The 64,478-nt window shown below is 34.3% G+C and overlaps 1 protein-coding gene and 1 pseudogene across 1 annotated transcript; one reads left to right on the forward strand and one right to left on the reverse strand.

Moving 5' to 3' along the window:
- Positions 1–31,570: 31,570 nt before the first annotated feature.
- LOC124355694 (serine/threonine-protein kinase meng-po-like) lies at positions 31,571–39,059 on the forward strand. Its single transcript, XM_046806855.1, has 4 exons — positions 31,571–31,688; positions 35,708–35,908; positions 36,770–37,095; positions 38,899–39,059. The coding sequence occupies exons 2-4, from the start codon at positions 35,709–35,711 to the stop codon at positions 39,057–39,059; spliced, it is 687 nt and encodes a 228-aa protein (XP_046662811.1). The 5' UTR covers positions 31,571–31,688; position 35,708.
- Positions 39,060–40,015: 956 nt separating this feature from the next.
- On the reverse strand, positions 40,016–52,014 carry LOC124356285 (annotated as a pseudogene).
- Positions 52,015–64,478: the final 12,464 nt, after the last annotated feature.

The following is a 64,478-nucleotide window of genomic DNA, read 5'->3' on the forward strand; positions in this document are numbered from 1 at the left end:
AGCATTACTACTACTACATTTTACGGTTTTGTGGCTACATATATATGTGGTGTGTGTGTGTGTGTGTGTGTGTGTGTGTGTGTGTGTGTGTGTGTGTGTGTTTTATTAAATTTGTATGAGTGGCAATAGCCTAATTTAATTTAATTTCAATAAACATTGAATCACAAAAAGTATATATAAACACGATTTTTTTGCAAACTAAGTTGAACGGAGTGACTGGCCTACTTGTTCATGACTAGTAACGACTGTTTTACGGTGTTATCAGTGAAACTAGATTTGTCAGGAAATTTTATCGCTATAACGATAACGGAACAGTAACTGATCAGCTGGGCCGATCGGCCTACTCCTCGTGGTAAATTGACGTATTTATAACATACTAAAACAGGAAGATCATGTGGGTGCTTACGAATCAGGAACAGCTGATACGCGCAGTTCCAAGGCCGCAAAGTCTCATGGGAATATTACCCTCTCTTTCTCTCAGCGAGTATTTCATAACTATCAAATCTCGTAATTTCTGCTCTTTCTTCCGCACCTAAGATAAGTTTAAATCCATCCCTAATCTCTTATCATAAGTAAGATCATTCCAACTTGGATCGTAAAGCGTGAGAATTTAGTGGATTACAGTTGTTTTTCCGTTACTAAGACTCATCAGCATAATCTTGGCCCAGCTCATCAGACGCTTGTTCTTCCATGCACAAAGATCTAATAATAATGCGTCACAAACACGTTCCCCACGACGCATTCGGACCTGTTTATACGCTATTAGATATTTCATTACGATTGGTACGATGTCATTATCGTGTCGTTTTTGGTTCAGAAACTTTTTATTTGAAATTCACTATTGATTGTGAATGATTTAATTATTAAAAACAATTAAAGACACACACACACACACACACACACACACACACACACACACACACACACACACACACACACACACACACACACACACACACACACACACACACACACACACACACACACACACACACACACACACACACGCACGCACGCACGCACGCACGCACACACACGCACACACACGCACACACGTAAAACTTGTACATTTGGTTTGTTTTTATGTACAGGTTTTTCGTCAAGTTTTTGGCTTTCATAGCACATTTATTTGTTTACTTGTTTGCATTCGTTATCTTATGTTTTAGAACTTGAAACTTGAAGAAAAAAAAGATAAATGCCAGCTTTCGGAAAGATTGTTTCTGACAGAGTAACAGTGATGGAAAATGCCCACAATCCTGTTATCCTTTCAATTCGATTACGTGGAGGTTGTTTGTGATTTAAGGTGTAGATCTACTATAATCGAAATGTCATCCGCACTCATCTTTTCGGTGACGTGAAGCTATTAAAGTGTCTACGTCATCCCTGGCCACTTACGGATAGGTTGTGGTATTGGAAATGACTGCAACAACCCAATAAAAAATCTAAAATTTGAAGATTGTACAAAGGTTAGTGCTATTGGCGAATATAAATTTCGATTTCCCATCTAAAACTGTAAATCCCGAAGTGCTCGATTATTATCATTTATGACAAACATTACATTAACTCACATCTGCCTGTAGAGTCTTGCGATTATTATGACTAAAGATAGTTAATAAAGCATACTGAGGTGTTCTGTATAGAAAGCCTACTAGTATTATAATGTAGCAAAAAAGATAATTAGGGAATGTTTTCATCATCGACACTAGATCTAAAAAAAGAATCTTTCATCGTTAATTTCAAATGAAAACTTCGAGACGCCTGTACAGACTTTTGTAGATGGTTTTAAATTCTGATGTTGCAATCTATATCTGAGTTACCTTTAAGGAAAAAGCGTCAATAATGCATAAGTTTTACGTAAATGATTCGGTATAACTTAGTATATTTCCAGAGGCTGCCTTATAATATACTAGTATAATTATTTTTTGCACCAATGTCAAGCAAATTTTAAAATTAAATTTTTAATTCCTGGTTAATTTATATTATTGTATTAAATGCACTGAGATGCAGTCCAACATGATTTAGTTCCAAAATGTCTATATTAGTTCTTTTGTAACAGGATGTGTTATATAATATGCAACAAACTCTCAATTGACGTAGGTGAATTCTCTTTAAGGAGAGGACGATCACTTTTTAAGTCTTATTCTATACGTTCCCGTGAGCCACGGGTCTGTACGAGGATCTTACTAGACAGAATAAGAGGAAGTGTCGATACAGTACAAGGTCAATGTTACTAATAAAAAGTGCAACGGTCTCAGACAGGATTTGAACTCGCGCAATCTCTAACTCAGGCCCATAGTCCAACGTCTTAGATCACTCGGTAATCGTCTCTCCCTAAATGTGCTATAGCAGTCAAATGTTAAAAGTAAGATTTTTCTAAGCAAAACTTAGTTTGAAACAATAACATACACCGAGATTTGCCATCTTTTTTGATACAGAAATAGGACGTTTTCATATTTAGTATATTCCCTAATCTTCAAATAATATCAAATCCTAAAACATAAGAATAAGCGTGCAGAAATTTAAAAATTCAAACACAGATGACGATCATTAAAACATGCCACTTCTTTAAGTCACAACTCATACGAGTATTATTCTGCTTAGTGCAGCATCTGAAGCTCTAAGTTTCAGTGTCACTAAGCGGAAGCTGAGATGGAGCTGAACTCAACTTTTGCGTTGTATCCTTCCCATCGCAGCCCCGCTATGTGTAGGAAACTCAACTGCTCAGCCGTGTTTTGGACGTGTCTAAAACATGATAGTGCACTCAACTGTGAACCTGATGAGATAATAAGAGCACCTCTTCATCTAGATTGCAATTGATTTTGTGGTCTAGGTGTCTCTGATGTCGAAACGATGCATACAGTTTGTTTTGAGGTTCATCATCGCCGACAATTTTTGGAAATTTTCAGACGGACATGGTATTTAAATTCCAGGAGTTGTTAAAGCGTCAGATTTCAGACGCTGCACTAATGGAAGATGAAATGGAGGCTGAACACAACATTCACATTAGCATTTAGCTTATTGGTATTTAGTTAAATTCAACTTGGATACCTTTTTTATCAATAGTTATTTCCATCTGAAAGTGTAAATGATTCATTTTTGAAGATCGAGCCAGTCCCGTAATATGGCCAAGAGATGAGAAGATAGTAGTAATAGGTGTACCCTATTTTCTTAGTAACTCTTTATTTGGCAAAATATTTGGAAACCTCTTGATAAGAATATAATTTAAAGCTACAGTTCACACGTACAATGGTTTTAATTTACTCTAAAATACGCGTACGTTTAATCCTTTCTTTTACCCATTGAGCAGACAAGGGAAAACGACCTCTCTACAGATGCAGAATTATAAATCTTTTCTCAAGGGCTAACTGAAAATACTGGTGTTTATTTTTTACATTTGTTACCGTGAATTTTTCTTTGTCTCTCATCTCAGCCCCGATAAATTTATATTAAACGATAAACGCTACAAGCATTAAGTCTTACAACGCAAGCTAAATGGCCGTCATAAACAACTTGATGCCTGCCGCGTCCTTTTATAATACAGAGAGAGAGTAAGTAACAAAACAGCTGCTCTTGATCCGGTTCTTTGATCCTCGATTCGGTTGTTTCACTTGTGTTACCGTGGTAAACCTTCGCATATGCCGCGTTCGGTAACATTTAATATAGGTGAAAACTACGAAAGCTTCCAGCCGAAACAAAACTTTAGCAATTATTAAATGATGTTATAAAACTGGAAACACTATAGTTGTTATCATATACGATTTCAACAATACTTTTCCGCAGCTATGGTGGAAAGGGCTGATTTAATGCGGATATATATATATATATATATATATATATATATATATATATATATATATATATATATACGGTTTAGCTCCAGTTCACCTTCCTCTTACATGCAGCATCTGGCATCTGCTGCTGAGTATTGACTCCTGTAATCTGGAGTCATGTTTGTCTGAAGGGATCTAAAGATAGCCGGTGACGAAGAAAGAAGAAGCTCAACGAACCCGCCATGCACCATTTCGACGTCAGGAACCCAGATTTAAAAAAGTAGAAAAATGTAAGTGAAGAGGTATTCTCATTAACTCATCAGATGCACAGTTGCACAAATCATACAACAGCATCAGATTTCAGGCGCTGCACGTAAGTAAAAGGTGAACTGGAGCTAAACTCAACATTCGCACTACATTTCCGTTATAATAAAACACATGTCATAGAAGAATGAAAAAGATAAGATTTCCATTTTGTTTGTGGAAATTTCAGGGAGCAATATTAATAACTCCAGAATCCGATAATCTCCTGAGAAATTCGGCAACACAGCAACCCTAATGATGTGTGAGTTAATTGATGCCCCAGTTGACTGAATGGCGACTTCAAGTTTCAACAGCCTTAGGGTTAACCGTTGACGTAGTAAATACAAACAGACTAGAGTCTACGTGTCCGTCCCACACACACACTTCCCAGGGGCGGTAATCAACTAATGGTCTTTCCTGGAAACAATCGTATCAAATCATAAATACTCTAAATTAATCATTGAAGTGAAATTAAAGTCTATAAAAAGGCGGAGTTAGGACTTAAAAAGTCCTCTCTGCCACTCTAACATAATACTGGCGTACTTGGAGTATACTTTTATTATTTACACAGTGAAAAATAATGTTTAATGTTGAACTGTTCACAATAGGCAAAAGTTCTATAAGGGTAAACAATGAAAACTTACAAGTTCACATTAGAACATATCAATTAATAAGCAACCTAATGGCGGTAAATAAAATGAAATACAAAAATGAATAAATATGACAAAAAACATACATATTGCTTTATGGAATGAAATATAACGTTACCAATAAAAATATATAGAAAATACAAATAAAAATAATATACTGGCAGAAGTATTAATGAAGTGAATTTCCAAAAATTATACTACATGACAGGATACTTATGATATGTTTACAAGGGTTTACACATATTTTGTTAAATTATAACTCCAGGATTCACAAGCAAATAGTTGTTGCTTTTAATTTCCTAACTGAAGCTGTGGTGAGAATAGGCAAGTACGGTACTTATGTGGAAGCAAACTTTCAATCCTCTACTTCTCTTTAGTAGGTACTAATCTTTTTTAACTACCATATCCCAAAGCACCTTTTGAGAAACCTTATAATAATTATTTTCTGTTAACCACTGATAGTATAACACTAATTTATTGAACATCCAGAAATAAGTCTTTGCTGTTATTAATTTAACACTAGATGTTAATCACATATCACTTTTATTCCTTATGCGCTGATATTCCTAACATATCCAGCGTATTATTTAAATTTTATGTTGGTAGCTAGATGCAACTGGGCATACGCACAGGTAGAGTGCCCGTATAGGCTTTCCAGTATTGTTATATTTTATTGTGTAAATAGTTTCATTTACCTTATATTTTCTTCTATATATAAGCAGTATTTCATCTAAGAAAAGGTTGTATCCTATATGTAAACTGGTGGAATAAACGTTATTTATTCATTAATTCATCAATTCGATCAAGTTGTATTAACCTCAACATTCGGAGAGTTTTCATTCACTTGGAGTATTTTCAAAATCTTTGAATGAAAATTATTCTTAAAAGGTTTTATCAGCATAAGAGTTGAATTTAAATCTTGTAGTGAATTAGTGAAGCTAGACAGAGGTTTTAAAAATTTAAGTTTTATGATAAAGTAATCATAAAAGTGCTCAAAGAAACAATTTCCAGAATAGGAAAATGTGAATGGTCAGCCAGGATGGTTTCACGAGTATTAAAGACATGCGTATAACTGTATATGGCGCATTTTGTATAAGGTGTTTTAAATAAGGAATATTTATTTCACACTCTAAAGACGGTTGGTTAAGATATGACTGAAAAATGCATACCAATTATTGACAAAAACTGAGGTTCTATATCCGTATTAGATTCTTACATAATCGAGTTTAAACATCAAATTAAACTTAATTAGAGTATTAAATGTCCAATCTAGATATTCATAAAAAAGTAAGCAAAAGGTAATAACGAACCTTATAATGGCGCCCGTTTTTAAGTTAAGAAGTACATGAATGGATTGAAGAAAAGTTTAACGAGGAAATTTTAGTCCGCAAGTGAAATGTCAAAGGTTGAGAACGCGCAGTCTTTCCACTATGCGTTAAGTGGTTAAAAAAGTTGCAGGGTGATCTTTCCGAGGTCACAAAATTTGAATACAATTTTAATAATATTATTATTTCGTATTTAGTACCAATTGTCAGAAGAAAATCCGGTTTCTTTACAGTATTAGGTTAGCCTCCAACTCAAATTCTCGTACTTCTCCACACTGTTATAATGGAGTCGTTTTTTCAAAACAATCCACGGAATAAAGACCACACAAACAATGTTATGATATATGTTGTGTTAAAAAAAAATTTTAAATTAGTATTTAGTTAAATAACACTGAATAATGCATTATTGATTGTAGATAGCTAATACGTAAATACTTCAAATTAAATAAGGGGGATGAGCTGCTTTCCTGCTGCATCTTTTTTGTAACGTTTAGATAATATATATATATATATATATATATATATATATATATATATATATTATATATATATATAAATGAATGTTTGTGTATTTGTCCTTTATAGACTCAGAAACTATTTGACTGATCATTATGAAAATTTGTATGTATATGTATTTTTCCACGTAGAAGGTTTACATGCTATGCCCATTGATGTAACTCACCACCAGGAGGCGCTGCAAAATATATAAGTTATCAAAGCGCCAGCACATTGTAAACTACAATTACGAGATAGTTGTGTATAATAACCACACACTATGTGAAGGCGCTAAGTTTTTATGGATATTTGTCTTTCAAATGAATTTCTGTTTGGCCTTATAGCTTGAATGTTAGACCACTTTATTATTGAGTACATGTACGTGTACAATGGCTATAAACATACACTTTTGGCAGATTTTCTTGATAGTGTCAACAAGGTAAACTCTACATCGGCGTTGACAATATAATTCACTTGAACCAGAAGTGCTCTTGAATACTTACAAAAAGCGTGCGAAGCCGCGGGGAACAGCTAGTATATATATATAAATGAATGTTTGTGTGTATGTCCTTTATGGAATCGCAAAATATTAGACAGACCATTATGAAAATTTATATGTATACGTATTTTTCCACGGAGAAGGTTTATAAGCTATGCCCATTGATGTAACTCACCACCAAGGGGCGCTGCAAAAGATAAAAGGTTTCAAAGCGCCTTCATACTATAAACTGCAATTACGAAACAGTTACGAATATTTAATAGCCAAACACTATTTGAAGGCGCTAAGTTATGATTTATATTTGTCTTGAAGAAAAATGTCTGGTTGAATTTAAAGCTTGAGTGTATAATATAATATAATAAAACACATGTACGTGTACAATAGCTATAAACATATACAGATTTTCTTGATCGTGGCAACAAAGTAAACTCTACATCGGCGTTGGAAATATAATTTACTTGGGCCAGAAGTGCACATATTCGGGTAACGCTTACGAAAAGCGTGCGAAGCCGCGGGAAACAGCTAGTTTTATAATATATTAACATTGATGAACTGCATTGTTTCCAAACTGTTCCACCAGATGTTTGCTCCGGAAATGTAAGCAGAACGTGTGGTTTATTTTCATTCGTTAACTCACTTCTCGGATGTCATTGTAGCAATATGATTGAGTGCCTCTTGCCTACGGGACATTTACGCCTCTGTCGTTGCGAGATTTGCGTCATCCTAATCGGTTCCCGGGAACTATTCTAGTGCCTACAATAACAATAAAATGCATTCTAGTTGTTATTTCCAGTACAGAACGTGTGGTTTATTTTCATTCGGTAACTCACTTCTCGGATGTCATTGTAGCAATATGATTGAGTGCCTCTTGCCTAGGGGACAATTACGCCTCTGTCGTTGCGGGATTTGCGTCATCCTAATCGGTTCCCGGGAACTATTCTAGTGCCTACAATAACAATAAAATGCATTCTAGTTATTTCCAGTAGGGAACGGACGGTTTGGTGGTGGTGCGGTTCGCAAAACAATCTCATGTACGGTTTGTAGTGGTATTTTTACCTCTTTTGCACTTATGTAACTAACATAGTAATAATTCGTCTTAGAAACCTCGTAGTAATGCCCAGGCATTAACTCGTGCTATTTCAGACATATAATTATGCCGTGATTCGTGAAGAACTTTTATCACAACATTAAGACCTCTTTGCGTGATTGAAGAAGTTGACGTGCTAAATTAAATTTTCTATAGGAAGCTAGTGAAAATAATAAATACATTTAAACGATAACATATCTAGACCAGTCTTACAATATTCGTTCGACAAGATTGCAGCTAGAAATGCAGAGGTTGTGTCATATAGTGTTTTCCTTAATCTATGACGCCTAACATTCATTTTCCCAATATTTTTCTGATTTGCTTCCGTTTATACTTCGAAAAAATACAAACAACACAACAAAGGTAAACCTCTCGCTTATAATAATAGAGATGTATGATTACCCTCCCCCCCAAAGTAAACTGAATCTCCAAATACTTAATTTCGGATCTACGGGATTTCAAAGCAGTCCTGCAAAAATGAGTTTTGGTTATCCCAATTAATCTTTTGTTTGAACCGAGTAATTCCACACGAATGAAAACAGCCATAATAATATCCAATTTTGAGATCAGAATGAAAAATGCAGAGATAAATTGTAGGTATATTTCAGTACTGCCATAATTCTTCAAATAGGTTTGAAACTCTTCATCCCATCTGTCTTCAAGTATCTGGAAGGATATTAAATATGTAGTGAAAACAATTATGGATTATTTTGATGGATACACCTAAGCAGTAGCTGTCATACATCTAATAAACATAATCCTAAACAAATAGAAGAAAAGCAATACAATGTTTTTGAATCTGCATACACCGTTATACTATAAACACTTCTCGCTGCAACCTATTGGCTTTAACGGAGCAGCAGGATACTAGAAATGATAAGGAATTACTTCTCTGATATAATACAAATAACTGAAATAAAAATAACAGTAAAGAACAAAATAAAGAATGGACAATTGCTTTCGAACTTCCAAAAGCAGTACTATCGCTGTACTGGTTTCTTTTTACTTATTTACATAAAAAATGTCCGCGGTAACTTGAAACAAATATAGATTGTCTCGTATGAAAACGATATCACTCTTGTCTGTCATACGAGAAACCTACAACAACAACATCAACAACGTAATTCAAATAGTATGAACAGTTGTGACAGGAGAAAGTATCAAGATGAATCAAAACAGACGTCTACAATCCTTCACGATATAATCAAATCGGGGAACAATAGTTGGAAATAATAACAGATTACTTCTTCAAGGTAAATATTTCCTTGGGAAGATTGGAGCGATCAGCTCACGCAAATTTATCTAGAAACGAAACTACATTTAGTGGATATCACCCATCATACGGGCTGAGGAAATGGAGCGACCCTACAGTGAGTGGAATCGACAAGTCTTTGTCACTTCTATAAATATTGTACAAAATTGAACCGATAACCCAACCCTGAGGGACACCAAATTCAATTCGGTCATCGACTTCAACACACTGTTTTCCTTTGTGTTAGTTAGGAGCTCAGCCAACCAAGAAACCTGCCAGAGACCCAGATTGAGCAACTACTCTAAGAGCACAAAATGGGAAAAGTCAAAACTTTTATAAATGTACCGAAGCCTATGTCTAACACTGCACCAATAATGTTTTGTCTATTGTCTATGACCTTCATAATTTATGTCACAAATTATGTTATGGTGTTTTTTTTTCAGATTTACTTATAGAAAGTCCGAATTGATTTTATGACATTATTTTGATTTCAGCTAAGAACCTGTAAAACAAAATTTCTAGTAAAACAATGTAATACTCTTTACTAATATTTGATATTAATACAATAGTGCGATAAAAATCAGCAGAACTCTTGTCACTCCTTTTAAAAATTGGGTTTAAATAACTTTCTTCAGAGCCGATGGGAAAATGCCTTGCCTAAATTGGATAACATTTCTAATTTTCAAACGATAAAATTTTGCAAATTGAAATTGAATACACACTTTATTGGAGACTCCATCTAAGCTAGCAGACATTTCATTCTTTAACGTTTTATTTTTGACGGGAGTTACGACCTCCTATACAGTTACATCCCCCGTGTGAATTCACCGCACGATTTCCTCGTTTGAAGGCTCGACAGCTAACCGGAACGAAGGTTTACTCCGTCCACCGTAACAAAACACCGTAAGAACATTTTTTGCCTTTAACCCCTCTGTCATTATGAAGCAGAACCATTTCCAGCTGTACTATGTACTATTATTTATTACACGAGATTGGGCTGTATTATGTTTCATGATCTTTCAAGAGAATATTCGATTATTCGATTATGTGAGAAATTCAGATATGTGTTTTTTCTTACCGTTTTAATACGCCTCGTATAAATATATATATATTTGTATATTGATTTATTTCTTGATCATCACAAAATCTTCTGAACTCATGTATCACTTTCTAATTTATACTAGACCTTCAGACTTCCTCAGTTACCCATTTATTTTTCTTTTTGTTTTTGTGTTTTAAAGTTACTTCTGTGCAAGTAAAATATACGGGTGATTCAATTTGAAAATGTTTACAAAATAATCTAAACCAGAATTTGTATCAATACCATTATAAAACACCCACAACTCTTTAGCTAAAAGAAAATTGAGAAGTTTTAGATCGTTTTGAGAGAGTTCCCTGGTGGTGATGTAGGGGGGAGGGGTTTGTGTCAATGGAGGTGCAGCCCAGGGCAAGAAGTTGACTGAAGTGGTCGTAGACCGGTGCTTACAACCTGCACAGTCATCTCTGTAGAGGCGATGTTGGTCAACACCCAGTCCAGCACCAACCGCCGGGCGCGCCGCCGGCCCGACGCCGCATCCACTACTCGGGTCGGAGAGCCGCAAGCCATAAGAGAGATACAGATCCTGCATCTCAGCCGGTATGAGTCCGACCGATCTATGTTAAAATCTCCCATGCCGATTATTTTATCATGCTTGATAAAGCTTTTTACAAAAGGCCAGTAAATTTTCTTACAAAATGTAAGTAGCTGCCATTTGGTAAATGATATAATCCATTGTAGTAAGTGTTAGATATTTTATTTGCTCATACAAAATTTTAGCACACATACTTCTAGATCAATTTCAGCTGTGAAAGATAATGAATTTATTGGTTGAGTATTAACAATAAATTTACTACAGATAAAAATCTCCCAGACCTGTAGTGTTTCCTATAGAAATTAGCTATCAAACAACATTAATGCACAGATATATAAATAAATAATTTACATAAATAAAATACATTGAGAACATAAAGGATTTGGTATTGAAAAGCATATATAAATTCACTATGTGGTTCATGTTTTAAATGCCTGCTTTTCAATACTAAAGCCTTTCTGATCTCAATGTATTTTCCAATAATTATTGCCTGTCCATATCATATGCGAGTGCTCAGAAATTGAACGAACTCCATTCCTTGTGCGATAAACACAGACCATCTGCTACGTTCATTTAGTCAAAAACTACTCATAGATATTTCTTCTGTCCTTTGAGTAAGAATACACCCTAAAATTCTTCGCAAAATCTTCCAGAATCAACTCGGTAGCAGTGCGTAGACTGGGTTTCTGGCGTATAGAAGACTTCTTGTAAGACAGTGTGGGAGCTGATGTTAATTTCATGAATTGTCTCACTGCAGGGGCAGTGTATGTCCGCGAGAACCGAAATTGTCTCGATAAATGGTTGATAATGTCGCGATTTTGTTTTAAGCAAGTTTGAGTTCACATTTGAGTCTGAGATCAAATTTTAGTCCTTCAACTTTGATTACTTCGAATAGAATAAATCTTCTCCAAGTTTGATTCTAATCTTCCATTTTGCGACACAGCTGCAAAGTCGAGCCAAGATAGTGACGCCGCGGTGTACCTGTATGACTCAACATCAACGTTAATGGAACTCAATATTAAAGTTTTATTAAATGATTAAGTTCGTATGCAAAATTCCAAAGAACAAGGCCCATCCCCAGATATAATTTTAGTTCATTATTACTATATTTTGGCTGCAACATGGCAAAGTCAAATTTTTATTTAACATTTAAAAGTGGTGCTTATAGGTTTTATCTGAAACAATTAAACTTCCGAGTAAAGTTTACAATATCGAGTATTTATTACTACGACCTCAGATATCTCCAATCCATGTGTTTCGTCCATCCGGTACAACCTTACAGATTATATACTTACTTTAGATCAGAGGACTAAAAGAAAGTAGACTATTAGCAAACCTGAAAAACAATGAAATGTAGTAAATAAAACGAAAAAAAAAACATTCCACCAACTACAGCTGAGTGTCCAGGTAGGTATTCTTCTATATTATTAAACATGTAAAAGTTAATTATAACAAGTTAAAAATAATTTCTTCCACAACAATGTGTATTCTAAATTCTATTAGCTATTCTCGTAGGCATGACTCAGAGAACAACGGTAGGCCGCTACGATACTGGCGCGTCCGATGCTATTTCAGCATGGTTAAGCAACCTGGAGCCTATTCCCGGAGAGGTCTTGCTAGACTGACTGACGTCTGCTATAGATAGCTGTCCTTGTCCACAGGGCACTGCTCTCTGTCATATCACGCGTGGTCAGCTGTCACGTACCTGGAGGAAGAGAAACATTATTGCTCGTGTTAGTGGTCCGGAGGATATTTCCGAGTAGAACTTAATTTTTGTAACGAATGCTTCCCCGATTGTTTTGGTTTTACCTGTCCACTGACAATAACTGGGTACAGTACAAATATGTTGAATCATAATTTGGTAGCTTTGTTTTCTAAACTATAACTTTCTCTTTAACTCTTGCAGGACAGTTTAGTAAGTGTGAGATTTGCTTTATTGTCTTGGCTGACTATCCTAGTCGTCCCGGAACCTCCACAGGAATATGCAGAACAACTTTTGATTTTCTTCAGTTGGCGAACGTCACGTCGTCTTAACAGCTAGGGTTGACTCCTTTCTCATTTACGGAATTCTTGAGTATTTTCTAAAAAAACATCTGAGTCCATAAAGAAATTTTTTTAACATTCCAAAATATTAATTATAAGTGTCAAATTTTAATAGTTGTATTTTGTTACCAGGGTTGGGGATTGAAATATTTTTGTTTTCATAATTCACTCATGTTTAAAAAGAACATTTTATGTTGTATTCAAACTTATCGCATGTTTAGGAGCATTAAAGTTATCCCTTACTATATTTGATTGATGTTATATGTACAGATATTTTATTATTTTCAAGGTCAAGTTATACTATTTAGTTTATAGTATTTATATACGAACACAGATTGAAGATGTAGAATTTAGGGTAAACTAATGTTTGAACAATGACATTTTAAATATTTGACTAGACTGCTCATCTAAGTGGTTAATTAAATTTAAAGTACAAAGAGGATTTTAGTAATAAACTGATGAGAAATTTAAAAGTTAATATTATTTCTCTTTGGTAACAAAGTTAATAGTTTGTAGTTAGTAGCTAATTATTCATATGTTAATTCCAAGATGATAAGATTTAGAACATCTCAAAATCAGCATGACCCTTAAAATGCCCGATTAAAAGAACTCTGGAGAAAGCCAAGACAACATTGAGGCAGAGGCGAGCGTCGGTTGACTAAAATGACGCCTTTCGTAAAAAAAATTAAGTAGATCATGGGCAAAAACATTACCCGTCATAGGCAATCATATACCATACTAATATTCTGTAAAGCATCTTACAAACGTGTTATAGCAGAAACGTGTGCTAAATTGCACATTACACATGTTTACGAAGCATCTATTTACCGAGTCATGGGCTGTAAAATAGTATAAAAGATTACTGAGAATACGTGAATAGTTACTTATCTAAAATATTACCTTGAAACTCAACAAACCTTAAACAAATATGAACTTTGAACTGTGTATTTTCATAACTCCATAAAAAATCTCTTCAGACGAGCATAACTCCAGCTTTCAAGAGTCAAGTGTGTGACAGTGTCAGATTTCAGACGCTGCACTAAGAGGAAGATGAACTGCAGGTAAACTCAACAATCATATTGATTCAACCCTCCCGCTATAACTACATTATGCATATGCCTGTGGCTAAATTAAACATCCTAATCGCAATAAGTTCTACCGGTCAGGTCTAAAACATCGACGTGCACTATTCAGTGCACGTTTAATATGACAGGGGCATTTAATATGACAATGAGAATACCTCTTCACCTAGGTTATACCATATTTTACGATCTGGATATCTCTGATGTCTAAATGATGTAAAGAGTTTAATTTTAGCTTCTTAGTCTCCGATGTTTTTGGGATCTGTTCAGACGAACACGAGTCCAGATTCCAGGAGTCAAGACTGTGACAGCATCAGATTTCAGTCGTTGCACTAAGAGGAAGGTGAACTACAGCTAAACTCAACATTCACATTGATGCAACCCTTTACACCATAGCTACGTTATTAATTCTGACATGTGCTTTGATAAACAACGCTAAGCACTGATAACCTAAGTTAAAGCATATATGCACGTCTGAGTCGGTGATTGAACTACAAGAATCCTTGCACCACAAATCGTACTGTAAATTTCTCTTTTGAAAATTAGGATCTAATCTAGGGGAAAGGTTTGGAAACGATCCTAAATCGTAGCTTTCTTAAAAAGATGTGATAGGGAAGTTGTCAAGCGCCGTTTGGAAGTCGGTGAAGATTGTATTAACTTCTTCTCGTCAGTCAAATGTAAAACCAGTTACTGCTGAAAAAAACAAGTTGTAGCAAGTGAACTTATCATATCGGCGTGGAAAAAAATGGGCAAACTCTCTTATATCGAAAATTGCACTTACATCCAGTTCAAATATATTTGAGATTACGCAACGCTTACGACAAAAATTGGTCTAAAATTAAAGAATGTTCGGATGCTGTTTAAGATTAGCGTTACTACCGTATTTTCCATTGGTCCAGTCAATAATCATTATCGAATCATATTAATACATTATCGAAAGATGCAAAAAGAATGCCAGTTTTTTAAAGTTAGACCGACTGTTACGTTCAAATATAATGACTATCTCCGGTTCCTTGCCACTCTTCATAAACACTTTATAATGTATGGAATTTAATCTGATTTCAAAATTTCTATTCTGCTACATTCTCAAGCGACCCTTTTCTTTCTTATCCTCTCTTTTCAGGTCAGATTCATCCAATACTTCAGATTGCTCAAAATCGTTGAGAGAAGCAAATGGGAAAGAATCTAATCGCCTCAATGACAAGAGAAAAATTGGTGATATACTTAAACCCAAAACAATCTCCAGAAGGAAAGTTGTATGATTAGAAATGTTAGAGTAATTGTTTGGTGAACTGAGTCCATGAAAGGAGATCTGGAGAGGATGTACCTAAATATCTTCACTGGTGCAACACAACCTGGGTAGAGTTTCTCTTTGATTATACGTAAGGATACGCATTATTCTTTTCTTAAGGATGAGATCTAGGGCATTCTGAGTTAAAACCTTTCAGTAAAGCTTAGAGAGATCTCAATATTTCTTAAAAAACTTTAACCCTGACATATAAAATAAATTCAGGGGAAAAGAAACACACCCCAGCCATAACCCGAGGAAAATGCCGGCCATCATTAAGAATGTAATGATGACACTAAGGCGAAGTTAAAGAGAAAATTAATTGTGACAAGACAAAACGTTCTTTTCTTCAAGAACACAAACTTCAATCCAGATAGTTCCAAACTTCCAGTTGAAGTTATCTAAAATAAAGTAAATCTTTGGTTGGTAATGAGCAAGACCAGCGTTCCCAAGTGGTAGTTGGTATCGTATTTCCCGTCAACTCTGTTAGCAATGAAATTATCTGAGATTGAAGGGGCTGAGGCATCATCAAATGACAGCCATGCTGATCTTTCCGTACCAATGCTGAATAAATTGTACCTACAAAGGATGAAAATGATGTCCATAAACCTCGGATATCTTCATACTGAATAGTAAAGCTCACCACATCGTATTCAAGATTTTAAGTGCTATAGTGATTTTATAGTTTATAATTGTTATGCAGCTACTCCTGTGTAGACAAATAAAAACCACTTGGCTAGATCTTCGGATCATTAACTTTATTAATTGTATTAAATTGTATTCACGTACGTAAAACGAATTGTAGCTGCTAGCCTTATCAACTAATCTTGAACCCCGTTATAAAATGAGAGACAAGTTAAGCTTATAAGAAAATGACTTAAGGTTTAAATATAGCCTAGTTATGAACACTATAATTAATTTCCTTATGCATTACGATTTTGGAGACACTTAGGCTTCAGTTCTTGTTTTTAGGCTTTTGTTTTACCTGCAGATTCCGATGGTATTTCCTGACTGCGGACCTGTATGCAACAGGTTCATAGGCTACTCGTTTTCCATGCAAGGTTTGACTAAATCGAAAAACATAAAAAAAAGTACAGCATGGGAGGTTGGAAGACTGCCTTCGGAACTAAGCAATCTCCAAACGTGTTTTCTACATTAGAGGTTTTTTTTATTTAAGATTAAAGACGGTGTTTTGGAATTACGTATCTTCATGAGACGGTTTGTAAAAGATTAGTTGAAGCCTATGCAAATTTGTTCTTTGTTTTGCAGGCGTGTTTTAGAATGATTTGTTACACTCTGTTTTGTTTTCGTGTTTCTCGGTTGTTGTGACAGTGGCTCAGGCGAATGCAAAACAAATATGTTGTAACGAATCATCCCTCCCTCTAATATTCAAAAAATCTTGTGTCTCACAAATTCTGAATTTTTGACTCGTGACCAATCACTCTGTAAGGCCCTTAATCAATTTATTTTATTATCTAAGAAAATTCTTTGAGTATGTAATGAGTCTTTATGCTCAGTAAAATATAAAAAGGTAATAAATATCTTGAATTGTACCATTTTAAGATTTGTTCTTCCTAGCAGTCGGTTATTTTTTTCATCTTTATAGTGACATATTTGTTAGTCATTTATGTGATATATGCTTTCTTATATTCAATTACTTAAATCCTTGAAATTCACTGTTTTTTACACGGCGTTTGGTGCACTTTTTATCAAGGTTTATTTTAGAAACCATGGCAAATTCGATCAGTGAAACTATGCGCAACTCTCTAGTATCAAAATTTGAGACCAATTATTTAAGTGGTCTTCATGAAATATGTTTACTAAATGAAATATTTTTAGCGCCCGTAATTCTTGAATGACATACTCTTATTTTAAATATACGGGTAGATAACCTCTCTGAATCCAAACCATTTCTTATGCTACTGCTTTCGTTGGAAGTACGAGTATATTCGGGAAATGTAGATCACTAGAAACCAAGTAATACTACTATATTAATATGTTTAGAAATGCAATGCAGTATACGTATGGCATGAGCGGATGTAGTTGATATTACTCGTACATAACGTAGTTGATTGTGCCAATACAATGTTACGTTTTAAGGGTCTTGTTTGCATCAGAATGTAATAATGTTTATAAAATATAAGTTTCTACGAAATCATACTTGTAGTATTTACTAAAATGATAACTAAATAGTTCATATACTTGTGAGTAATATATAATTACTCACTTATACCTAAAAACACAAGTTTGAAACAGACAGCTGAAATTTGGTTCATTTCAATCTTACAAAGCTCTTAAGTTGAATGAATGCGAGTGTGTGTCTTGCGATATTATTGTAAATTTGTATATAGTTACACTAATTATTGATGATTGTTTTTATTTTAAGATTCATTTAATATATAGTGTAAATAAATAGACTAAGTTTTAGTTATAAATATATTCATATATATATGTTAGTTTAATTTTTATGAGGTTAAGTGGTAGAGAGGACTTTATAGTCCTAACTTCGCCTCTAATAAAGTCATTTTTCATTTCATTTCATTTCATTTCATTTCATTTCATTTCAAATAAGAAAAGAATCAAATACATGTACTTTTCTTCATGTTGCATTTATAATTTTGCATGGTTAACTCAATGTGATTCTTTTTAATATCTACGATATAGAAACTCAGCTGGGGCACAATTAATCTTTTTAGGGTGCTAACCTCAAACCTTCTTATCGTTACAGTACAAGTGAATAACATCTGCTTTTCAGTGAAACGTGTACCACAGGAGTGTTTAGAATGTCATTTAAATTGGATATGCCTACGATCTCCATGTTCTAGTCTTCCTCCGTAGACTAATGGTTATAGTCTCGGCTCTCTAACCGAGAGATCACGGGTTCAAATCCCGGGGAGGTCCAATCATGTACTTTGTACTTTAATAAAAGACCAGTGCACTTCGAAGCCGGCATAGCTGACGCTGAGGGTTAAATGAGATTTAAATTTAAAAATTTTTTTAATCTCCATGATTTTCAGTAGGAAATTAAGCGTGAAGCCACGGCTAACTGCTAGTCATGCAATAACAATTAATTGAAACGTATGCATTTTAATTTTGTTTTCCTTGTGATGATAAACACTGTTCATCACACGGAGCGAAAGTGTTTTTGGCCCTAATTGCTTATTTACACTTGCTTTCACCTCAATCGTAAACGCGATTGTAAACTGAAAACAACCACTTTGATGTAAAACTAGTGATTTGACTGTTTAAATGAGAAGTTAGTGTTTACGACAATGGGTTGGAAGCGAACTGCACTGCCATCCTCGTCGTTGTGGAGAGTGCAAAGTACCTAGGGGGAAGTATCAGTCCAGAAAACTTCACAATCCGGAGGAACGTTTTGAAAATTGTCTGGATATCATGGTCTAACTTCAGGAGTCCATTTAAATCGTGGATTATTTAGTTCACTCACGTTCTGGTACTTTGCGACTAAATACGCACAAGTTTTTAGTGACTTTTATACGTCCAGTACTGAGGAAATTGTCAAATTCCAGAGACAGGCACTTGCATGATATGGTACATGATGATTCCGCCGATCTAATGGTGTTTTCATCAAAAGGTGCAGTTTATATGATTCCGGTTGCACTGTAGTATAGAAACAGACGTCCAAGAAGTCCTCATACTCAAGAAATAGTATGGAAAATCGGAGATCTCTATTTATAAGAGTGAGTGTTGTTTTGTTGTCGAGTGATTTTAATGCTGGTAGAGTGTTGACATAATTAAGGCAGTGTAGTCGGCTTTAGGTTCGAATATAAAAAAAACATTTCCATTTCCTTTGGAATACATTATATAAAGACAAAAGATTTAACTCATTAATTCTGATGGCAACTTAAAATTAAAATTTACTATAGATGTTACATACATATGGGCAATTCTCATAGCGGTGGTTTTTTTACTGTCCTTTTTAGTTTTAAAGAATTGTTTTAAATATAAAAAAACCCAATTTTTTGGTGAATGCGTAGTAAAATATGTTTTTTAATAGATATTATTTTAAAGGTCATAATTTATGTTTATTTCCACATTTCCTTTCCTTAAAACTATGGTTGAACTCACGACCGTCCTTTGTCCCCAGCTAAGAATGCCGTTTTGAACTAAATTGTTTCAGCCTTTTTTTCGGAATAAAAATTATTTGTTGTCTTGATTCAATAAAGAATGCATATTGTATTATTATTATTTCATTCGATGTATTTTTTTTTAAGTAAAAAGTTTGTAAAAAGCAGCATTTTTAATCTGTCCTCAAGTTTAAACTCACGACCAGTCACAGTTAACTTTTAGTTTTCATAACTGATGCCAGATGTCACTAGTAGTTTTATACCCAAGCTGGATGGAATAGTGGAAGTGTTTTGAACGACACATGGTCTGTAAATTGTGGTGATTTTGTTTGAAGTTCTCCAGCATTTCCATCATTTATGTAAGTATTCATGCCTACGTAACCTTTATTACTCACGACCGTCATGCTATTTTTAAGTGTCAATAAAGAATTACAAAGTTTTAACTTTAATAAACTGTGTGTGCATTGCTTCACACAAGTGGTTGTTGGAAATGGCGATTGAGGTTATGTTTCGGTGTGCCTACAAAAAATTAATAAACCATGCGGTCCTCACAACCGTCACACTCACGACCGTCACAAGACCGTCACACCCAGAAAGTGACGGTCGTGCGTGAGCAGATCTAGCCGGTCGTGAGTGATAAAGAGTTTATGATAATATATGTTGCTTGTATAATATATTTTATGATAAATTACGTTTCCTTATTCAATATTAGGAATTAAAAAATATATCTAAAACTTAATTATACTATAATACATAATTTTTACAAAAATTAAAATACAAATTTGAGATTTCAACACGTAAAGAATAGTTAAATTATTTTAATTTATTATTAGATTTAGAGCAATTTCTTTTATTTAATTGGTTTTTACAGAACATAACTATTATACATGAAAGAAATGAATACACCACCAAGTAATGGAAATAAAAAAAGATGGCACCCCCTAGTGACAAAAGAAAAGCTGCAGCTGAGAGAAAAAGAAAACAACGAGAGAGGCTTCGTGAAGATCCTGAAAAATACGCTATGATGAAAGAAAAAGAAAAAGAAACGCAGTAGGAAAAGAAGAAAGAAAAGAAGATTCCTAGTATTAATGACTTGAGTGAACGTGGAAAGAGAAAACAAAGAGCTGAATGGAGAAAGCGTTACCATAAACACGCAAAAAATAAACTTCAGCAGCAACGAATTGAGAACTTTGTTGATGAACAATCTCCACCAAATTCACCGTCTGCAGCTACAGACTTACACATTGAACCTGTTTTTGAAAACCAAAGAGGCAATGAAAAATGATAGCAGAAAGAAAAGACTTCGAAAAGTAGAGACAAATACAGGAAAAAGATAAAGCAATTGGAAAAAGCAATTGAAACATCAAAAGAAAAAGGCTGAAAAGTGGAAGAAAAAACATTCTAGAGTCGTATTCAAACAAGAAAACAAAAGTCATCAGTGAAAATGTAGGTAACGATATAGCAGTTAAGAGTACTCAGTTACAAGAGCCTGGAAATAAAAAACGTATTGCAAATTCGCATAACATCAAAGGTTTTAGTGCAAAAATTCTTTATTGATGATGAACATTCTTTCTCTACTCCTGGACGCAAAGATACCATTACTAGAAAAAAAAATTAAAAAGCAATTAAGATACCTAACGGATTCCATGTTGGCTCTTCACAAAAAGTTTGTTTCTACCCAGGCCGCCAAGATTTCATATCCACATTTTTGCAGACTAAAACCTTTTTGGGTAGTTAATAGACCTACTAACAAGCGAGATACCTGCATGTGCAAATACCATGAAAAAACTTCTCATTCATATTTCAAAAATGTAAACAATATAAAGTTATAGAACATGTTAATTTGAACGATTTAGTGAGTAGCCTTTGCTGTGATGTGACCAAGAAAACTTGCATGTATAGGGAATGTACGATGTGCAAGTCGAGCAAGATTTTATTCAATGAAAAGCTGTGATGTACCATTGGATTCAATTACATACCACTATGAATGGAAAACAATTCCAGAGGAACGAGTTAAAAATGGACAGACAAGACTTGTGAAAGTTACTAAGAAAGTCAAAGTCGTATGTACATTACAAACTTTGAAAGACAAGTTATGTTCTCAGATAGTATTTTTCATGAAACATAAGTTTAGAGTGCATAACCAAAGCAAGTTTTCAAAGTACGTGAGAAACTAATTTGAATGATGATGAAGTATTCATCGTGGTAGATTTTTCTGAAAACTACCAGCTGAAATACTCAAGTGAAATTCAAAGTCGTCATTTCGGAGCTTCGACATGAACAGCTTGCCCTTCATACAGGTGCTTACCTAGCTAAAACCATGTGTGAAGATAGCTCTGTAATCAAAATCAGGACATTTTGCACAGTCTCTTTATGTAATCGTCATGATGCAGCTGCAATTTGGGCTCACCTTCTCCCTATATTTAGGAAGATAAAAGAAGATCACGAGAACGTTACTAGGGTACACATCATGAGCGATGGCCCTACAAAACAGTACAGGAATAAGAGTAACATTTTCCTGTTTTGTCACTTTATGAAATTGTTTGGGTTCCAAATAGCTTCTTACAATTTCAGTGAGGCTGGACACGGAAAAAGCATTGCTGACGGTGTTGGCGGTACTGTAAAAAGAACAGCTGACTCTCTGCAGTTCGTCTGGGAAAAAGGGAAAAGATGTAGCAAACATTGAGCAGTTCTTGGCCTCTGTAGGCAACATGAGACCACTTATTTTACAAGTTGAAGGAGCCAGTATGATAGAAGTCGATGATATTTTAAAAAAAACACTTAAATTTGCTGCCGATCAAGAATACAATGATTGCTTCACCAGGTTGTCTGGAATTCTCAAGATGGTCCAAAAAAGCTGAACTGTAGATTTTTTGTCGTGCATAAACTGCAGAAACAAGACAATGTGTACCCACCAAACAAACATATGACCCACAACTTATTGAATGCTGATATCAACTCTTCTACGCCGTCTACTAGTATCCTTTTAAACTATTTATTTAATATCTTCGTTCATAAATATTTCACATGTCTTGTTTTTTTGGAAATATATTTTAAACTGATATTTTTCTTTATAACTTAATATTGTTTGTTACAGTTTAATTTCATCTTAATATCTCAGTGTAATGAAATAAAAATATTTTTCAGCTAAACAGAAAATGATAATATATGTACTCTTTGCTTTAATACTATGATTAAATTTAAAAAAAAAAATATTTCTTACGTTTAATAAGGTTTAATCGTAAATAAACAATACATTTTATTTTATTCCTTAACTAAAGATTTATGTGGTCTACAATCCAAAAAAATACAGTCTCGAATGAATATATATCATCAAGTATATAGCTCGGATGAAGATGAAACGTTGGACAATTCTACTAGCCCTACTTCTCCTAATCAACCAGAAAGTGTTGTCAACGATCTTTCCGATAGTGACTTTGTTCTAGTGAGATTTTGTAACAAAAAGACTGTTACCCATTATATTGGACAAGTGATGAAAATGTATGCTGATGGTGACTGCGAGGTGACATTTTTGAGAAAAACAACTGGTGGAAAATTTATTTTCCCTGATGCCGAGGACATCGCCTCAGTCCAACTCAAAGATATAATTCAAGTTTTAAACAGAGGTCACATCACACAGAGGAATCTTTTACTTTAAAGACCTTGATATAAATTTAAACGTGAAATAAATAGTCTATCAACATAGGTTGTGCTCCAGTAAAGTTTCACAGTTTGATCGTATTCTCAAATTCTGTTTCATTTTAATTTTGTTTTGTTCTATAACTATGTTTTAAATTTTTTTTCTTTAGGTTTATTATGTTATAAAAAAACTACTCTAGGTTTTGTTTCAGTACAATTTTTGCATTAATTTATAATAAACTAATAAATCCAAATCTGTGTGTAATTTTCCTTTTCTGTAAAAAAAACTGGGAAAAAATATAATTAAACTAATAACAAAAAATTATAAATAATACAGAAAATTGAGTACCATCGATGATATTATAGTTCAAAGGTTAGTTTTAACGAAAAATTGCATTTTTTTTCACAAGCATCAGGAAACACTCACAACCGTCACACTAAAACTCACAACCGTCACACGCCAAATAAAATTTAAATCATGACCAGTCCATTTTTTTTTTATTGAAAACCTCTATATTTGAATAGTGCTCATTATGGGTTGTCTTAAAAAAAATGTTAGGTTTGAAGTTAGTCATCGAGTACTATGGAAATACTCAAAATTGTACTTTTTTCTGGGAATGACACTATGTTTGCAACAACATCACCTAAAAAAGTTACTTTAATATAAATCTATGAATGTATTTTCATGATTTTGAAATTTTTATAGGTAGGTTTTAATGAATCATTAAACAATAATTGTAATTAGAGTATTTTTACATATGAAAAAATCATTTTAAAAAAGCACTGTGACGGTCGTGAGATTTGTTACTCTCCTTGAGGAAAAATCTCTTTAAACAAGCACTTAATACAACACAATGTTGGAACCTTGTGTACAAAAATAAAGTAAAAGATACAATAAACCAAAATAAATAAAAATCAAAAAAATTAAAAACAACTTTTTTGTCAAAGATATATTTGGTAAAAATCAGCAAGGCTTTGAGAATGGCCCATATATTAAATTACCATATGTTAAGGGTTTTAGTGATTGGTGATCTCCAGTAACGAGAATCTCCGTATGGAGCTGTACCTTCATTGGTTATGGTTTATTCATACATAAGGGAATTGTGTGCTGAGATCATGGAGATTATTCGAGTTAGTTCTGAGGTCTGACGGTAGAGTTGCGCCACGTAACTATGATTGTTACCGTTCAAATATTTGCTACCTGAACTCACACCTCACGGATGGCAGTTGGAATGCTCACTTTTGTCATTCCTCAATTTATAGCATAGGATAAGTTATCTCTTGTGTAACTCGTACAATCGAAGGCTGCACCCATTTTTATCACTGTAAATTAACGTATTCACGTGATATCCATAGTCTGTTTTACAGCTACAATCGTCAACATTTGGAGCCCAGGAAATTTAGGCCATCCTTCATAACATTCCTTACCAAACAATTTCAGTTCCTACTCTTCTTATTAGATATTTGTTGTTGTATTCCTGTAAAAGCGAATTAATGGAGTCATCGACTAACTTTAGCTAAACTCTTAAATCTCATCATAACCTTGCAGTTCAACATGGAAATACTTTTCCACTTACCGCAACTCCAATATCTACAGATTCCGTTGCTCACTTCTACAGACTTGGCAACTGTCGCAATGGTAATCTCTTCGTTGAAACCGTCGTCGCTGACTGAAGAATGCAGGCAGACTGAACAAAAACAAAAATACCACTGCATAGCTTTCAAACTTAAACAAGTTTCGTTGAAGTACGTCTAACCTCCTCGTTATTTACGTATGTTTATTAACGCCATTACTGTAACTAAGCTAGTTATTTTAAGTTCGTATTCGTAAATTTTTATTTGTTTATTTATTTTTATAATTTTGGTCTCTACGTTGAATTTATTTATAGTTGTTGTTATTATACGCAATTAGTATAATAAATTATTAAATCATAATTATTAGTTTGTTACTAGATACGTTACTGTACATGCCCTATTACGATCTTACTCATATATTGCCGATTGTACTTGCAATTTGTTTAATACAACTTAATAATATTAAAGTACCGTACTTAGCTTTAATTTTGAATTTTTGGTTCTTTATGAATACACAGATGTTCTAATGCCATATGCTATACACGCATATTATAATTATATATATATATATATATATATATATATATATATATATATATATATATATATATATATATTTATTAATTTAATTATATTTGATATGAATTATTGCTGATTATTTGTCGAATTCATTTACAATTAATTGGATTTTAAGATATAATAGTTAATATTAGATTTTAAGTAAATAAATAAAACAAATAACGAGCTGATAGAATGATGAGGTAAGGGTTGGTATTTTTGTAGTGGGTGCTGATGACCACGTGATCACTGTCTTGAATACGACGATAGGGCAGTCAGTGACACCGCCATTGCCCAACCCCTCTCCACTGCCAAGACCAAGCCTATTCTGAGAGGTGCGTCTCCAAAACGGGCCCAATTTCACCCAAGAGGCCTAATTTTACCCAAAGTTGCGCCACGGAACCCAAGTGGGTCAAGACTCTTGTTGTAATGAACCTCTCGCGCTTCCCACCTGACTCACAATTAATTGTACATGTGTCCGAGTCGGCAACTGTAGCTTCTCACATCCTGAGTTTTCTTCCTGAATATAAACATGACTTTTTCAGCAAATTCATTCTTTGATGTTAATACCAACAACAGTGGCCAGACACTTAATTCCTGCTCGTGGTTCATCTATCATCTAAAGTCATCGCAATGTTAAAATGTGTTAATTCGTCAGATGTTTTTCAACATCATCAGTTCTTTTCCAAACATTCTATAGTTCAGAAAATAATATAAAATTACAAAATTGTTTTATGTCAATGAATTACCTTTCACTCAGTGAAAATGGTTTTGAATGTATGTGTTGTTTCCAACAATGAACTGTGAATTAAGTAAGGAGTACCTCAAGGAACAGTTTTAGGCCCTCTTTTGTTAAACATTAGAGCATTGTGACAGACATGCCTAAAAAACGATATTATACCTTTATATGTATAGAACCTATAGCTGTATTAATTCAAAGTTTTAATATTAAATTGACAGCTGATGTGTTAAAGACTTCTAAGAACTTGTATAATTGCAGTGATGTTTAACTTACGACATATGTTTCAGATTACATATCCGTCAAGACACATTTAATAATATGATTTAAGTTCTAAATAATATATATTCCTACAATTAGTTTATTTTAATTCAGGATTGATTCCCGTTTTTAATACTCTTGTTCACCATAGAAAAAGAACACACATTTAAGAAATAGGATAATATTATATTTTAAACGGCATTTGGTTTTTGTCAGCCAATGTAAAATTGTACAAAATTGTCATTAAAATAGTTTGCAAAATAAATAAATGTGAAATTTACCTCATCATGTGATATGTAAATTTGGCGAGTTAAACACAGTAGCCTAATATTTTATTGGTGTTTTTAGAACTCGTGTGAACTAAAATGGCTGAATTTTCTATCATTTTACAAAAGAAAACTCACAATTCTCCAATAATTTTTGTAATTTACCACAAGGCCTTTCGATTAAGTTTTTGTATTAAGTTATATTCAGCTGATATTTGTTTTAAATTGTTGATTCACACCTGATGATGGCATCTTCGATGTCGAAAGGCCTTGTGGTAAATTACAAAAATTATTGGAGAATTGTGAGTTTTCTTTTGTAAAATAATAGAAAATTAATATATTTCTAATAAGAAGAGCTCCTCCTCCTTCATTAAAGTGGCTGACTTAATATACAAGAATATAACTTATCATGTCTTTTACCCTCTAAAAAACAAAGGCTACATTGCAGTTGCATACAGTAGGCCTACTTTGATAAAGGCTATTGAAGTTCATAATCATTTTGTTTTTATACGGTTTATTCTATGCGGTACTGTAACGAAACTGGTACCAGTTTACTAATATTGACGACTTCCAGACGTGTTCTAGGTTCCGTTTCATTCAATTTCTGAAGAAACCGCAGATCTAATTGGGTTTGTAATGAGAGACGCTATTTCTGTGCTGTAATGGCCCAGTTGTTTACAGTTTCCATACAAACCCCGGATTGCAGTCAACAATGTTTACGTTGCCGCTGACTGTTTTGTACGTTGACAAAACAGAGAGGCGAAAACAGATAAGTACAGAACATAACAGGGTCGACCACTAGAAAATAGCTTCACTCTAGCTTCTGGACTAGGAGCTAGCTGTTGGTTTTGAATAATTCGATTGGATATGTACATTAGAGTATCTAAAATTAACATTTTGCTACTAGACAGGTATACAAGAATAGACCCAATTATTGATATTTCGATGACGAAGGTATTGTTTTGTAAAGAGATGTAAAAAACAATAATTTAGATGGATTGAGGCAAGAATACTTTAAGAATGTTAATTGATTCCATCAGTTGTGCTACAAATTCGATAAACAATTTTTATGTGGGGTTTTCCAGTTGTCATATAACCGTGGGTGTCACGGTCAGCCATGGAGTATCCTTCAGGAAAACATTATTGTTGTTAGATGATCCACAATATGAATCAAAGTGTGCGAGTGTATTTAAATCTCATGTTTATACGTACATATTATTAGATCATTCAAGGAGACTAATCCACTGTAGACTATTATTTACGGAGAATACTGACACTGTTCCACACGTCCCAATCATAGCGGTCTCCTTCTGTAAGATATGACAAACAATAATATAGTCAACTCTATTTTTCAGGAGAATAGGTGCTATTATATGGATAATTGTAAATGTTCAAAATTCTGTATATTTCATACATTGTCTTCATAATGCAGCAAGAAAAAAGAACCTTTTCGAGATACTGATTTGGATGTTGTTCACATAGCAAATAATTATTAAAAACAGTCAAGTAGTTGAAAGTCTATATTATTAAAGCTTGTTAAGTTACATTAAAATACAAATTTATCTGCAGGTTATCACCAGCTTATCGGGGTTCGTTTGTTGTCTCACCTTCACTTTGCAACTGTACACTGTGTTAAAGCGTAGTACACACCTGAGACAAAGTTCGAGTTAAAGATATTAATTTGATTCCCAGATTTGTGACTGAACTATGCAAGTCTAAAACAATTCCGTTAAAAATTGTATTAATAAATTATTGCAGCCTTAAAATTAATTGTAATTTAAACATTAATGATATTAATTAATGAGATGTAGGAGTGATTACTATGCGATTTTTGTATGGCTTCAGGCTACAACGAAAAAAATGAAACTTATTAACTACGTTTTTAGATTTATATTTCAGCGATAAGTACCTTAGAAATCTGTATTAGAATATGTTCTAAAACATAAGATGGTCAGGGTTTGACTCCGATGACTGCCTTTGAAGCAGTAGGCAAGAACTATGTAGATGAAGTTTTGCTGGACTGTGCGTTTGAACTAACGTCCCAATTCCAGCTCTAAATGTTAAACATATTTTTCAGTTTATAAAGAAAGAAACACGTAGATAGTGTTATACTTAATTTGTTTTTAACTGCACATTTTTTATCAAATATTAAGTATTAAATATAAAAGACAAACTTACTAGGCTATCTAACTATAAATTAAAGACTTTTGTAAAACCCATCTTGGTTGTCTTTCGACAGAAGTATGCTTCCTTGATTTGTGATATATAATTTCTTGATCGGTAAACATGGCAAAACCAACTATGAAACAAAAATACTAAGAAAGAAGTAAATTACAATGCCCATAATATACACTTTTTACGTATTGGTTTGATCGTGACAACAAGACAAACATAATATCCTTCGTCGGAAATATAATTTACAGAACCAGAAGTGCTCATACAGGTGCAAACCTTACGAAATTGCGTGCAAAGTCGCGGGTACCGGCGAGTAGTATTATATTTTGAAAAATAATAATAAGCTGACTACGACAGTTTAATGTTGATAAATCGATGCAATATTCGGAATAAAGAGTGAAATAAGATTGAATGTGATTCTCGTCAAACACAAATACCTGGTTATTTTTAGAAAATATAATTTTACCTTTATCTCGGAGAGTTTGATTGAACCCCTGAAATACCTTCGATCGTCAACAATAATTTGCAGATCCTGTGTTTATTTTGATTTAATTTATATTTTGATTTTTACTGTTCTTCTAAAACCTTTAAGTTGTTCTTTGAAGACCAACCAGAGATTATAAATAAATAACTTTTAATGTGATAACGAACATCTTAAAATTTAATCCTGTAAAATTATGTACACGCACTGTTTTTGTAAATAGATATTTAGCAATTGATAAGCCATCTAACCCAATGTTCTTATCCTATCATTAATGATATAGATTAACATTCACAACAGAAGTCAGTTAGGATTTAAAGCAAATAAGTTCTATACAAGAATATAATGGATAAGCATATTCGATATAAATTAAAATAAACTAATTGTAGGAAAATATATTTACTTTTAGAACTTAATTCATATTATTAAACGTGTCTTGACGAATATGTAATCTGAAACATATGTCATAAGTTAAACATCACTGTAGTTATACAAGTTCTTAAAAGTCACATCAGCTGTCAATTTAATATTAAAAACTTTGAAATAATACAGCTATAGGTTCTATACATATGAAGGTATAATGTCGTTTGTAAGTTAAGGCATGTCTGTTACAATGCTCTAATGCTTAACAAAAGAGGGCCTAAAACTGCTCCTTGAGGTACTCCTTACTTAATTCACAGTTCATTGTTGAAAACAATAAGGTTATTCGATATAAATTCTCAGACAACCAAGCATTGTTGAAACAGAGAATGAGAGAGTAACTATTCTCATTAAGTATTAATGAGGAGTATTAATACTAATCATATAAGTTACTGGTATTGGTAAGTAATACGCAGAAAGTAGAGGGTTGTTCATCCATCCCGGCGCAGATAACTAAAATCAGCGCCAATAACCAATTCAGAAAGTGATTTCAGAAAACTTTTAGCTTCCACCAACAATATTGAGATAGGTTCAAGTTTAAATAATTTTAATATTACATAACGTTAAATGGTCGAGATGTGCTAAATATATAACAGTGTAATTAAACCAGAATTCCGTAACAACTTAAAACAATAAATTACAGCAATAATAAATTGATTGGGTGAGCTTTAGCGAAGGCTTAAACAAAATTTAATTTCTGCCTACCTGTCTATAGGATATCCTGAAAATGAACTGACCTACATATACATAACAATTTGCATTATATTTCATTTATATAAAGACAACAATTGGTTCGACGATGATGATGCATAACATTCCGTGGGATTAGACTGTGCGTTATCGATTATTTTTACATTAATATAATGGGTAACATAGTGATTGATGAGACAAGATGGTACATGTTCAAACATGCAATTTGGCTTATCGTTATTGAAGACTATAGGCTACCTCAGTCGGTTGACACAAATTCTGTTTTGTCTGCCATAAAATGTAAACATTTCTTTTCTGTATGATTGTCTTTTAGTCTATCTATCCGCAGGACATCGCGAGAATGAAATGAGTTAAGATTTGATATTTTGCACGCATCCTCTGCGATCCTGTTACACGACACGTAATATGGCTTGCTCCTACCTTGTTGTAATATGCCCCTAAATTCTGTTTCAGATGTCTACAAGTCCTCGTTGAATGTTTTTTAATGTTTTCATGTTTAATGTTTTTAAAAAGCGTATCATGTCTGTAGTTAAACAAATATTGTAACCAACATCCGACTGCACACAAGAAGGGGAGCCACATTACTATAAATTACAATTCACCGTTTAATAATTTTTAATAGGCCCTTTACTGTTCAGGCTTGTCGCCTTTGGAAAGCTCTCCCCGATGACATCAGATGTATTGAGGACCGTGCTCGCTTCGGGGCGGGGGTTAGGGGCTTGCTGCTGGGGGTCTGTGGGGGTGACGGGTGGTGCTGCTTGTTGCGGTCATGTGGTCAATCGGCGTGTTTGACTGTTTCTTTGCTTCTTGCTCTTAATTTTGAATTGTCTTGTATTTATCATAATATGTATAATTTTTTCTTTAGTTAAAATACTATTCATCTCAATATATAGATTTTTTTACTTTAAGTTAATTAAATTTTGTATAGGTTAAGCGTTTTTGTTATTTTCTATTTAAAGAATAAGTTAATAATTTACCTCAAATGGATCAAACTATTGTAAATGCACTGTATACAATATGAGGTTGAGTGTTGGAGAGAGCTTGATGGCCCTAACTCCGCCTCTTTGATAAAGACATTTTTCATTCAATGTATTTTACTTCATTTTATTTGATACTAACATTATCATAGGGGGTGAATGTTACGTCTATATTAACTTCTCCTCGTGCACGCGCCGCCAGCAGGTGATTGTGGTGGTTAGAAACGTGGGGCGGGCGGTGCGGTGGGATGATGACTGAGCGCCACGACGCTTGTAGCGGCGCGCCACGACGCCTATCTACAGTGTGCCAACTTCTGTCAGACAGTACACGTCGCTCCGTCACGACTCCGGATACATACACATCTTCACGCAGGTTTGTTCTTATACTATCATTGCGTCTACTATTAGGCTATATAGGTATTATTTTGTCTAAAATTTTAAAAACCTTCACAATTGTTAACATAGAGTTTCCAAATAATAATAAAATTGTGTTTTTAACATGTAATAATATTCCTTATTTCTTAATAAGCAAGGAAAATGTCCCATATATTGAATTAGTATATACCGGCTAGGTATTAGAGAAGCTATCAAGTTATTAACTAGCAACAGATATATTCATTAGCAAATAAGTATTCTAGCAAGCTCAACCGGTTTATACGTGTCAATCACGTCATCAAACTAAGTTTAAAAATAGATGTGCAATAAAGCGTGTGGTTTTTTGCATTCTCTTTAATCGAGAGAAATAAATGTAAAGCAATCAAACAATTTATTTCTGAGAAATAGTATCATATTGCGATATTTGTTGTAAAAGTATGCATAACTGTAGTAATCCATGTACTGTGTGATAATCTGTACTTATTATTCTTATTAAAGGTTAAATATGTTTGATAATTTTGTTTCGGATTAAAAAAAAAGTACTAAAAGTACTCAACAACCACAGATTTGAAATGGCAATAAGTCATTACATTAGAAAATTTTAATTATTTATAGTACCAATAAAATTTGAAAACTGAATTACGTCGACAGTGTATAAACATCCCATTCAGGATTATATTATTTGTCTAAAAGATTTCTAATAGTACAAATATTTTGTTTAAACGTAACGGGTAAGGCCAATATTTGAGGATAGAAAATTCCTCAAGTGAAATCGCCATTAAAAGGAATAGCGCTAGAGTTTGACTAAGGCTTCCATATAATTGAAGTTGTACTTATTATATTATATATGTATTAGGTTAAATTGCTTTCTCTCAAAAATATGTTTTTAAATCAAATGAAAGTGATCCTATTGTACTATATAAACACATTAGCTGTTTAAATCAGAATTCAAACATCCCGGGAATGCCATATTAAGGTTTTACGTGACTTTAAAGAGGCTGTCTCGTAAAGCTCTCATCTTAAAAAATAATTTTTAATTTGTATTGTATTGTGTTTTAATAAAAAACAACATCTAACATCTAGTGGATCAGATAATGATTATCACTAATTCAAAGATTTTAACTCCTATTTTGAGAGCATATATATATATCGTATGGGGGACAAAGGCAGCTATCCATAAATAAATAAATTAAAAATTACAATTATTAAAAAGTACGTAAGAACAAAGTTCTTGAGTCATAAATTAAAAATAATATTAAAATCTCCCGTCACAAAGCTAAATCCAAATTACTGAGCCAGTTTAGAGACCCATCCTCTAAACCACTCAGACCAGCCAGACCACCAGAAAACAATCGCAAAGGGCAGTCGTTTACAATGTGCTCAATTGTCTGAGAGTTTGCGCCACAATCACACGTCTGGTCGTCAGTAATACCCCACTTGAATTTCCAGTGATTGCTTCTCCCAACCCCAGTTCGAAAACGATTCAATAAAACCCATTCCTTTCGAGGAATTTCCAAGCCACCCGCTGCTTTCGTAGGATCGGATATATTGAGAGCATAGACAAAATAAAATTTACATCATAACGATCTCCTAAGTAGCCTGATAACTATCTCCTAAGTAGCCTGATAACTATCTCCTGAAAGTTTTAGTTTAATGTTCGGTATACGTTTAATAAAGATTTCGATTAGAAACGTTATTTAGCCATTGCCATAAAAACATCGTAGTTATGGTAGCAAGGGTTGAATCAATGTGAATGTTGAATTTAGTTTGAATTTAGTTCACCTTGCTCTAAGTGCAGCGTTTGACATCTGACGCTGTCGCAGACTTGACTCCTGGAATCTGGAGTCATATTCGTCTGAACAGATAAAAAAAAAAGCGGAGACAAAAAGGCTGGAAGTAATTTTATTTCTTGATAAATTTCTCTTTGATCTCTAGGTAACAGGAGGGAAGTTTTGCAAGTACTGTATATGTATTTTGTATCAGTGTTTTACTAAAGCAGATTTTCCATATCCTGACACAAAACGTGCTAGGTGTGTTCACTAACTTGTGTAAGATAATAAACGGTTTGTTTTCCGAATGTACAAACTTTCCAACTTATACAGCGTGTTCCAAATTCTATACACTCTGAAGGGATGTTGGAAACTGTAAGAGATAGAGCAAAGATTAAATAGACGAAGTTGTGCGTAATAACAAGACCAACAAATTAATGCGGTCAATTTGATTATTGGTTGCGTTGTTCACTCGCTGTGCTATAAAAACGGATTTTTGTCAAGAATGTTCAAACTCACACTGCTCTCTTATTAGTACCTATATTGTGAATTAAGTTTCTTCTAGTTTCTAAATCAAGACAAGCAAACATGAGCTGTAGGGTTCGAGTTTTTTTTTATGCAATGACCCATCTTTTACTTAATTAAAAGAAAGTAAATATTTCAAAAATACTATACAAGTATACGTTGTACTTTCCTCAGTTGGTTTACAATAAAATAATCCATAAAACCCCGCTTTTATGGATGTATGAAAGAAATTGTTATTTTACTATTCGGTTAGGTGGTGAACCTGACTGATATTTCACATCACCCAGTGTTAACAACCTAATTAAATTTTAAGTCAACTAAGTTTATTCTAATTATAAAAACATACAATAATCAATAATTCAAATATTATGCAATAGGGATGTAAACGTAAAAATGTTTGAAGCAGCTTTTAATTTACAAAATTTGTTCTATAACGCATTTATATCTGTCACATCCTACAACAGTTTTTCAACACTGCTTGTTACTCTGCACGTATAAATTTTGTTGGTGATTTATTCCCAAATAAAAATATCCAATGGTGCCAAGTCTTGTGAACGTGCGGACCAGTTGACTTTTATTAGTTAGAGTTAAATACAGCCGTGTACAAATTAAATTAGGTTGTTTAAATACGATTGTATTAATACGATTATTTTTATAAAATTAAAAACTATGATAGAATTCCAACACTAACAACCTATTTTGCTAATCAATTAAAAAACTTCAGTAATAATAATTTGTAGACTGGTCTTTTCTGATAATTTCTATTTTTTTCTGGACGTAACTAGTGGGTGATAACATAACGTTATTTCTTAAAATGTTCAAAAATTCACATAAATTTTGAGATTTCTCTGAGCTTATTTTTTATAACTTAAATGTATTTAGACTCTTAGTTTATATACGATTAGGTATTCTTCTTTAGAACTTACTATAGATACTTAGTAGTACAAGTACAACACCAAATTTGATATGACGCCTAATTCATTCGGTCCCGTGAAGGCCTTGAGTCTACAGAAGAAAAAATGTGAAACGTGTAGAAAAACTATAGTTTCTTTACTTGGTAAGTCCACAAAGAAATTGATCATGGCCACGAAAACCGCTATGAATAAAAAAGGTGTCGCCACTAAGAACCTTGAACGATAACTAGTAATACTATTCCAACTAAGAAAATCAAAACAGTAGGTGGCGAAAGCAATGTTGATATTGAAATTGCAAAACAGGAAACTAGAAGGGTGGATCACTTTCTCTGGTACAGTAAGAGAGAGGGGGAGTTAAGCTTATAAAAATATCCGCTTCATGAGGACAAACTTGGAAAATGTGTTTGGTTGATGGAATGTTAGATGAAGGATGGTTCACCAAATCGCTCTTCAAGGTAACTTTTGTTGACCCAATTACCTAGTATTTTACAGGATGCATGAGAGGCAAGGTGATATACCTGCATCGTATTCAGGAGTCATCACTACCAGAGGTACAGTTGGATGAACGGCACGAGGTCTTCAGGGAGTTAGGAGAAGAGTGAGCCGGTCGAATCACCCTGATAGTGGAATTTACTTAATTATATTTCCTCTTTCTCTTTCTGTATGTGTGCCGAGAGAGGCAATGAGAACACCCTGATTCGGATCCAGAGTCGCTATTACCAGGAAAAGGATGAGGTCTATGGAGAGTTGTGAGAAGGATAAATCATCCGTGGAACTTACTGAACTAACATTCCCCATTTCTCTTGCAGGATGCGTGCCGAGAGAGGCAAGGAGAGCAACCTGCATCGGATCCAAGAGTCGCCATTACCAGAGTTAGAGTTGGGAGATCAGTATGAGGTCGAGAGGGAGCTGGGAGAAGGTTGCTTTGCTCGAATCATTCTGGCGAACCACCGTCAGACTGATACAAGCGTCGTACTTAAAATGATCCACACAGAACTTACTACACTCAAGTGAGTTTAACTATGAATTATTTATGAATATTGATGTTGCCGAGATTCTCTAGTTCTCTTATACTTCGAACATGACCAGTTTTTGAGAATATAGCTTTAGGTACAAAAGAGCATGTTATCAGCGTACCTCCCAAATTGATATTTATGAGTCTCTATATTTATTATTAACTGTGTCTTTGATAACAAAAATAACAGAAAAGTATTGAATTTTATGTCCGGTAGTTTGTATACATTTTCTTTAAATACAGTGGCTATTTATAATTAGTTCCTTTACTTATGCGAGAATCTTTGGATGAATTGCATCAGTTGATTGTGAGGAAGAGTAGTCTTTTAAAGAACTCATTGAAACATTAAGCAGACAAGGCATTCTAATTAACAACTAGCATTTAAAAGTACGAATAATGTCAACTATTTAAGTAATGAGTTGTATTTTAAATAAATGATCAATTCGTAACTCGAGAAGAATAAAACTTGGTTAGTAATGACAAACAGCGCAAATACATATTCTGAACAAGTAGGTAATATTCATCCTTCCACAATGGAAATAATTGTATTATTTAATCGTAACTTATTTTAAATTTGGGCTTTATTCCACATTTTTAGATATCAAACTAGTAAAATCTGTAAAAGTGTCCATATGCTAATGTGGAATAATAAATTCAAACATTAAATAGTTTATTTCATGAAATGTCTCAAAAGATATTTGCAAAGTAAAATTTTTAAGTACAATACGAAGTTAGTAGAGATATATAAACATAAAATATCACATCATACTTATCTTTTTATAGTTCTTGAACTTTGTAGAAGTAGTTTTTTTAGTATTTTAAAGTACTTCTTTTCAACCGGATTCCATACTTTCAGAGACTTCCACCGGGAGTTCCACTACAGCTACCATCTCAGTCCTCACCCTAATATCCTGTGCTCGTACCCAGTGGCTTTCAAGGCGGCCGACTGCTGGGTGTTCGCGCAGGAGTACGCCCCTTTGGGCGACCTCTCCGGCGTCGTGAGGGCGGGTGGAGTCCCTGAGAACTCTTGCAAGAAAGTGGCCCGTCAGTTGAGTTCTGCTCTGGAATTCATGCATTCCAAACAACTGGTTCACAGAGATATCAAGTTGGAGAATATCCTCGTTTTCGCTCCGGATCTGAGCACAGTCAAGCTATGCGACTTTGGAGAGACCAGGAAAGAAGGTACGTCGGACATTGAATAACATTACCTCCGCTGTGTTTCTTTAAACTTAGTGGCGGTAATTTTAAGTTAAATAATGTCAACAATAGAACCTCTTAATATGAATCTTATACATAAAAGAAATTCGGGTTACTTACCGTTTACAAGCAAGAATTGCTGTACCAATTATAATGATCTCTGATTTGTTGGATTCGACTCCCCCCGAATAGCAGAATAACTATTAAAATATGTAAAAGTTTACGGGGAAAAAACCAGGTAACTAGAAAATAAAAGATTTTTATGTAATATTACAGCCTGTTAGATGTAATCGACTGTTCTGTGTAGACAGCACAACCATATTTTTAATTAATTTAACCACTGTTTTCAATTGGTTTACATTTACAGTCTTGAAAGCATAGAGTAATCTTAATTAATTATCTCAACCGTTTCTGTAACCACTCTTGAGTACGGAGTAAGAATATATCCAGTTAAGTAAATTTAAAGTATTTGTAAAAATACTTTTAACTGTACAGTTTCGCAAATATTAAGTATGTAGTGCTTATTCAGTACTATAATGCAGATATCAAAGAAAAAGTTACTATATTATATTTACTATACATTTAAAGACTATTATAAAACCCATATTAGTCTTTTGCTGCCTTCTGCAAGTAGGCTTCTCAAAGCTGTGTATACATTTCCTTGATCGGAGAAACAAGTCAACATCCACAATGGCAACAAGAAAGACTAAAAATGGAATAAATTACAATGGCCATAAACATACACTTCGTGACATACTTCCTTGATCATGACAACAACCAAACTCAACTTTGGCATCGGAAAAAATTCAACCCGAACCAGAAGTGCTCATAAACGAGCAAAGCCTTCGAAATGGCGTGCGAAGCCGCGCGTAATTACTAGTATGGCATAATTTGTACAATGTGTGGTTCCCCCCCCCCCCCCCACCCCCCCCCCCCCCCACCCCCCCCCCCCCCCACCCCCCCCCCCCCCCACCCCCCCCCCCCCCCACCCCCCCCCCCCCCCACCCAACTCCAGCTCGTAACATTTTTATTCACCTTTATTTGACTTTTAACACTTTATTACTATTTTTAGGCCTTATTATTGTATTTTACACACAGTTGGCAACATAAAAAGTGTATTAACAAAAATACTTAACATTTTAGTACAAAGTTTACATACAATTACATCAATATGCTTACTAACTATCGATCCACATTATAATAAGCTGTACAAATTTGGTTCAAAGACCTTTCTATTTCAAAGGTTTGTAACCTATTGTGCTACTAGACCTATATGTAATCGCATATTTGTTTAATGTTAAATAAAATCAACAATTTCATCGTAATACATTTACAATCCGAAAATTTTTATAACTTTGAAATGTTCAGTATTGCCCAAAACAAATTTAAAAACAAAAATATGAAAGCATTTAAAAAATATAGACTATACATTCAATACGAAAAATAAAGTGCTCCTATAATGTGGGTGTATAAAAAGTTCTAGAGAAAAATCATTGTAAAAGTTTAATAAAATCATTCACCGAAACCTCCTTAAGATTTTTCAACCCAACCTTTCCTATTTTTATGCATTCGAGTAATATTTCAGTTTCATTTCCTTCCCTACTGGGAGTGAGACAGATCTTCTTTTAACTTTTCCTTTTTTTAACTATCCAAGGCGTAAAAATGATTACTTTCATAAAATTATTCCTCCCCTAATAGGGCGAAACCGTTCACGATGAACGCCAGTATAAAGGCCTATAGATTCACATCCAACAAGGGAATAAAACCCACGTTATGAAGGTTGTCCAGATAGCTCCTCACCACTGCACACTCCCCAAACTTCTCATCCAGTCTCTGGGCTGTCTCCTAGACCCGCCTCGCAGCTTAGCACCCAGTCCCACACCCGGGAGGTCATCACTTGTGGGTCCAGGGTGGTGTCCCAGGCCGTAGTATGCTCAGCAGCTTCTTGAGGCGCGCTTTGCTCTCGACGTCGATCGGCCTAGCGTCGTCAGCGCCGCCTGGTAGCAAAAAAAAAAACTGCATCAGTAGGATGATCCACCTCGGTATCCCAAATGGCTGCAGTATAATAAGAGGCCACCACCACAATAAGAATCATATTTTATGGTTTATCTAAACTATATAAACAAAAATGTTGACACGAATTACATAATGTAAAAACTATCTGTTATGTGTATCTATAAAAAATGTAAACAAACGAAACAGTTTAACATTTAATTACTTTTTACTGTTTTTAAGGATATACTATGATTCTATTGTGTTGGTGGCCTCTTATTATACTGCACAGCCTTTTCAATGTCCAGCAATAAACGTGGCATTCCAAAAGGGCCAGGTACCTAATTTGCTCTTACTTTTTCCGTATTTTTAATAGTGGTATTTGATTTGTTTTTTTTTTAGACATGCTTTGGAGGTATGAAAAAATAGATTTTAAATTACAACTCAACAACCACAAACTAATAAAAGGAATTGTTTAAAAAGTGTAGCCCATATTTGTTTCCTTTCTATCTATTTCTAAGAGTCCAGTATGGGTTCTTTATAAACCTTTAGTACAATAGAGACATACCTTGTATTATCATAATCAATAGGGAAAATTCGTAAATTAGATTTGCTCATCTGATATTCTTAAATTACTACATTTAAAGAGGGGATTTTTAGAATGATTTTGTGTAACGTTATGAATTGTGTCTACTTAAGGCCTGAATTTTTACAACCTTCCTATACAAGTACAAAAAGTACATCTGAGTATAACTACACCGTGTTAAAGATGTTTAAGTTCTATTTTCATGAATTATTTCCACCATATTTCAGATAAATTTCAAAAGAAAAAAATTGCAATTTATGTTGTCAATTCACAGCAAGGCTACGGAATAAGTAGACCATGCGGAATCCACTTCCTCTCTCACCTGCAGATCTAGATAAAGATCTAGGGAAGTCATGCCTCTCCAGCGTCGGTGGCGGCTGGTGTCTTGTCCACCAGCCAGGAGTCCTTGAGGTACTTGCCGACCTCTGTAACGGCCGCCGCGATTCTCCCGGTTTGTGCTCCAGCAGACGTCGGAAGAGCCGCTGAAGTCGTGCCCGTGAACCTTCTCATCTGTGAGGGCAACTTTGGTGGTTCGACGGCGCTGCCAGTTGCTGAAGGTGCGGTACTCCGCATCAGTCATGTCAGCACTTGCCACGGTGGACACCCTGTACACATCACACCCATCATGTCCCCAGGGTACACATCAAAAGAAGTGCAGGAATTTAGTCCGGATCGCCGTCGAAAGAATGATTAATGTATTCATCTTTCACACGGTTATATCATCTTCAAGTAATAAACCCTGGCTTAGTTAGGCTATAAATTTGAACAGAATAAATACCATCACTCCATCCAAAATTCATGAAATGCTCCCTATAATTTTTCATACCGAAATGATAAGATTAAACGATCCATGGTATAAGTAAATTACTAATGAAAAGTACAATAATATCCATGTATAAAGTTCCAAACCTACCGCGGTTTCTAAGCTTTAGTATGAAATTTCTTCTTCCTTGACGTTTTCCATCCTGACTCTATTTATACTCGTGCCTGGTATGGACTAATTTGTTCCATTCCCTTGAAGTTGGAATTGCTAAGTGGCCATGTTTTCGCATTACAAGAACCGTTGGTTCAATAGTAATTCTGGTCGATAATTTACGATACACTTATATTCCGCTGCCTTTATTTTTCGGTTAGAAGTGCGTCAGCCGCCAGTTCCATTAACTTGTGTTTATGTCGCGTCTGCTTTGCAACGGCTGTTCGCTTGTTAGCAGTCGCACGTTTCAGCAATGAGGAAGCCGTGTTCGCTCAGTCCTCTACAAGTAGTAAAAACTTCAATTTGCTTTCGTGAAACATGAACTCGCTGCCAAACACAAGTGCGCTGTAAAAGCGAATAACTTAACAACAAACCATGAACTTGGAAGCAGCGCAAAGGTCGTGAGAAGAAAAACAAAGCGTTTGTCGTGTGAAAGAAAATAAAATTCAAGAAGGCATTTTCACAACCATACACAATATCAAAGACGTTGTTTTTTCCACTCCAGGAATTTAAAACTCCTGACCTGTCAGTTATGGAGTTTCAGCCTTGTTCCCAGGCTATGGCGAAGGTTATACACTTTAATTAATTTTATATTTCATTTCCATGTCGTATTTTTCTTAAAACATATCAATTGACAATAAAAATGTATCCATTATAAACTGGTAAAAAGCACATTTTATTTTCATCCATAAAAACTAAAAAATACAATTCCAAAATGCGACATATTTAATTTGCATCCTTATAGTCAGTCAGAAGTAAATTAGTACAAACAATGTACGTGTTTTCTAGGACTTGCAACAGTTAATTAACGACTTTCTAATTAATGCGAGAATCCATAAAGTTTATGAAATAAATCCGTAAAATGTTATTTGTTTGATTACAATAGTTTAAGTTGTTTTGTACTTACTATTTACAATTAGGTAATATATTGTGATTTAGTACTGCTGCTGAAGGTGCTAGAGAAGGTTTCAACTATTTTTGTTTTTGTTTTTTGTTATTTTACCGTATTTCTCCCGTCTATTATTTATTTATTATTATCCGTCCGTGTTATATTATTAAGAGATACAATTCAGAGCAACTCAACTAACTGTAGCTCCCAGGTCAAACCCAAGTGATGCAGCGAGTAAACAATGTACGAGAAAACAACACTAGTAATTTATTCAGGCTGGAAAATATCACCAGACATCAAAGCTCTAAGAAGAACTGGAGGAGAAGCGCAGGAAATATCAATTTCACTGAATCGGTGTTATAACGAGAGCGTGTTATAATTATTCCCTGCAGTATGTACAGTGTTAGTTTACAGCTGAGGCGTTGAAATCAACAACATGTTTGCAGCCGATCGTTTATAAGAGAGGCGTATAAACTCGACCTAAGGTCAAAGGTGGGATCGAAGTTTAATCGTTCTTGTCAGAAACATTTAAACACGCTGATGGATTGCCCCAAAAGAAGGAGTCGCTAGAATCGTTATTTCTCTTGGTGAGTGATATCACTGTTTTTGTAAACCACTTTGATCATCAAGACGAAGCAGATGTTAACCACCGCTCTTTATAAGGTTCAAGTTTAGTTTTCAAACTACCACTCACTACCTATTTATTGTTTCACCGTTGGAAACTCTGCTTGAAAGGGATTCCAAATCTCTTTAAATTAAAGGCAACATTCAACGTACTTGACATTCCAAAACGTTCACTGGCCAATAAATGATTCGTGAGATGTAAAATTGTTGTACTTTGAGATTGAAAAGTAATGTAACTTTTCAATTTACTTTAAAATCCAATTGGATTCACGAGACACATACCTGGTACATAAAGAGATCATTAGCGATTTTGAGTCCATCATTAGATTTACGGAACTTATAAATGTTTCTAAATCACCTTTTCCAGATTTCCATCGGAGATTTCCTTGCCTTCTCTTCCTTATGTAACGTTAGCAATAAAGTGTGGTGCTTGATATGATAATACTGTCGATCTTGATGAGACAGACATCCTCGGGTTTACATCTTAAGATTGTTTGAGCGCACGTATCAGTTGATTGCGACCTACCTGTGAGACAAACGAAGAGCACGATGCCCACTTGCCAGCAATCTGAGGCCGGACGACAGAGAAACCTCTCGTTCTTCACGGCCTCACAGACCTCTGGTGGCAGGAAAGGGGTGCCAGGTACATCGCACTTTATTCACCAGCACTCCTGAAATAACGAGAAAAGTTTTCTTCACAGTTCTTGACAATTCAATTATTTCGTTATTTATGTTCTTGTAATCCTTTATAAATATACTAAGAATCCTGAAAGTATTTGAAATAACACAAATATAGAGATACGTTTTTAGCATGCACAAATTCTCCATACACTCCTCCTTTCAGAGGAATCTGAGTGTTATCACTATGACATTAACAACGAGACTAATCAGAAATGATTATACGTACGCAGCTAGTGCTGTAAATATTGCTTATTGGAATCAGCCTTCTTTCCTGACTCACGTCCTTATCAGACTCTTATGAGAAAATATCTATTATTCAGTAAATTATAAAAATTGGTATTCATATATTATTTATATTGTTAACAATTTATTAACATTTAGACACTAAATGTAAGTTTCTGGCGTGAAATATTTATGGATTCGAAACGCACACCTATTTATAACGCAATTTTAAATTTTAAGCCCCAAAAGTGGGGCCCCATGTGCACGGTGGGTTAGCTACCCATCGTGTTTTCGTATGTAAGCTTCTGAGATGTCAATAGAATTAAGCTTACACAATTATGGCTATACTATATTATAAAACCACTAAAAAGACTCCTAGCTATACGTGTAATGGAAATATATACATATTTTTATAAAACTTACAATTCAATTATTACAAATAACGATACAGTAACACTATATACGTTGTATACTCGCCAAGTTAGGTTATCTCATATAATATCGTTTCGCACATTCGCAATCCAAACTGATCACCTCATAGTGACGACATCCGTTTAGAAGGAAAGATTTACAATTTTCTGGCAAAACCAAAACACACGAGTACGCCAGACTATTTTTAAACTTCAAATGACCGCCGTTTTAAACAACATGACCCATTAATGTCAAGTTTGCACAGACGACCCGGCTATAAACCTTCTTCAAAGCAAATGGGATTCGTCTGCAAGCAAATAAGATCAGGAACGGTCATCCCCTCTCTTGCTGATTATTTCTTTATATAAATCGATGACTAACTGAGGTATTAGCTAAGTTTTACCCTCGGAAGCTGTGTTTATGGAGGAATGGTCGGTATTTATCAATACTTTCAGATTATATAGAACATTTTTGTTTTAATGTTACAAATTAAACTTTATAAAAGGGGTAGGCTATTTAAATTTTATGAGAAAGTGGTAAGAATTGTTTTGTATGATAATGAGAAGTGTCGTTGTCAACCGTTTCTCATGTACTTGTGAATTAAAACGTATTAGTCATTCTGGGAATTAGTATGGAGTGAATTGATAAAATGAGTGTGATATTGTGAATATGGAAAGAAATTAATTTTTAATCGGAAACGTACTTTTTCAGAAACATTATACCAGCCATGGGCGTATATAAGTAAGGGGGCTCAGGGGGTTCATGCCAACCTCGAAATTTTGAAAGACTTTAAAATTGAACTCAGTATTTGTTGGAAGGTATGGCAACATGTATGAGGCCGTTAAGCTAAAAAAATTGCAGTAGGAAGATTCTCGAGCCTGTATTTATGGATGCTATTTTATACTTCCTAAATCGTCCAGTGCATCAGACCCTCGCCCTCAAATAATGTTCTACATACTTACGCCACTCATACAAAAGGTTTACTTTTGTAACATGAAGCATCTTCGAAATATTTAACTTTGTTACGACTGTTATTGACCGTAAGAAATGATATTCCCCAAACTTGGTTTTAGAGTGCAAAAAGTATATATCCTCTTGGTACAGAGTCTATCATTCCATGCTGCATGAGTAGGGAGAGTCCTTCCATCCCACATGCAGACGCAGAGTGTATTACAATGGACCAACGTACGTGTGAGCACCCTTGACCAGAGATGTAGTGTGGGAGGGGAGGGGGCATTGGGATGTAATACTTCCCTCTCCCATTTTAAATTAAAATTTAAATTTGGAATTAAAAATCCACGATTGTTACAAGAATTACCCAAAAAATCAATAACTTTCATTTTGAAGTCCTTCTAAAAAGTCTGCTGTAGTCATTAAGGAGTCATAACAATCATATTAGAAAACGAATACATTCAATCCTGAAAATGTGTTCTGGCTTCATTGAACAACGTCTCTCCCTATCTGTCTGCTATTAACTCTTCTACTTATATTTCTCTTGGTTGTTCCTTTCTGTCCGTAACTCTCTTTGTATTCCTGACAATACAGGCCAGCCTGGCTTTTTCGTATGTCTCAATATCCAATTGCTGTGAGTTAATAAAGAAGTATTTTATTTGTACAGCTCTATTGTTGATTTTACAAAACCGTAATATTCTTTTGATTTCTATTGCAAATAGGACCTTTTAAAAGTCGGTTACAGAAAGACGAATTGAGTTTCAGTTTATAAGAACTAAGTTAAACTTCGAACACTCTTACGCTCTTTTTTCGGCGTAGAAATTTAGGTGACATCTCATTTTAAAGATTTGATCAATATACATCCAGAGTTTTTAACTTTTAAATTTTAAAATACTAAAATTGTATACCTTTTTTAAATATTAAAACGAAAAAAATCATCGAGTTACGCCCTGAAATAAGCCATACTATTATTAGTAATACTTTATATGGTTATGAAAAATGTTCGTAATAACAATATTAAAAAATTAAAATATTTGGAATCCATCTATAAAATGAGACACATTTCATAATTTTTACGAACAAAAATTAAAGGATAAGTTTGTTTAAAGTCAAATTTGTTTTTATGGGGATAAAATTAAGATGGCCAGCTCTTAACCACACATTGTACAAATTTATGCAATACTAGTAATTACGCGCGGCTTCGCACGCCATTTCGAAGGCTTTGCTCGTTTATGAGCACTTCTGGTTCGGGTTGAATTTTTTCCGATGCCAAAGTTGAGTTTGGTTGTTGTCATGAGCAAGGAAGTATGTCACGAAGTGTATGTTTATGGCCATTGTAATTTATTCCATTTTTAGTCTTTCTTGTTGCCATTGTGGATGTTGACTTGTTTCTCCGATCAAGGAAATGTATACACAGCTTTGAGAAGCCTACTTGCAGAAGGCAGCAAAAGACTAATATGGGTTTTATAATAGTCTTTAAATGTATAGTAAATATAATATAGTAACTTTTTCTTTGATATCTGCATTATAGTACTGCATACTTAATATTTGCGAAACTGTACAGTTAAAAGTATTTTTACAAATACTTTAAATTTACTTAACTGGATATATTCTTACTCCGTACTCAAGAGTGGTTACAGAAACGGTTGAGATAATTAATTAAGATTACTCTATGCTTTCAAGACTGTAAATGTAAACCAATTGAAAACAGTGGTTAAATTAATTAAAAATATGGTTGTGCTGTCTACACAGAACAGTCGATTACATCTAACAGGCTGTAATATTACATAAAAATCTTTTATTTTCTAGTTACCTGGTTTTTCCCCGTAAACTTTTACATATTTTAATAGTTATTCTGCTATTCGGGGGGAGTCGAATCCAACAAATCAGAGATCATTATAATTGGTTACAGCAATTCTTGCTTGTAAACGGTAAAGTAAACCCGAATTTATTTTATGTATAAGATTCATATTAAGAGGTTCTATTGTTGACATTATTTCACTTAAAATTACCGCCACTAAGTTTTAAGAAACACAGCGGAGGTAATGTTATTCAATGTCCGACGTACCTTCTTTCCTGGTCTCTCCAAAGTCGCATAGCTTGACTGTGCTCAGATCCGGAGCGAAAACGAGGATATTCTCCAACTTGATATCTCTGTGAACCAGTTGTTTGGAATGCATGAATTCCAGAGCAGAACTCAACTGACGGGCCACTTTCTTGCAAGAGTTCTCAGGGACTCCACCCGCCCTCACGACGCCGGAGAGGTCGCCCAAAGGGGCGTACTCCTGCGCGAACACCCAGCAGTCGGCCGCCTTGAAAGCCACTGGGTACGAGCACAGGATATTAGGGTGAGGACTGAGGATGGTAGCTGTAGTGGAACTCCCGGTGGAAGTCTCTGAAAGTATGGAATCCGGTTGAAAAGAAGTACTTTAAAATACTAAAAAAAAAACTACTTCTACAAAGTTCAAGAACTATAAAAAAGATAAGTATGATGTGATAGTTTATGTTTATATATCTCTACTAACTTCGTATTGTACTTAAAAATTTTACTTTGCAAAAAAATATCTTTTGAGACATTTCATGAAAAAAACTATTTAATGTTTGAATTTATTATTCCACATTAGCATATGGACACTTTTACAGATTTTACTAGTTTGATATCTAAAAATGTGGAATAAAGCCCAAATTTAAAATAAGTTACGATTAAATAATACAATTATTTCTATTGTGTGGAAGGATGAATATTACCCACTTGTTCAGAATATGTATTTGCGCTGTTTGTCATTACTAACCAAGTTTTATTCTTCTCGAGTTACGAATTGATCATTTATTTAAAATACAACTCATTACTTAAATAGTTGACATTAAATATTCGTACTTTTAAATGCTAGTTGTTAATTAGAATGCCTTGTCTGCTTAATGTTTGAGTTCTTTAAAAGACTACTCTTCCTCACAATCAACTGATGCAATTCATCCAAAGATTCTCGCATAAGTAAAGGAACTAATTTTAAAAATAGCCACTGTATTTAAAGAAAAATGTATACAAACTACCGGACATAAAATTCAATACTTTTCTGTTATTTTTGTTATCAAAGACCACAGTTAATAATAAATATAGAGACTCATAAATATCAATTTGGGAGGTACGCTGATAACATGCTCTTTTGTACCTAAAGCTATATTCTCAAAAAACTGGTCATGTTCGAAGTATAAGAGAACTAGAGAATCTCGGCAACATCAATATTCATGAATAATTTCATAGTTAAAACTCACTTGAGTGTAGTAAGTTCTGTGTGGATCATTTTAAGTACGACGCTTGTATCAGTCTGACGGTGGTTCGCCAGAATGATTCGAGCAAAGCAACCTTCTCCCAGCTCCCTCTCGACCTCATACTGATCTCCCAACTCTAACTCTGGTAATGGCGACTCTTGGATCCGATGCAGGTTGCTCTCCTTGCCTCTCTCGGCACGCATCCTGCAAGAGAAATGGGTAATGTTAGTTCAGTAAGTTCCACGGATGATTTATCCTTCTCACAACTCTCCATAGACCTCAATCCTTTTCCTGGTAAGTAGCGACTCTGGATCCGATGTAAGGTGTTCTCATTGCCTCTCTCGGCACACATACAGAAAGATGAAAGAGGAAATATAATTAAGTAAATTCCACTATCAGGGTGATTCGACCGGCTCACTCTTCTCCTAACTCCCTGAAGACCTCGTGCCGTTCATCCAACTGTTACCTCTGGTAGTGATGACTTCCTGAATACGGTGCAGGTTTATCACCTTGCCTCTCATGCATCCTGTAAAATACTAGGTAATTGGGTCAACAAAAGTTACCTTGAAGAGCGATTTGGTGAACCATCCTTCATCTAACATTCCATCAACCAAACACATTTTCCAAGTTTGTCCTCATGAAGCGGATATTTTTATAAGCTTAACTCCCCCTCTCTCTTACTGTACCAGAGAAAGTGATCCAACCTTCTAGTTTCCTGTTTTGCAATTTCAATATCAACATTGCTTTTGCCACCTACTGTTTTGATTTTCTTAGTTGGAATAGTATTACTAGTTATCGTTCAAGGTTCTTAGTGGCGACACCTTTTTTATTCATAGCGGTTTTCGTGGCCATGATCAATTTCTTTGTGGAACTTACCAAGTAAAGGAAACTATAGTTTTTCTACACGTTTCACATTTTTTCTTCTGTAGACTCAAGGTCTTCATCGGGACCAAATTAATTAGGCGTCATATGAAAGTTGGTGTTCGTACTTGTACTACTAAAGTATCTATAGTAAGTTCTAAAGAAGAATACCTAATCGTATATAAACTAAGAGTCTAAATACATTTAAGTTATAAAAAAATAATTTCAGAGAAATCTCAAAAATTTATGTGAATTTTTGAACATTTTAAGAAATAACGTTATGTTATCACCCACTAGTTTACGTCCAGAAAAAAAATAGAAAATTATCAGAAAAGACCAGTCTACAAATTATTATTACTGAAGTTTTTTTAATTGAATTAGCAAAATAGGTTGTTGTTAGTGTTGGAATTCTATCATAGTTTTTTAATTTTATAAAAAATAATCGTATTAATACAATCGTATTTAAACAAACCTAATTTAATTTGTACACGGCTGTATTTAACTCTAAACTAATAAAAGTCAACTGGTCCGCACGTTCACAAGACTTGGCACCATTGGATATTTTTATTTGGGAATAAATCACCAACAAAAATTTATACGTGCCAGGAGTAACAAGCAGTGTTTGAAAAACTGTTGTAGGATGTGACAGATATAAATGCGTTATAGAACAAATTTTGTAAATTAAAAGCTGCTTCAAACATTTTTACGTTTACAATCCCTATTGCATAATATTTGAATTATGTATTGTATGTTTTTATAATTAGAATAAACTTAGTTGACTTAAAAATTTAATTATGTTGTTAACACTGGGTGATGTGAAATATCAGTCAGGTTCACCACCTAACCGAATAGTAAAATAACAATTTTCTTTCATACATCCATTAAAACGGGGGTTTTATGGATTATTTTATTGTAAACCAACTGAGGGAAAATACAACGTATACTTTGTATAGTATTTTTGAAATATTTTACTTTCTTTTAATTAAGTTAAAGATGGGTCATTGCATAAAAAAAAACTCGGACCCTACAGCTCATGTTTGCTTGTCTTGATTTAGAAACTAGAAGAAACTTAATTCACAATATAGGTACTAATAAGAGAGCAGTGTGAGTTTGAACATTCTTGACAAAAATCCGTTTTTATAGCACAGCGACGAGTGAACAACGCAACCAATAATCAAAATTGACCGCAATTAATTTGTTGGTCTTGTTATTACGCACAACTTCGTCTATTTAATCTTTGCTCCTATCTCTTACAGTTTCCAACATCCCTTCAGAGTGTATAGAATTTGGAACACGCTGTATAAGTTTGGAAAGTTTTGTACATTCGGAAAACAAACCGTTTATTATCTTACACAAGTTAGTGAACACACCTAGCACGTTTTGTGTCAGGATATGGAAAAATCTGCTTTAGTAAAACACTGATACATAAATACATATACTTGCAAAACTTCCCTCCTGCTTACCTAGAGAGAGAAATTTATCAAGAAATAAAAATTACTTCCAACCTTTTTGTCTCCGCTTTTTTTTTTATCTGTTTCAGACAAATATGACTCCAGATTCCAGGAGTCAAGTCTGCGACAGCGTCAGATGTCAAACGCTGCACTTAGAGCAAGGTGAACTAAATTCAAACTAAATTCAACATTCACATTGATTCAACCCTTGCTACCATAACTACGATGTTTTTTTATGGCAATGGCTAAATAACGTTTCTAATCGAAATCTTTATTAAACAGTATACCGAACATTAAACTAAAACTTTCAGGAGATCAGGCTACTTAGGAGATCGTTATGATGTAAATTTTATTTTGTCTATGCTCCTCAATATATCCGATTCCTACGAAAGCAGCGGGTGGCTTGGAATTTCCTCGAAAGGAATGGGTTTTATTGAATCGTTTTCGAACTGGGGTTGGGAGAAGCAATCACTGGAAATTCAAGTGGGGTATTACTGACGACCAGACGTGTGATTGTGGCGCAAACTCTCAGACAATTGAGCACATTGTAAACGACTGCCCTTTGCGATTGTTTTCTGGTGGTTCTGGCTGGTCTGAGTGGTTTAGAGGATGGGTCTCTAACTGGCTCAGTAATTTGGATTTAGCTTTGTGACGGGAGATTTTAATATTATTTTTAATTTATGACTCAAGAACTTTGTTCTTACGTACTTTTTAATAATTGTAATTTTTAATTTATTTATTTATGGATAGCTGCCTTTGTCCCCCATACGATATATATATATGCTCTCAAAATAGGAGTTAAAATTTTTGAATTAGTGATAATCATTATCTGATCCACTATATGTTAGATGTTGTTTTTTATTAAAACACAATACAATACAAATTAAAAATTATTTTTTAAGATGAGAGCTTTACGAGACAGCCTCTTTAAAGTCACGTAAAAACCTTAATCTGGAATTCCCGGGATGTTTTTGAATTCTGATTTAAACAGCTAATGTGTTTTATATAGTACAATAGGATCACTTTCATTTGATTTAAAAACATATTTTTGAGAGAAAAGCAATTTAACCTAATACATATATAATATAATAAGTACAACTTCAATTATATGGAAGCCTTAGTCAAAACTCTAGTGCTATTCCTTTTAATGGCGATTTCACTTGAGGAATTTTCTATCCTCAAATATTGGCCTTACCCGTTACGTTTAAACAAAAATATTTGTACTATTAGAAATCTTTTAGACAAATAATATAATCCTGAATGGGATGTTTTATACACTGTCGACGTAATTCAGTTTTCAAATTTTATTGGTACTATAAATAATTAAAAATTTTCTAATGTAATGACTTATTGCCATTTCAAATCTGTGGTTGTTGAGTACTTTTAGTACTTTTTTTTAATCCGAAACAATATTATCAAACATATTTAACCTTTAATAAGAATAATAAGTACAGATTATCACACAGTACATGGATTACTACAGTTATGCATACTTTTACAACAAATATCGCAATATGATACTATTTCTCAGAAATAAATTGTTTGATTGCTTTACATTTATTTCTCTCGATTAAAGAGAATGCAAAAAACCACACGCTTTATTGCAACATCTATTTTTAAACTTAGTTTGATGACGTGATTGACACGTATAAACCGGTTGAGCTTGCTAGAATACTTATTTGCTAATGAATATATCTGTTGCTAGTTAATAACTTGATAGCTTCTCTAATACCTAGCCGGTATATACTAATTCAATATATGGGGACATTTTCCTTGCTTATTAAGAAATAAGGAATATTATTACATGTTTAAAAACACAATATTATTATTATTTTGGAAACTCTATGTTAACAATTGTGAAGGTTTTTAAAATTTTAGACAAAATAATACCTATATAGCCTAATAGTAGACGCAAATGATAGTATAAGAACAAACCTGCGTGAAGATGTGTATGTATCCGGAGTCGTGACGGAGCGACGTGTACTGTCTGACAGAAGTTTGGCACACTGTAAATAGGCGTCCCGTGGCGCGCCGCTACAAGCGTCGTGGGCGCTCAGTCATCATCCCACCGCACCGCCCGCCCCACGTTTCTAACCACCACAATCACCTGCTGGCGGCGCGTGCACGAGGAGAAGTTAATATAGACGTAACATTCCACCCCCTATGATAATGTTAGTATCAAATAAAATGAAGTAAAATACATTGAATGAAAAATGTCTTTATCAAAGAGGCGGAGTTAGGGCCATCAAGCTCTCTCCAACACTCAACCTCATATTGTATACAGTGCATTTACAATAGTTTGATCCATTTGAGGTAAATTATTAACTTATTCTTTAAATAGAAAAATAACAATAACGCTTAACCTATACAAAATTTAATTAACTTAAAGTAAAAAAAATCTATATATTGAGATGAATAGTATTTTAACTAAAGAAAAAATTATACATATTATGATAAATACAAGACAATTCAAAATTAAGAGCAAGAAGCAAAAAAATAAAGAAACAGTCAAACACACGCCGATTGACCACATGACCGCAACAAGCAGCAGCACCACCCGTCACCCCACAGACCCCCAGCAGCAAGCCCCTAACCCCCGCCCCGAAGCGAGCACGGTCCTCAATACATCTGATGTCATCGGGGAGAGTTTTCCCCCCCCCCCCCCCCCACCCCCCCCCCCCCCCACCCCCCCCCCCCCCCACCCCCCCCCCCCCCCACCCCCCCCCCCCCCCACCCCCCCCCCCCCCCACCCAAAAAAATTTTATTGCGGTAGTTTTGCAAAAACTTCTTTACATTTTTTATAAACTCACAATTTTTTTTAGGGAGAGGCAGGAAAATGCTTTTGCGCACACAGGTGGCCAGCCTGTAGTGTGGGACTCCTACTTACGTAGAATACCCACTAAAAACCCCCTCTACTCTTAGGATTCTAGCCTGGAAAACCGCTTATCGCTTTAAAATTGTTATGAATATTATGGAGGTTTATACGAGTTAAATGTATAGGCCTACACTCGTAATCCCAAAATATTTTCATTGATGTCAATGTTTTATAGGTCACTGTTTTATTCTGTGTCCATAAATAATTAGTTAAATGTTTATTTCTACTCCTTAAAGCTCATTTATGGTTTTTTATATACAGAACTTGTCTGTCTATGAATATGAGAGGCAGAAAACGCTATAAATATAATATTTAAAGATAAAAATATTATGCATTTTCGGGTTTTTATCAAGTTTTGAAAATTAATTAAAGCACTTTTTATCAGTACCATTGACCGTTGCTGTATCAACTCCTTCATTTGATAAGATTCTCGCACGGGGCATGGAGATGGGCAGAATGAGGGATTGGCCTCTCATTTTCTTAAAAAGCTAATACTGTATATTTGTTAGGTTTTTATAAAGAAATAAATAATGAGATTTTAACAAGAGTATTAAGTGACTTTTGGTATAAACTTCTTATTTTATTGGGATAATTTGTTTGATTATTAAATCAAAATTAAAAGCTTTGGGTGTCCATATTGTTACTTTAAGTCAGTCCAAGTATTGTCCCACGTGACTAAAATAAGAAGGAAGAGTTAACTCAATATTTAAGGCTCAATTTATTGGTTATTAAATAAACATAATAACTAAATACAAACCATTCCAAAATTAAAATGTTTATTTTAGCCTTTACAAAATATCGGGTGGTTAAGAATTTGAGTTTTAATGTTGTTTAGAAAACCTTTTATAATATTAATATTATGAAAATAAAATATTAAACTGAAGAGTTTTGGACTATTTTTATTAGTTAACTTATACAATTTCAGGTTTTTATATTTTATTACTTTTCCCAAAAAACACATATTGAAAGGAATTATGAATTGTTTAAAAAAAAAAACCCCAACTTTGTTATAATTGCGTCCAATTTAACTTGTTTTCACCTTGTCCCAGAATAATAGTGAATTCAATAATTTAATGTTTTAATTTGATTAATGATAATGCTTTATTTGTTAATGGTGGATGAACCGTTTTCTACAAATGATGTAGCTAGGGTGGGAAGGGTTGATTCGATTCGTGCTTAGAGGTAGTGTCTAAAATACATAGTGCAGTCAGCTGTGCGCCCGATGAGACAACAGAATACCTCTTCATGTAGATTACACTATATTTTGTAGTCTATATGTATTTGATGTTGAAAAGATGTAGAATCCATTTGGCTTCTTCGTCACCACCTTTTTTTGGATCACATCAGACAAACATGATTCCAGAAGTCAAGTCTGAGACAGCGTCATATTGAAGACGCTGCATTAAGAGGAAGATGAACTGGAGCTAAACTGAACATTCACACCTTGTCTTAGGTTGAACATTTGTGTATTCTTCAATAAACATTAGTGTTGGACGCCCGCCGCCGCCCAGCGCGTTGAACATTTGACATTTAGGAGCTTTGTTACCTTTAATAACAAACTACGTGGTTTTAAACATCACATCTGAAATTTAAAATAATACATAATATACTTCAATATGATAATGAGACCAACAAAATATAATGTACTAGAAAATATTAGTATTAACAAGAAGCCTTTCCTGTACTAATAAAAAATGTTGTTGATAATCTGCAAGTAGAGTAAAACCCTTACCTTCGATATAAAAATAAAAACAATCTTTAAGTAAACTTTTTATTCCCAAAACGATGTTAGCTTGTAATTAAATAAATATGTTATTATTGTAAACATATTAATTACTAACTCTTTTTATAATATGAAAGTTTTACACATACAACTTATATATACTAGTAAATATTGTCTAGTTAACCATTTTTTACTCATAAGTTAAAAAATCATAGGACTATAATAAACACTAAAACATTTCAGTTGTACTAAATAAATCTGTTTTAAAACTCTATTAGACGTAAAACCAATGTTAACTCATGAGGATAGGGATATTTCGTAGCTTTTAAAAATATTCAGGTTCCTAAATAAAATAAATCCATTTGTAGTTTAGAAATATAAATAAAATAATGCGCTATGTTTATGGATAAACGTTGTAAATTATTTGAGTTGTATAGAAGTATATAGTAAAATATTCTCTCAATTAATTTTATATGTTCTTCGAGAACTTAAAATTATAATTTTATAGTCTTGAACTTATTTATGTCAGTTAACAAAATTTCATCTAAAAAGGCAAACAAAAATAGCACTGTTTTATATGACGTTGTAATACAAAAGTAAGTAAAATAAAAGCTCATGCAAAATTGTATATACTCAAAGTAACTTACAATGGTTTATGTCCTTTACTACCACTAAAATGGCTAACGAAGCTGATGCCAGTGCGGATTGAGGTGTCGTAGAGATGTGAGACATCAGATGACTTTCTGCCAGAGGTGTTACCGGAAATGGTCAGATCTTGGAGGCTGCTGATCCTTAACGGCTTCCTAGTGGCAGTCCACTTCGTCCATACCGCTGCCACTTGTTTTATTTTCTTGAAGCTCCTCGCTTCTCTGAAAGGTTCAGAATTTTCTTTCGTGAGCTGACCATCTATCCAGTACGGTTGATCAGGAAAGGTGAAGTGCAGTAGCCTACTCTAGCATACTCAACTCCTTACGAACATATAAACCGTTATCCTCATACGGTACGGGACATGAAGTCGGTCACGATGGAGAAGCTACCTGTAACCTCAGCTACAGATAACCTGTAAGTTACCAAAATGTAGTTGTGATGGTAATTCATGTTGAAAAGTGCTATGAGTGTATTTCTTGTGACATGACGGGAACTCCAGAAATAATGATATTGATTCTTTAGGGTATTCTGTTGAAGATCTGCAATATCTCTGTTCAAAACTATAACTTCCCGGTTAAGGCACACATTTTCCACTTTTAACCCGTCAATATTAGCCACTGATACGACACACGGGTATGTAAAACACCACCAACACCATTAGTAGTACTAGCAGGGGGGTACGCCCTCCCCCCCACCTACGGGCAATGTTTGAAATACTAAAATTGTTAAATATAGTACTTATGAACGAATATGAGGTAAGAGTGTTTAAAAGCTTAAGTAAAGCCACTTTACTACCAATCACCAAGGGAAGCTTATACAGAGATTCTGTATAAATACAGTTTATATGAAGTGAATTTAACTAAAACAACATTTAATCATATGTTAACAAAATAGTTTAAAGTTTAGATAAACAATCAAGACCAAAGCGAAGTCTTGATGTCTACTCTCGAATCAAAAGGTACAGATATCCGAGTCTAATAGAGCTATGGATCCGGGAGTTATATTGAAATTTAGCATTTATTTATCAGTTTATACCTATCAAAGTGTTTACTAACAATATATTTAGTTTCTAACAACGAAAAATTCAGGTTTTTGGCGATTTTCAACAAAACTCCAACTTTGAAAATTCATAACTCGGAAACTTGTGATCCGATCAAGACAATTTTTTTTTACAAAACAGATAAAAGTGTGCTGTAATTGCAATTGTTCTAAGTAAATTTAAGAATAACATGAAACTAGTTATTACTAAATTACCCTCTTATATAACTTTTATTCTTGACTCGTCCAGAAAATTTGGCTTTGGTCACATTATGAAGTTTAGTCACTATCTTGAGCATGTAATGTAGTTAATAATTAAATAAAACGTTTAGTTTTTAACACATATTAAATTGAGCAAGTTCACCGTAGTGAGTTCGTTTTAAAGCATAATCGCCAAACTGCCCAGGGCGGTGTTGCCTCATAGTGACAACGAATGACAACAAACTAACACAGAACAGAACTGCTCAGGGCTCGGTAACACACTCACTACAGCTACTTTTACGATACAGATACTTTCCACGCTTATCGCCGTTCTTGGTACAAAGTACTCAGTCTAGCTTAGCAGTAACAGTACCAACTTGGAACTTGGACTTGTGCCATTTTAGGAGCACTCTATAACCCGAGTTTAAATCAGTACTTCATTTTGCACTCTGGTTACTTAAGTACCGGGTACAGGCACGAGCCAGTAGAAATAGTAAGAACTAACCTCACTTTCGTGGTTGCTGCGTGACGGTAAAATTAAAATATTTTGGGTCATGAATATTGTTTAATATTATTATATGTGAAGTATTTTGTAACTTAAAACAACTATAAGGTTTGAATTTATATATTATTATGTGATGTATTTCAAAGTTCCAATATACGTTTTATTTATAACCGAAAATAGAATAGTAGGCTATTGTATGTTTTGAAATAAATAATTGCTCTTGGGAACACACGTCCCTTCCCCCCCCCCCCCCCCCCAATATCAGAGCGGTCCTGTAGTCCGTACATGTTAAACTCGTCTTTCGACAATGAAATAACTTGCATCACACTTTTTACACTGATCACTCATATCTACCTAATATGTGAACCAATTCTCAGCGGTGTATAACAATCACAAAATTCTTTTCATTAGTACAGTATGGTGCGTTAAAACTGTAAGTATTTGTAAAACTTATTAATACAAAACCTTTGAACATGCAGGAACACGTCGGGCAGCAGTGTGTAATTGCTCTAAAATTACCAATACTGATATAGTATCCAATTTTGATCATTTTAAATTGTTGGAAGTCATTGTTAGAGGTTGGAAGTTTTGTTATTATCTCACTTATTTTCCTTTGTAAATTCACTGTTTGTTGGATAGGTTAGAAAGAAAAATAATTTAATAACAATTTTAGTCAACCATGAACTAAATTATTTAATAACAAATATAAAACACGTTAGAGTATTGTTTACTCGATTTTGACGGAATCGAGGTATTTCGGTTAAACGAAATTTCCGTTAACAAACAATAATATACGAAAAGAGTGTTAAGCGTGCAGTGCGCCTACAGGTATATTGGATGGGCGTTTGCAGAAGCCTTTCCCGAGAGTTTTGCTGATGAACGAAATTCAATTTCTTCCTGTGTGAACACACGATAGAACAAACATATCTAGAGGGTTACAATTTGTTATAAAATTTACCTCTACATCGTTATTGAAAATGGAAAACATCGGTCCATTGGAAGTCTGCTGTCTCTCAAAAAGTGAAACCGGTCAAATGCGAGTTGGTCTCTTTTCTCTAGAGCTCTAGGCTGATAGGCTTCGGGAAATCCCATGCCGCCTCAGCGTACTTGATTATTTTGATTCTTGACGCAAGAGTCTTGTAAGGATCTAGGATAAATAAGTTTCGTAATTGAATTAAAAAATTCTATTAATCCCCTAAAAATCTCAAAATCACTTGACTGGAGAATTTTAGTTAAGTTTTGACAATTCATCCCATACTCGAGTAGGTCTTGTGGATAACCATGTTGGTAACGAGAAAAACACATTAAACAAATGATTAAACTGAGTATAATGGATTAATTATATGATATTTTCAAGTAACTTATCAACACACGTACATAAAGTTACATTTTTGGATTGGTTGCTTTCAATCAAAGACGAAACATTTTACCTTAACCTGCTATGGCATTTATGATCCTAACCGGTAAATGACTTTTTTTATTATGTAGGCAGAGTTTGCTGATGAAAACTGGGATATACAAAACAAGAATCTAATTTTTGGTAGTGAAGGAGTGTCTATTAACTCACTTGTCCGTTTTTCGTTCAAATATTTTATTGATTTAAACTTAAATTCGCAAAGATAAACATTCATGAAAATTTGAACAGAAATGTGTGCATATTCCTAGAATAGTGCCCTTAAAACAGAGGGAACACCTTCTGTCACCAGAAACCTAATGCAGGTTTGATTTTTCTTAATTTTGCAGACGCAAGTGAATTCGGATTATGTATGTTTGTTTGCATATAGAGGATGTACAAGAAATTGCTTCAATTAATACATTAGTTGTACAGTCACAGTCTAGAGTTATACTCTTACAACGTATCCATATATTAAAAATCAGCCAACAAGATATTTATTGGCTGGCAGTTTAGCGCAGTCTCTCTCACCAGTTGACAACAGATTCCTGTCTTTACAAGGACGAATCCGTTAAAATAATTGGGGTGAAGGAGGGTCAAGACAAAATTGGGGGCCTCCCCCGGAATTCAAATTTTAAACTTCCAAATATAAAAGCAAAATAGCGAATCTTTCATAAGATTTGTACGTCTTTGAACAGATTATATTTACGATTGATATTCATAATTGTGGAGGCACTGCTTTAGTAGGTTGCGCAGGATTAATTGAAATTGATTAGACTTATGTAATAATGTAATTAAACAAAAATGCCTTTATCTTTTAATGCTGTTATTATATGCAAAATACAGTAATGCACAGTGAGAAATGATAATATATAAAACGAGCTTTTACAAAAGTAAAAGTTTTCTTGACTTATGAGCTATGGTATCTCTAGTACTTGCTGTGGAGAAACTGACAGTGGACAGAGAGTAAGGCAAGTGCAGTCAACCGCTTATTCCACATTTTGTTCCTTAAAAAGCTCTTGACCCGTTTCAATATTGAGAACGATCTTTCAGCAGTACATTTCCACATATGAAGTGTCTCTAACACTTTCAGCAGTACATTTCCACATAGGAAGTGTCTCTAACACTTTCAGCAGTACATTTCCACATAGGAAGTGTCTCTAACACTTTCAACAAGCGAAATATATGTGGAAAACAGCTTATTGTCACACCTGTCGAAATATTCGGTAAATAGAGCTCGTAAAGACAGTCAAAATAAACAGAAGTCGGGCTATAAAAGGCTGTATATAAAACTGAGTTTAAACTGATTTGATAATAAAGATAAAGTAAGTGCCATTATAGTAATACTGAATTATTTAAAAAAACATGATCGTTTGCTAAAAAAGTAATTGAAAATATATTGAAATTGGAAAGGGGGTCCTGACCCCCTTCGCTGGATACGTCCTTGTGCCTTTATTTTTGTTTGTCTGTATATACGATACCTTTCGAATGGGTTAACTTAGAGGGTTATAAATTTTGTTTCTTAAACTCTCTTTTCTATCAGGATGTTGTCCGCTGTGGTGAGAACGCAAAGTCTAGTGTGCGTTTATGTTTGCGATTGAAACACAAGTTTTATTTTAATCGAAATTAATTTTGTTAAACCGGAAATTCGGTTATTCGAGATTCTCGTGTATACATCTCACTGTTATATATAACTGATACAAAGTTTATTTACGTCCAACGTTGAAAACACTGTCTATTAGATTTATATTTGTCAGTTTGTCAAATATTTCTTTGGCACTGGAACTATGAGTAAGTCATCGCAAAAATAACTAGTCTGCCTTAGCATGAAAATCGTTAGCTGATTACTTTAATTGATAGCTCTGAAATGAAGACTGAAGTACCTCAAGCACCTCTCTGGGCGCTGAAAGAAAAGGCGAGCACTTCACACTACAGGATTGAACGTTGTGGGTGGCGGGGGAAGAAAGTGGTGGAGGGTTGGCTCGATATTGATGACGTCATTCCCAAAGCCATGACGTCACAGCTCCCTCCCCCTCTCTTCCACCATATCGGGCATAAATCGAATATTCCGGGACGGGGAAGCCAATTGTATACGATAACAACCTAATTTTGTAATCGATAGAGAAATTCAGCTAAAAATGAACCGATTGTCAACCACTTTTGATTTGTGGAAGTCAAAATGGGAAGGTAGAGAAAGGGTTAAAAATAGTAAATGATATTTTTTACATCTCTTGTCCTTTAGCTTGACACAATTAAAACCAAGTTTAAGCCATAGTTGTATAAGTGTCAGCTAAAAAGTCAGAGATAAAAAGCCTGAATGTGACCTGAACGTCTCCTTTTATAGTCTCTTGGCTGTCGCTAATGTATATTACAGTAGCCTAATTAAGTGCCTGACAGTTAATTCCAAGTGTGATTTAATTTAAAAAGATATGAACTTATATCATTTGATGATCGCATATTAATCTATCGATATCATGATTCAATTTTTTTGTTAAGAGCTGTAATAGTTTTAATAAAAATGTCAATAAGCTTAAGGTAGTTATAACCATGTTGTCAGCGCTTAGTCCGTAATTTAAAATTCTGGACTAATCACTATCAGGCGATAAACATTCATAGAGCATCTATTAGACTAATTAATTGTGATTACATTTGATTAATTAGTGTGATTTTTATTTATTTATTATTATAAATAATTCGTTTTTTTAATAATAATTGATATTTTACGAAAGTATTGGATGCAAAGGACCTCTGTTTATTTCAGACAATATAAGTAAGTAAAAATACCATGGCTTAGAACATAAACGTATTATGTAAATATACTTGTAACTGTACAATTATATGTGTACGGGTTTGAATGTGTTTTATGTGTTGTATACTGTTAATTGTGAACATTAATTAAGTGTATAAAAAGACTTATCCATTAAAACTTGACATTAAATATAGATATTTATTTATTATAGACTACCAAGAAATGTCCCATTTGTGGTTGAAAAACTACGTTCATATAGTAGGTCTATATAATGTTTTCTTTCAAATATCTGAGTTTATACTCAAGAAATTTAGTCCAGTCAAATGCTGAGTGGTTTCACGTAATAAAATTATAGTTCCGCGTGGTATAACAGTTTTGTTGATAACAATTTCTCGAGTTGCAGATGGTAGGAGTGAAAATTTTATTATTTCTGCAGAAGAACTAAGTAATAGCTGTTTTTCCTCCCACCAGCGCCCCAAAAAATTGTTTAGGAAATATGAAGTTGCCAGTGGACTTTGTAGGAAATGTTGTGTGGTGTAGTTTGTTTATTGAATCGGCACATTCTAAATGATACCATTTTCGAATTATGTGTAAGAACTGTAAAAGTACGAAATATTTATTTTTAAGATCTCCTACAAGGCGGCAAATGTAAGATTCAGATTCAGCATCCCTTTACAATGAGGAAACGCTGAAAAGTAGTACGTGTGTTTGTTATAGAACAGCAGTTCTGAACCACAATTTTCATTATTCAGTATTGACGGATTCTAACTGTGGTTTGAACATCTTCTAAAATTTCTTTAATTTTTGAATGATCTAGTTTTTAATTACTAATTTTTGCAATCAGGATTATTCAACATTGGTGAAAAAAACTCTGTTTTGAGCAATCGGTCATAATAATATTTTTAGCCGTTTTGAAAATGAATTTCCAGATTCTTCTTCTATAATACGATAATGTGTATTTGTTGTGTTGCCTAGCAGATCGATTCTGACATCAAAATACTGGAAAGAGGTGGACAAGGCTCCTAGACTGGATGAGACGAGATGAAGGAGGAGGAGTCTCTGTAACTACTTCCGTAAGTAAATACGGCGGCCAAATATAACCAGGGGCTAAGTTTAGAGCAGGGGGAATCCTTGAACTGACCAAGGCCTGGGGATGGGATGTGTGTGTGTGTGGGGGGGGGGGGTTAACACTAACAAGCCAACACCTGGCTGTTTGCTTGGTTCAGGTTTAGTTATAATTACTCTGTTTCACCTGCATACTTGCTGCACTTCTATTATCTCCGAGTTTCATTTTAAATCGAAATTCATGTGTGCTCATAACATGTAAGAGAAAGGATTACAATATCTGGAACACATTACAAAAGTAACTTTTGAACATTACAGTAAAAAAAGATACTGTCAGTTTTGTTGGTTGTCTAAGCGGAAGGTAATCAGCGAATACTATTTAGAATTCACTGAACTTACGCATTTAAAAATACTTGAAGTACAAATTAAAAGAATTGAGGGTAATTTAACTAATTTGGTGTCAACCTAGTATCACCTTTCAAATAAACACAAATGTGTAACACTGAATAAAAGATTGGATTATCACCACATATATTGCGTTACATATTTTATTTTATGTATTCCTCCATTGATACTAATTTTAGTTTAGACCATTTTCAAATGTTGATAAGCGATTAGAAGCATACAATATTCACAAAGAAATGCAATAGTTACAGTTTATTTTAGAAGCAGATGTTATAACAAAACAGACACTGTGGTACTAGTTCTGAGTGTGCTCGTTTTTGTTCTGCACTTTTTAGCCATTTGACGGTATTTGGTACTTCCTTCCTGTTTCTCTTTGATGTTTAGCTGATACCAACACAGTAGTACCGTATTTTTGCATTGTACATTGTTTTAATCCCTTAAAATACAATATTTAGAATATTTGTGCCATTATGTTTCGATCACCGCCACAGGTTGAGGACTGAGGCAAAGGGCAAGGCCATATCGTTATCTGAATCTGATAAGTCTGACTCGATAGACGCCAAGAAAACACTAACAGAATCCGACTTTACCATCCGTCAAGGACATAGCTAGCGAGCGGTCCAAGGGGTCCGACACCCCAAGTTTTAATTTTTTCAATTACTTTTTTAGTAAACGATTATTATTATTTAAACAATTCAGTATTACTGACATGTACTGCTGAATGATCTTTCTCAACAAATAAACGGGTCAAGAACTTTTTAAGGAACAAAATGGGGCCTCTATGTCCACTAAATTTTCCCCTCAAAATTTTTTCCTGGCTACGTTCTTACTATCCTTGAAGACCTGACGGTCCAATGACATAAACTCTCTTGACAACAACTGAACAACAGAGAAGTAGGCCTACGGCCTGAGGGGCACTAGGATTCAAGACGGCAGGGGTGCTGTATGTTGACAGTGGCGTAGCGAAGGGGGGGTCCAGGGGGTCCGGACCCCCCCGAAATTTTAAGACATATTAAAAAATAAAGCATGGAGCAGGAGAAAAAAGGAGAGTTGTCATTACTCGTCTACAAACATTAAATTGATTGATTTAATTTATTAAAGTGATCGTTGTTAAAAATATAATTGTCCTTTCGTTTAAATCATAAAGTATCAAACGATACTTTTGGGCTCGGCCTTTCGGATAGTGTAGTGTAATCACGGTATTTCTATAGGGCGCGGTCACGTGACGTCGCAAAGTAACCTGAACCGTAACACGGCGAACAGTTTAAGTTAGCGACCACTTCGTTCAAATTCGTCTTGAGGACGTAAAATGACTGCTTAGAATTAAGTTACGACGTTAATTTTAGGTGTCATTAAACTTTAGACGTGTATATAATTATCGAAATAAATATAAAAACCACTTTCGGTCGGAAAATACACTTGAAAACTTTACTGGTTAGAACTTCAACTAATTTGGACTTCAGTGATTGAGGTAAATGTGGTGTTTTCGACTGAGTTAGGACGACGATTTTTGTTATCATTAAACTGTACACTGCACCTACATAATTATCGAGAAAAAATTCACTTCCGGTCGGTAAATACCGAAGAAAAGCTCTCTACAGATGCAAGTTTTGACGATTTGGGAATTCACTGGTTGAGTGGTTGAGGTAAAAGTGGTACTTATAATTATTATGAGGACGTTTATTTTAGGTAATAATTCAACGTCGACTAATACATATATAATTATCGAGAAACAAAACAATAAAATCACTTCCGGTCGGAAAATACCGAGGAAAAGCTCTACTGATTCAGATTTTGACGATTTTGGATTTCACTGGTTGAGTCGTTGAGATAAAAGTGGTACTTAGAATTATGT

Source organism: Homalodisca vitripennis, chromosome 2 (assembly GCF_021130785.1).
Source record: "Homalodisca vitripennis isolate AUS2020 chromosome 2, UT_GWSS_2.1, whole genome shotgun sequence".
Lineage (NCBI taxonomy): Eukaryota > Metazoa > Arthropoda > Insecta > Hemiptera > Cicadellidae > Homalodisca > Homalodisca vitripennis.

Excerpts from the sequence above, each read along its gene's own strand:
- LOC124355694 (XM_046806855.1), top strand. The coding sequence starts at position 35,709 with ATGCGTGCCGAGAGAGGCAAGGAGAGCAACCTGCATCGGATCCAAGAG. Across the intron at positions 35,909-36,769 it reads ACAGAACTTACTACACTCAA|AGACTTCCACCGGGAGTTCC; the intron begins GTGAGTTTAACT and ends CCATACTTTCAG. Across the intron at positions 37,096-38,898 it reads TGGAGAGACCAGGAAAGAAG|ATAGCTCCTCACCACTGCAC; the intron begins GTACGTCGGACA and ends AAGGTTGTCCAG.